We start from the raw sequence: 72,089 nt of genomic DNA on the forward strand, positions 1-72,089 counted from the left end.
CTATCACTCTCTGACACTCTCAGACACTCTCAGACACTCAATATCACTCTCTGACACTCTCTGACACTCTCAGACACTCACGATCACTCTCTGACACTCTCTGACACTCTCTGTCACTCTCTATCACTCTCTATCTCTCTCTGACACTCTCTGACACTCTCTATCGCTCTCTGACACTCTCTGACACTCTCTATGCCTCTCTATGACTCTCTGACACTCTCTGACACTCTCTGTCACTCCCGATCACTCTCTATCACTCTCTGACACTCTCTGACACTCTCTAACACACTCTATGACACTCTATGACTCTCTGACACTATCTGACACTCTCAGACACTCACGATCACTCTCTGACACTCTCTGTCACTCTCTATCACTCTCCATCACTCTCTGACACTCTCTGACACTCTCTATCACTCTCTGACACTCTCTGACTCTCTCAGACACTCACTATCACTCAGTATCACTCTCTGACAATCTCTATCACTCTCTATATCTCTCTGACACTCTCTGACACTCTCTATCACTCTCTGACACTCACTATCACTCTCTGACACTCTCTGACACGCTCTATCACTCTCTGACACTCTCAGACACTCACTATCACTCTCTGATACTCTCTGAAAGTCACTATCACTCTCTGACAATCTCTATCACTCTCTATCACACTCTGACACTCTCAGACACTCTCAGACACTCACTATCACTCTCTGACACTCTCTGACACTCTCAGACACTCACTATTACTCTCTGACACTCTCTGACACTCTCTAACACCCTCTATGACTCTCTATGACTCTCTGACACTTTCTGACACTCTCAGAGACTCACGATCACTCTCTGACACTCTCTGACACTCTCTGTCACTCTCTATCACCCTCCATCACTCTCTGACACTCTCTGACACTATCTATCACTCTCTGACACTCTCTGACACTTTCTGACACTCTCTATCACTCTCTATCACTCTCTATCACTCTCTATCACTCTCTATCACTCACTATCACTCTCTATCACTCACTATCACTCTCTGACAATCTCTGAAACTCACTATCACTCTTTGACACTCTCTGACACACTCTGTCTCTCTCTGACACTCTCTGACTGTCTCTAACACTCTCTATCAATCTCTGACAATCTCAGACACTCTCAGACACTCACTATCACTCTCTGACACTCTCTGACACTCTCTGACACTCTCTATCTCTCTCTGACAATCTCTGACACTCTCTGACAGTCTCTTTCACTCTCTATCACTCTCTGACACTCTCAGACACTCTCAGACACTCATTATCACTCTCTGACACTCTCTATCACTCTCTGACACTCTCTGACTCTCTCTATCACTCTCTGACACTCTCTGTCAATCTCTAACACTCTCTATCACTCTCTTTCACTCTCAGAATATCTCAGACACTCTCTGAAACTCTCTATCACTCTCTGTCACTCTCTGACACTCACTATCACACTCTGACACTCACTATCACTCTCTGACACTCTCTATCACTCTCTATCTCTCTCTATCTCTCTCTGACACTCTCTATCACTCACTGACACTCTCTATCACTCTCTGACACTCTCTGACACTCTCAGACACTCACTATCACTCTCTGACACTCACTATCACTCTCTGACACTCTCTGACACTCTCCATCACTCTCTGACACACTCTATCACTCTTTGACACTCTCAGACACTCACTATCGTTCTCTGAAACTCACTATCACTCTCTGACACTCTCTGACACTCTCCATCACTCTCTGACGCACTCTATCACTCTTTGACACTCTCAGACACTCACTATCGTTCTCTGATACTCTCTGAAAATCACTATCACTCTCTGACACTCTCAATCTCTCTCTGACACTCTCTGACACTCTCTGACACTCTCCATCACTCTCTGACACTCTCTATCACTCTTTGACACTCTCACACACTCACTATCACTCTCTGATACTCTCTGACACTCTCAGACACTCACTATTACTCTCTGACACTCTCTGACACTCTCTAACACTCTCGATGACTCTCTATGACTCTCTGACACTCTCTGACACTCTCTATCACTCTCTGACACTCTCTATCCCTCTCTGACACTCTCTGACACTCTCTGACACTCTCTATGCCTCTCTATGAATCTCTGACACCCTCTGACACTCTCTGACACTCTCTGTCACTCTCTATCACTCTCTATCACGCTCTGACACTCTCTGACACTCTCTATCACTCTCTGACACTCACTATCACTCTCTGGCACTCTCTGACACTCTCTATCACTCTCTATCACTCTCTGACACTCTCAGACACTCTCAGACACTCACTATCACGCTCTGACACTCTCTGACACTCTCTATCACTCTCTGACACTCTCTATCGCACTCTGACACTCTCTGACACTCTATATCACTCTCTGACACTCTCTAACACTCTCTGACACTCTCTATCACTCTCTAACACTCTCTATCACTCTCTGTCAATCTCTGACACACTCTAACACTCTCGATCACTCTCTGACACTCTCTGACACTCTCAGACACTCACTATTACTCTCTGACACTCTCTGACACTCTCTGACACTCTCTAACACTCTCTATGAATCTCTGACACTATCTGACACACTCAGACATTCACTTTCACTCTCTGAATCTCTCTGACACTCACTATCACTCTCTGACAATCTCTATCTCTCTCTGACACTCTCTGACACTCTCTGACAGACTCTATCACTCTCTGACATTCTCTGACACTCTATATCACTCTCTGACACTCTCTGACACTCTCTAACACTCTCTGACACTCTCTATCACTCTCTAACACTCTCTATCACTCTCTGACACTCTCAGACACTCTCAGACACTCACTATCACGCTCTGACACTCTCTGACACTCTCTATCACTCTCTGACACTCTCTATCGCACTCTGACACTCTCTGACACTCTATATCACTCTCTGACACTCTCTAACACTCTCTGACACTCTCTATCACTCTCTAACACTCTCTATCACTCTCTGTCAATCTCTGACACACTCTAACACTCTCTATCACTCTCTGACACTCTCTGACACTCTCAGACACTCACTATTACTCTCTGACACTCGCTGACACTCTCTGACACTCTCTAACACTCTCTATGAATCTCTGACACTATCTGACACTCTCAGACACTCACTTTCACTCTCTGAATCTCTCTGACACTCACTATCACTCTCTGACAATCTCTATCTCTCTCTGACACTCTCTGACACTCTCTGACACTCTCTATCACTCTCAGACACTCACTATCACTCTTTGACACTCTCAGACACTCACTATCGTTCTCTGATACTCTCTGAAAATCACTATCACTCTCTGACACTCTCTATCTCTCTCTGACACTCTCTGACACTCTCCATCACTTTCTGACACTCTCTATCACTCTTTGACACTCTCACACAATCACTATCACTCTCTGACTCTCTCTGACACTCTCAGACACTCAGTATTACTCTCTGACACTCTCTGACACTCTCTAACACTCTCGATGACTCTCTATGACTCTCTGACACTCTCTGACACTCTCTATCACTCTCTGACACTCTCTATCCCTCTCTGACACTCTCTGACACTCTCTGACACTCTCTATGCCTCTCTATGACTCTCTGACACTCTCTGACACTCTCTGACACTCTCTGCCACTCTCTATCACTCTCTATCACGCTCTGACACTCTCTGACACTCTCTATCACTCTCTGACACTCACTATCACTCTCTGGCACTCTCTGACACTCTCTATCACTCTCTATCACTCTCTGACACTCTCAGACACTCTCAGACACTCACTATCACGCTCTGACACTCTCTGACACTCTCTATCACTCTCTGACACTCTCTATCGCACTCTGACACTCTCTGACACTCTATATCACTCTCTGACACTCTCTAACACTCTCTGACACTCTCTATCACTCTCTAACACTCTCTATCACTATCTGTCAATCTCTGACACACTCTAACACTCTATATCACTCTCTGACACTCTCTGACACTCTCAGACACTCACTATTACTCTCTGACACTCTCTGACACTCTCTGACACTCTCTAACACTCTCTATGAATCTCTGACACTATCTGACACTATCTGACACTCTCAGACACTCACTTTCACTCTCTGAATCTCTCTGACACTCACTATCACTCTCTGACAATCTCTATCTCTCTCTGACACTCTCTGACACTCTCTGACACTCTCTGACAGACTCTATCACTCTCTGACATTCTCTGACACTCTATATCACTCTCTGACACTCTCTGACACTCTCTAACACTCTCTGACACTCTCTATCACTCTCTAACACTCTCTATCACTCTCTGACACTCTCAGACACTCTCAGACACTCACTATCACGCTCTGACACTCTCTGACACTCTCTATCACTCTCTGACACTCTCTATCGCACTCTGACACTCTCTGACACACTCTAACACTCTCTATCACTCTCCGACACTCTCTATCACTCTCTAACACTCTCTATCACTCTCTGACAGTCTCTATCACTCTCTGACACTCTCTGACACTCTCTGACACTCTCTGACACTCTCTATCACTCTCTGAAACTCACAGACACTCACAATCACTCTCTGACACTCTCTGACACTCACTATCACTCTCTGACACTCTCTGACACTCTCTATCTCTCTCTGACACTCTCTATCACACTCTGACAGTCTCTATCACTCTCTGACACTCTCTGACACCCTCTATCACTCTCTGAAACTCACAGACACTCACAATCACTCTCTGACACTCTCTGACACTCACTATCACTCTCTGACACTCTCTGACACTCTCTATCTCTCTCTGACACTCTCTGACACTCTCTGGCACTCTCTGACACTCTCCATCACGCTCTGACACTGTCTATCACTCTTTGACACTCTCAGACACTCACTATCGTTCTCTGATACTCTCTGAAAATCACTATCACTCTCTGACAATCTCTATCACTCTCTGACACTCTCTGACACTCTCACTCACTCACTATCTCTCTCTGACACTCTCAGACACTCACTATTACTCGCTGACACTCTCTGACACTCTCGATGACTCTCTATGACTCTCTGACACTATCTGACACTCTCAGACACTCACGATCACTCTCTGACACTCTCTGACACTCTCTATCACTCTCTATCACTCTCTGACACTCTCTGACACTCTCTATCACTCTCTATCACTCTCTATCGCTCTCCGACACTCTCTGACACTCTCTGACACTCTCTGTCACTCTCTACCACTCTCTATCACTCTCCGACACTCTCTATCACTCTCTGATACTCACTATCACTCTCTGACACTCTCTGACACTCTCTATCACTCTCTATCACTCTCTGACACTCTCAGACACTCTCAGACACTCAAAATCACTCTCTGACACTCTCTGACACTCTCAGACACTCACGATCACTCTCTGACACTCTCTGACACTCTCTGTCACTCTCTATCACTCTCTATCACTCTCTGACACTCTCTGACACTCTCTATCACTCTCTGACACTCTCTATCGCTCTCTGACACTCTCTGACACTCTCTGACACTCTCTATGCCTCTCTATGACTCTCTGACACTCTCTGACACTCTCTGTCACTCCCTATCACTCTCTATCACTCTCTGACACTCTCTGACACTCTCTAACACACTCTATGACACTCTATGACTCTCTGACACAAACTGACACTCTCAGACACTCACGATCACTCTCTGACACTCTCTGTCACTCTCTATCACTCTCCATCACTCTCTGACACTCTCTGACACTCTCTATCACTCTCTGACACTCTCTGACTCTCTCAGACACTCACTATCACTCAGTATCACTCTCTGACAATCTCTATCACTCTCTATATCTCTCTGACACTCTCTGACACTCTCTATCACTCTCTGACACTCACTATCATTCTCTGACACTCTCTGACACTCTCCATCACTCTCTGACACTCTCTATCACTCTTTGACACTCTCAGACACTCACTATCGTTCTCTGATACTCTCTGAAAATCACTATCACTCTCTGACAATCTCTATCACTCTCTATCACACTCTGACACTCTCAGACATTCTCAGACACTCACTATCACTCTCTGACACTCTCTGACACTCTCAGACACTCACTATTACTCTCTGACACTCTCTGACACTCTCTAACACACTCTATGACACTCTATGACTCTCTGACACTATCTGACACTCTCAGACACTCACGATCACTCTCTGACACTCTTTGTCACTCTCCATCACTCTCTATCACTCTCTGACACTCTCTGACACTCTCTATCACTCTCTGACACTCTCTATCACTCTCTGACACTCTCTGACACTCTCTATCACTCTCTATCACTCTCTATCACTCTCTGACACTCTCAGACACTCTCAGACACTCACTATCACTCTCTGACACTCTCTGACACTCTCTATCACTCTCTATGACTCTCTATGACTCTCTGACACTATCTGACCCTCTCAGACACTCACAATTACTCTCTGACACTCTCTGACACTCTCTGTCACTCTCTATCACTCTCTATCACTCTCTGACACTCTCTGGCACTCTCTATCACTCTCTGACACTCTCTATCGCTCTCTGACACTCTCTGACACTCTCTGATACTCTCTAACTCTCTATGCCTCTCTCTGACTCTCTGACACTCACTGACACTCTCTGTCACTCTCTATCACTCTCTATCACTCTCTATCACTCTCTGACACTCTCCGACACTCACTATCACTCTCTGACACTTACTATCACTCTCTGACACTCTCTGACACTCTCTTTCACTCTCTATCACTCTCTGACACTCTCAGACACTCTCAGACACTCACTATCACTCTCTGACACTCTCTGACACTCTCTATCACTCTCTGACACTCTCTATCGCTCTCTGACACTCTCTGACACTCTATATCACTCTCTGACACTCTCTAACACTCTCTGACACTCTCTATCACTCTCTAACACTCTCTATCACTCTCTATCACTCTCTGACACTCTCTGACACTCTCAGACACTCACTATTACTCTCTGACACTCTCTGACACTCTCTGACACTCTCGGACACTCTCTAACACTCTCTAGGACTCTCTGACACTATCTGACACTCTCAGACACTCACTTTCACTCTCTGAATCTCTCTGACACTCACTATCACTCTCTGACACTCTATATCAATCTCTGACAATCTCTAACACTCTCTGACACTCTCTATCACTCTCTAACACTCTCTATCACTCTCTGACACTCTCCATCACTCTCTGACACTCTCTATCACTCTTTGACACTCTCAGACACTCACTATCGTTCTCTGATACTCTCTGAAAATCAGTATCACTCTCTGACAATCTCTATCACTCTCTGACACTGTCTGACACTCTCTAACACTCTCACACACTCACTATCACTCTCTGACACTCTCAGACACTCACTATTACTCTCTGACACTCTCTGACACTCTCTGACACTCTCTGACACTCTCTAACACTCTCTATGACTCTCTGACACTATCTGACACTCTCAGACACTCACTTTCACTCTCTGAATCTCTCTGACACTCACTATCACTCTCTGACACTCTCTATCTCTCTCTGACACTCTCTGACACTCTCTGACAGACTCTATCACTCTCTGAAATTCTCTGACAATCTATATCAATCTCTGACAATCTCTAACACTCTCTGACACTCTCTATCACTCTCTAACACTCTCTATCACTCTCTGACACTCTCCATCACTCTCTGACACTCTCTATCACTCTTTGACACTCTCAGACACTCACTATCGTTCTCTGATACTCTCTGAAAATCAGTATCACTCTCTGACAATCTCTATCACTCTCTGACACTGTCTGACACTCTCTAACATTCTCACACACTCACTATCACTCTCTGACACTCTCTGACTCTCTCAGACACTCACTATTACTCTCTGACACTCTCTGACACTCTCTAACACTCTCGATGACTCTCTATGACTCTCTGACACTCTCTGACACTCTCTATCACTATCTGACACTCTCTATCCCTCTCTGACACTCTCTGACACTCTCTGACACTCTCTATGCCTCTCTATGACTCTCTGACACTCTCTGACACTCTCTGTCACTCTCTATCACTCTCTATCACTCTCTGACACTCTCTGACACTCTCTGACACTCTCTGACACTCACTATCTCTCTCTGACACTCTCTGACACTCTCTATCACTCTCTATCGCTCTCTGACACTCTCAGACACTCTCAGACACTCACTGTCACTCTCTGACACTCTCTGACACTCTCTATCACTCTCTGACACTCTCTATCGCACTCTGACACTCTCTGACACTCTATATCACTCTCTGACACTCTCTAACACTCTCTGACACTCTCTATCACTCTCTAACACTCTCTATCACTCTCTGTCAATCTCTGACACACTCTAACACTCTTATTCACTCTCTGACACTCTCTATCCCTCTCTGACACTCTCTGACAATCTCTGACACTCTCTGACACTCTCTATGCCTCTCTATGACTCTCTGACACTCTCTGACACTGTCTGTCACTCTCTATCACTCTCTATCACGCTCTGACACTCTCTGACACTCTCTATCACTCTCTGACACTCACTATCACTCTCTGGCACTCTCTGACACTCTCTATCACTCTCTATCACTCTCTGACACTCTCAGACACTCTCAGACACTCACTATCACGCTCTGACACTCTCTGACACTCTCTATCACTCTCTGACACTCTCTATCGCACTCTGACACTCTCTGACACTCTATATCACTCTCTGACACTCTCTATCACTCTCTGACACTCTCTGACACTCTCAGACACTCACTATTACTCTCTGACACTCTCTGACACTCTCTGACACTCTCTAACACTCTCTATGAATCTCTGACACTGTCTGACACTCTCAGACACTCACTTTCACTCTCTGAATCTCTCTGACACTCACTATCACTCTCTGACAATCTCTATCTCTCTCTGACACTCTCTGACACTCTCTGACAGACTCTATCACTCTCTGACATTCTCTGACACTCTATATCACTCTCTGACACTCTCTGACACTCTCTAACACTCTCTGACACTCTCTATCACTCTCTAACACTCTCTATCACTCTCTGACACTCTCAGACACTCTCAGACACTCACTATCACGCTCTGACACTCTCTGACACTCTCTATCACTCTCTGACACTCTCTATCGCACTCTGACACTCTCTGACACTCTATATCACTCTCTGACACTCTCTAACACTCTCTGACACTCTCTATCACTCTCTAACACTCTCTGTCAATCTCTGACACACTCTAACACTCTCTATCACTCTCTGACACTCTCTGACACTCTCAGACACTCACTATTACTCTCTGACACTCTCTGACACTCTCTGACACTCTCTAACACTCTCTATGAATCTCTGACACTATCTGACACTCTCAGACACTCACTTTCACTCTCTGAATCTCTCTGACACTCACTATCACTCTCTGACAATCTCTATCTCTCTCTGACACTCTCTAACACTCTCTGACACTCTCTATCACTCTCTAGCACTCTCTATCACTCTCTGACAGTCTCTATCACTCTCTGACACTCTCTATCACTCTCTATCACTCTCTATCGCTCTCCGACACTCTCTGACACTCTCTGACACTCTCTGACACTCACGATCACTCTCTGACACTCTCTGACACTCTCTATCACTCTCTATGACTCTCTGACACTATCTGACACTCTCAGACACTCACGATCACTCTCTGACACACTCTAACACTCTCTATCACTCTCTGACACTCTCTGACACTCTCAGACACTCACTATTACTCTCTGACACTCTCTGACACTCTCTGACACTCTCTAACACTCTCTATGAATCTCTGACACTATCTGACACTCTCAGACACTCACTTTCACTCTCTGAATCTCTCTGACACTCACTATCACTCTCTGACAATCTCTATCTCTCTCTGACACTCTCTAACACTCTCTGACACTCTCTATCACTCTCTACCACTCTCTATCACTCTCTGACAGTCTCTATCACTCTCTGACACTCTCTATCACTCTCTATCACTCTCTATCGCTCTCCGACACTCTCTGACACTCTCTGACACTCTCTGTCACTCACGATCACTCTCTGACACTCTCTGACACTCTCTATCACTCTCTATGACTCTCTGACACTATCTGACACTCTCAGACACTCACGATCACTCTCTGACACTCTCTGACACTCTCTATCACTCTCTATCACTCTCTGACACTCTCTGACACTCTCTATCACTCTCTATCACTCTCTATCGCTCTCCGACACTCTCTGACACTCTCTGACACTCTCTGTCACTCTCTACCACTCTCTATCACTCTCCGACATTCTCTATCACTCTCTGAAACTCACTATCACTCTCTGACACTCTCTGACACTCTCTATCACTCTCTATCACTCTCTGACACTCTCAGACACTCTCAGACACTCAATATCACTCTCTGACACTCTCTGACACTCTCAGACACTCACGATCACTCTCTGACACTCTCTGACACTCTCTGTCACTCTCTATCACTCTCTATCACTCTCTGACACTCTCTGACACTCTCTATCACTCTCTGACACTCTCTATCGCTCTCTGACACTCTCTGACACTCTCTGACACTCTCTATGCCTCTCTATGACTCTCTGACACTCTCCGACACTCTCTGTCACTCCCTATCACTCTCTATCACTCTCTGACACTCTCTGACACTCTCTAACACACTCTATGACACTCTATGACTCTCTGACACAATCTGACACTCTCAGACACTCACGATCACTCTCTGACACTCTCTGTCACTCTCTATCACTCTCCATCACTCTCTGACACTCTCTGACACTCTCTATCACTCTCTGACACTCTCTGACTCTCTCAGACACTCACTATCACTCAGTATCACTCTCTGACAATCTCTATCACTCTCTATATCTCTCTGACACTCTCTGACACTCTCTATCACTCTCTGACACTCACTATCACTCTCTGACACTCTCTGACACGCTCTATCACTCTCTGACACTCTCAGACACTCACTATCACTCTCTGATACTCTCTGAAAATCACTATCACTCTCTGACAATCTCTATCACTCTCTATCACACTCTGACACTCTCAGACACTCTCAGACACTCACTATCACTCTCTGACACTCTCTGACACTCTCAGACACTCACTATTACTCTCTGACACTCTCTGACACTCTCTAACACCCTCTATGACTCTCTATGACTCTCTGACACTATCTGACACTCTCAGAGACTCACGATCACTCTCTGACACTCTCTGACACTCTCTGTCACTCTCTGTCACTCTCTATCACTCTCCATCACTCTCTGACACTCTCTGACACTCTCTATGCCTCTCTCTGACTCTCTGACACTCACTGACACTCTCTGTCACTCTCTATCACTCTCTATCACTCTCTATCACTCTCTGACACTCTCCGACACTCACTATCACTCTCTGACACTTACTATCACTCTCTGACACTCTCTGACACTCTCTTTCACTCTCTATCACTCTCTGACACTCTCAGACACTCTCAGACACTCACTATCACTCTCTGACACTCTCTGACACTCTCTATCACTCTCTGACACTCTCTATCGCTCTCTGACACTCTCTGACACTCTATATCACTCTCTGACACTCTCTAACACTCTCTGACACTCTCTATCACTCTCTAACACTCTCTATCACTCTCTATCACTCTCTGACACTCTCTGACACTCTCAGACACTCACTATTACTCTCTGACACTCTCTGACACTCTCTGACACTCTCTGACACTCTCTAACACTCTCTATGACTCTCTGACACTATCTGACACTCTCAGACACTCACTTTCACTCTCTGAATCTCTCTGACACTCACTATCACTCTCTGACACTCTATATCAATCTCTGACAATCTCTAACACTCTCTGACACTCTCTATCACTCTCTAACACTCTCTATCACTCTCTGACACTCTCCATCACTCTCTGACACTCTCTATCACTCTTTGACACTCTCAGACACTCACTATCGTTCTCTGATACTCTCTGAAAATCAGTATCACTCTCTGACAATCTCTATCACTCTCTGACACTGTCTGACACTCTCTAACACTCTCACACACTCACTATCACTCTCTGACACTCTCAGACACTCACTATTACTCTCTGACACTCTCTGACACTCTCTGACACTCTCTAACACTCTCTATGACTCTCTGACACTATCTGACACTCTCAGACACTCACTTTCACTCTCTGAATCTCTCTGACACTCACTATCACTCTCTGACACTCTCTATCTCTCTCTGACACTCTCTGACACTCTCTGACAGACTCTATCACTCTCTGAAATTCTCTGACAATCTATATCAATCTCTGACAATCTCTAACACTCTCTGACACTCTCTATCACTCTCTAACACTCTCTATCACTCTCTGACACTCTCCATCACTCTCTGACACTCTCTATCACTCTTTGACACTCTCAGACACTCACTATCGTTCTCTGATACTCTCTGAAAATCAGTATCACTCTCTGACAATCTCTATCACTCTCTGACACTGTCTGACACTCTCTAACATTCTCACACACTCACTATCACTCTCTGACACTCTCTGACTCTCTCAGACACTCACTATTACTCTCTGACACTCTCTGACACTCTCTAACACTCTCGATGACTCTCTATGACTCTCTGACACTCTCTGACACTCTCTATCACTCTCTGACACTCTCTATCCCTCTCTGACACTCTCTGACACTCTCTGACACTCTCTATGCCTCTCTATGACTCTCTGACACTCTCTGACACTCTCTGTCACTCTCTATCACTCTCTATCACTCTCTGACACTCTCTGACACTCTCTGACACTCTCTGACACTCACTATCTCTCTCTGACACTCTCTGACACTCTCTATCACTCTCTATCGCTCTCTGACACTCTCAGACACTCTCAGACACTCACTGTCACTCTCTGACACTCTCTGACACTCTCTATCACTCTCTGACACTCTCTATCGCACTCTGACACTCTCTGACACTCTATATCACTCTCTGACACTCTCTAACACTCTCTGACACTCTCTATCACTCTCTAACACTCTCTATCACTCTCTGTCAATCTCTGACACACTCTAACACTCTTATTCACTCTCTGACACTCTCTATCCCTCTCTGACACTCTCTGACAATCTCTGACACTCTCTGACACTCTCTATGCCTCTCTATGACTCTCTGACACTCTCTGACACTGTCTGTCACTCTCTATCACTCTCTATCACGCTCTGACACTCTCTGACACTCTCTATCACTCTCTGACACTCACTATCACTCTCTGGCACTCTCTGACACTCTCTATCACTCTCTATCACTCTCTGACACTCTCAGACACTCTCAGACACTCACTATCACGCTCTGACACTCTCTGACACTCTCTATCACTCTCTGACACTCTCTATCGCACTCTGACACTCTCTGACACTCTATATCACTCTCTGAAACTCTCTAACACTCTCTGACACTCTCTATCACTCTCTAACACTCTCTATCACTCTCTGTCAATCTCTGACACACTCTAACACTCTCTATCACTCTCTGACACTCTCTGACACTCTCAGACACTCACTATTACTCTCTGACACTCTCTGACACTCTCTGACACTCTCTAACACTCTCTATGAATCTCTGACACTGTCTGACACTCTCAGACACTCACTTTCACTCTCTGAATCTCTCTGACACTCACTATCACTCTCTGACAATCTCTATCTCTCTCTGACACTCTCTGACACTCTCTGACAGACTCTATCACTCTCTGACATTCTCTGACACTCTATATCACTCTCTGACACTCTCTGACACTCTCTAACACTCTCTGACACTCTCTATCACTCTCTAACACTCTCTATCACTCTCTGACACTCTCAGACTCTCTCAGACACTCACTATCACGCTCTGACACTCTCTGACACTCTCTATCACTCTCTGACACTCTCTATCGCACTCTGACACTCTCTGACACTCTATATCACTCTCTGACACTCTCTAACACTCTCTGACACTCTCTATCACTCTCTAACACTCTCTGTCAATCTCTGACACACTCTAACACTCTCTATCACTCTCTGACACTCTCTGACACTCTCAGACACTCACTATTACTCTCTGACACTCTCTGACACTCTCTGACACTCTCTAACACTCTCTATGAATCTCTGACACTATCTGACACTCTCAGACACTCACTTTCACTCTCTGAATCTCTCTGACACTCACTATCACTCTCTGACAATCTCTATCTCTCTCTGACACTCTCTAACACTCTCTGACACTCTCTATCACTCTCTAACACTCTCTATCACTCTCTGACAGTCTCTATCACTCTCTGACACTCTCTATCACTCTCTATCACTCTCTATCGCTCTCCGACACTCTCTGACACTCTCTGACACTCTCTGACACTCACGATCACTCTCTGACACTCTCTGACACTCTCTATCACTCTCTATGACTCTCTGACACTATCTGACACTCTCAGACACTCACGATCACTCTCTGACACACTCTAACACTCTCTATCACTCTCTGACACTCTCTGACACTCTCAGACACTCACTATTACTCTCTGACACTCTCTGACACTCTCTGACACTCTCTAACACTCTCTATGAATCTCTGACACTATCTGATACTCTCAGACACTCACTTTCACTCTCTGAATCTCTCTGACACTCACTATCACTCTCTGACAATCTCTATCTCTCTCTGACACTCTCTAACACTCTCTGACACTCTCTATCACTCTCTAACACTCTCTATCACTCTCTGACAGTCTCTATCACTCTCTGACACTCTCTATCACTCTCTATCACTCTCTATCGCTCTCCGACACTCTCTGACACTCTCTGACACTCTCTGTCACTCACGATCACTCTCTGACACTCTCTGACACTCTCTATCACTCTCTATGACTCTCTGACACTATCTGACACTCTCAGACACTCACGATCACTCTCTGACACTCTCTGACACTCTCTATCACTCTCTATCACTCTCTGACACTCTCTGACACTCTCTATCACTCTCTATCACTCTCTATCGCTCTCCGACACTCTCTGACACTCTCTGACACTCTCTGTCACACTCTACCACTCTCTATCACTCTCCGACATTCTCTATCACTCTCTGAAACTCACTATCACTCTCTGACACTCTCTGACACTCTCTATCACTCTCTATCACTCTCTGACACTCTCAGACACTCTCAGACACTCAATATCACTCTCTGACACTCTCTGACACTCTCAGACACTCACGATCACTCTCTGACACTCTCTGACACTCTCTGTCACTCTCTATCACTCTCTATCACTCTCTGACACTCTCTGACACTCTCTATCACTCTCTGACACTCTCTATCGCTCTCTGACACTCTCTGACACTCTCTGACACTCTCTATGCCTCTCTATGACTCTCTGACACTCTCCGACACTCTCTGTCACTCCCTATCACTCTCTATCACTCTCTGACACTCTCTGACACTCTCTAACACACTCTATGACACTCGATGACTCTCTGACACAATCTGACACTCTCAGACACTCACGATCACTCTCTGACACTCTCTGTCACTCTCTATCACTCTCCATCACTCTCTGACACTCTCTGACACTCTCTATCACTCTCTGACACTCTCTGACTCTCTCAGACACTCACTATCACTCAGTATCACTCTCTGACAATCTCTATCACTCTCTATATCTCTCTGACACTCTCTGACACTCTCTATCACTCTCTGACACTCACTATCACTCTCTGACACTCTCTGACACGCTCTATCACTCTCTGACACTCTCAGACACTCACTATCACTCTCTGATACTCTCTGAAAATCACTATCACTCTCTGACAATCTCTATCACTCTCTATCACACTCTGACACTCTCAGACACTCTCAGACACTCACTATCACTCTCTGACACTATCTGACACTCTCAGAGACTCACGATCACTCTCTGACACTCTCTGACACTCTCTGTCACTCTCTGTCACTCTCTATCACTCTCCATCACTCTCTGACACTCTCTGACACTCTCTATCACTCTCTGACACTCTCTGACACTTTCTGACACTCTCTATCACTCTCTATCACTCTCTATCACTCACTATCACTCTCTATCACTCACTATCACTCTCTGACAATCTCTGAAACTCACTATCACTCTTTGACACTCTCTGACACACTCTGTCTCTCTCTGACACTCTCTGACACTCTCTGACTGTCTCTATCACTCTCTATCAATCTCTGACAATCTCAGACACTCTCAGACACTCACTATCACTCTCTGACACTCTCTGACACTCTCTGACACTCTCTATCTCTCTCTGACAATCTCTGACACTCTCTGACAGTCTCTTTCACTCTCTATCACTCTCTGACACTCTCAGACACTCTCAGACACTCATTATCACTCTCTGACACTCTCTATCACTCTCTGACACTCTCTGACTCTCTCTATCACTCTCTGACACTCTCTGTCAATCTCTATCACTCTCTATCACTCTCTTTCACTCTCAGAATATCTCAGACACTCTCTGAAACTCTCTTTCACTCTCTGTCACTCTCTGACACTCACTATCACACTCTGACACTCACTATCACTCTCTGACACTCTCTATCACTCTCTCTCTCTCTCTATCTCTCTCTGACACTCTCTATCACTCACTGACACTCTCTATCACTCTCTGACACTCTCTGACACTCTCAGACACTCACTATCACTCTCTGACACTCACTATCACTCTCTGACACTCTCTGACACTCTCCATCACTCTCTGACACTCTCTATCACTCTTTGACACTCTCAGACACTCACTATCGTTCTCTGATACTCTCTGAAAATCACTATCACTCTCTGACAATCTCTATCACTCTCTATCACATTCTGACACTCTCAGACATTCTCAGACATTCACTATCACTCTCTGACACTCTCTGACACTCTCAGACACTCACTATTACTCTCTGACACTCTCTGACACTCTCTAACAAACTCTATGACACTCTATGACTCTCTGACACTATCTGACACTCTCAGACACTCACGATCACTCTGTGACACTCTCTGTCACTCTCTATCACTCTCTATCACTCTCTGACACTCTCTGACACTCTCTATCACTCTCTGACACTCTCTATCACTCTCTGACACTCTCTGACACTCTATATCACTCTCTATCACTCTCTATCACTCTCTGACACTCTCAGACACTCGCAGACACTCACTATCACTCTCTGACACTCTCTGACACTCTCTATCACTCTCTATGACTCTCTATGACTCTCTGACACTATCTGACCCTCTCAGACACTCACAATTACTCTCTGACACTCTCTGACACTCTCTGTCACTCTCTATCACTCTCTATCACTCTCTGACACTCTCTGACACTCTCTATCACTCTCTGACACTCTCTATCGCTCTCTGACACTCTCTGACACTCTCTGACACTCTCTAACTCTCTATGCCTCTCTCTGACTCTCTGACACTCTCTGACACTCTCTGTCACTCTCTATCACTCTCTATCACTCTCTGACACTCTCCGACACTCTCTATCACTCTCTGACACTCACTATCACTCTCTGACACTCTCTGACACTCTCTTTCACTCTCTAACACTCTCTGACACTCTCAGACACTCTCAGGCACTCACTATCACTCTCTGACACTCTCTGACACTCTCTATCACTCTCTGACACTCTCTATCGCTCTCTGACACTCTCTGACACTCTATATCACTCTCTGACACTCCCTAACACTCTCTGACACTCTCTATCACTCTCTAACACTCTCTATCACTCTCTATCACTCTCTGACACTCTCTGACACTCTCAGACACTCACTATTACTCTCTGACACTCTCTGACACTCTCTGACACTCTCTAACACTCTCTATGACTCTCTGACACTATCTGACACTTTCAGACACTCACGATCACTCTCTGACACTCTCTGTCACTCTCTATCACTCTCTATCACTCTCTGACACTCTCTGACACTCTATATCACTCTCTGACACTCTCTATCACTCTCTGACACTCTCTGACACTCTCTATCACTCTCTATCACTCTCTGACACTCTCTGACAATCTCTGTCACTCACTATCACTCTCTGACACTCTCTGACACTCTCAGACACTCGCTATCACTCTCTATCACTCTCTATCGCTCTCTGACACTCTCTGACACTCTCTGACACTCTCTATGCCTCTCTATGACTCTCTGACACTCTCTGACACTCTCTGTCACTCTCTATCACTCTCTATCACTCTCTGACACTCTCTGACACTCTCTATCACTCTCTATCACTCTCTGACACTCTCAGACACTCTCAGACACTCAATATCACTCTCTGACACTCTCTGACACTCTCAGACACTCACGATCACTCTCTGACACTCTCTGACACTCTCTGTCACTCTCTGTCACTCTCTATCACTCTCTATCATTCTCTGACACTCTCTGACACTCTCTATCACTCTCTGACACTCTCTATCGCTCTCTATCACTCTCTGACACTCTCTGACACTCTCAGACACTCACTATTACTCTCTGACACTCTCTGACACTCTCTGACACTCTCTAACACTCTCTATGACTCTCTGACACTATCTGACACTTTCAGACACTCACGATCACTCTCTGACACTCTCTGTCACTCTCTATCACTCTCTATCACTCTCTGACACTCTCTGACACTCTCTATCACTCTCTGACACTCTCTATCACTCTCTGACACTCTCTGACACTCTCTATCACTCTCTATCACTCTCTATCACTCTCTGACACTCTCAGACACTCTCAGACACTCACTATCACTCTCTGACACTCTCTGACACTCTCTATCACTCTCTATGACTCTCTATGACTCTCTGACACTATCTGACCCTCTCTGACAGACTCTATCACTCTCTGAAATTCTCTGACACTCTATATCAATCTCTGACAATCTCTAACACTCTCTGACACTCTCTATCACTCTCTAACACTCTCTATCACTCTCTGACACTCTCCATCACTCTCTGACACTCTCTATCACTCTTTGACACTCTCAGACACTCACTATCGTTCTCTGATACTCTCTGAAAATCAGTATCACTCTCTGACAATCTATATCACTCTCTGACACTGTCTGACACTCTCTAACACTCTCACACACTCACTATCACTCTCTGACACTCTCTGACACTCTCAGACACTCACTATTACTCTCTGACACTCTCTGACACTCTCTAACACTCTCGATGACTCTCTATGACTCTCTGACACTCTCTGACACTCTCTATCACTCTCTGACACTCTCTATCCCTCTCTGACACTCTCTGACACTCTCTGACACTCTCTGACACTCTCTATGCCTCTCTATGACTCTCTGACACTCTCTGACACTCTCTGTCACTCTCTATCACTCTCTATCACTCTCTGACTCTCTCTGACACTCTCTGACACTCTCTGACACTCACTATCACTCTCTGACACTCTCTGACACTGTCTATCACTCTCTATCACTCTCTGACACTCTCAGACACTCTCAGACACTCACTGTCACTCTCTGACACTCTCTGACACTCTCTATCACTCTCTGACACTCTCTATCGCACTCTGACACTCTCTGACACTCTATATCACTCTCTGACACTCTCTAACACTCTCTGACACTCTCTATCACTCTCTAACACTCTCTATCACTCTCTGTCAATCTCTGACACACTCTAACACTCTTATTCACTCTCTGACACTCTCTGTCACTCTCAGACACTCACTATTACTCTCTGACACTCTCTGACACTCTCTGACACTCTCTGACACTCTCTAAAACTCTCTATGACTCTCTGACACTATCTGACACTCTTAGACACTCACTTTCACTCTCTGAATCTCTCTGACACTCACTATCACTCTCTGACAATCTCTATCTCTCTCTGACACTCTCTGACACTCTCTGACAGACTCTATCACTCTCTGACATTCTCTGACACTCTATATCACTCTCTGACACTCTCTAACACTCTCTGACACTCTCTATCACTCTCTAACACTCTCTATCACTCTCTGACAGTCTCTATCACTCTCTGACACTCTCTGACACTCTCTGACACTCTCTATCACTCTCTGAAACTCTCAGACACTCACAATCACTCTCTGACACTCTCTGACACTCACTATCACTCTCTGACACTCTCTGACACTCTCTATCTCTCTCTGACACTCTCTGACACTCTCTGACACTCTCTGACACTCTCCATCACGCTCTGATACTCTCTATCACTCTTTGACACTCTCAGACACTCACTATCGTTCTCTGATACTCTCTGAAAATCACTATCACTCTCTGACAATCTCTATCACTCTCTGACACTCTCTGACACTCTCTGACACTCTCTAACACTCTCACTCACTCACTATCACTCTCTGACACTCTCTGACACTCTCAGACACTCGCTATTACTCTCTGACACTCTCTGACACTCTCTAACACTCTCGATGACTCTCTATGACTCTCTGACACTATCTGACACTCTCAGACACTCACAATCACTCTCTGACACTCTCTGACAATCTCTGTCACTCTCTATTACTCTCTATCACTCTCTGACACTCTCTGACACTCTCTATCACTCTCTATCACTCTCTATCGCTCTCTGACACTCTCTGACACTCTCTGACACTCTCTATGCCTCTCTATGACTCTCTGACACTCTCTGACCCTCTCTGTCACTCTCTATCACTCTCTATCACTCTCTGACACTGTCTGACACTCTCTATCACTCTCTATCACTCTCTGACACTCTCAGACACTCTCAGACACTCAATATCACTCTCTGACACTCTCTGACACTCTCAGACACTCACGATCACTCTCTGACACTCTCTGACACTCTCTGTCACTCTCTGTCACTCTCTATCACTCTCTATCATTATCTGACACTCTCTGACACTCTCTATCACTCTCTGACACTCTCTATCGCTCTCTGACACTCTCTGACACTCTCTATGACTCTCTGACACTCGCTGACACTCTCTGACACTCTCTGTCACTCCCTATCACTCTCTTTCACTCTCTGACACTCTCTGACACTCTCTATCACTCTCTGACACTCACTATCACTCTCTGACACTCTCTGACACTCTCTGACACTCTCTATCACTCTCTATCACTCTCTGACACTCTCAGACACTCACTATCACTCTCTGACACTCTCTGACACTCTCTATCGCTCTCTGACACTCTCTATCGCTCTCTGACACTCTCTGACACTCTCTGACACTCTCAGACACTCACTATCACTCTCTGACACTCTCTGACACTCTCTATCGCTCTCTGACACTCTCTATCGCTCTCTGACACTCTCTGACACTCACTATCACTCTCTGACACTCTCTAACACTCTCTGACACTCTCTGTCACTCTCTAACACTCTCTATCACTCTCTATCACTCTCTGACAATCTCTGACACTCTCTGACACTCTCAGACACTCACTATTACTCTCGGACACTGTCTGACACTCTCTGACACTCTCTGACACTCTCTAACACTCTCTATGACTCTCTGACACTATCTGACACTCTCAGACACTCACTTTCACTCTCTGACACTCTCTGACACTCACTATCACTCTCTGACACTCTCTGACACTCTCTAACACTCTCTATGACTCTCTGACACTATCTGACACTCTCAGACACTCACTTTCAGTCTCTGACACTCACTATCACTCTCTTACACTCTCTATCTCTCTCTGACACTCTCTGACACTCTCTGACAGACTCTATCACTCTCTGACATTCTCTGACACTCTATATCACTCTCTGACACTCTCTAACTCTCTCTAACACTCTCTTTGACTCTCTGACAATATCTGACACTCTCAGACACTCACTTTCACTCTCCGACACTCTCTGACACTCACTATCACTCTCTGACACTCTCTATCTCTCCCTGACACTCTCTGACACTCTCTGACAGACTCTATCACTCTCTGACATTCTCTGACACTCTATATCACTCTCTGACACTCTCTGACACTCTATATCACTCTCTATCACTCTCTATCACTCTCTGACACTCTCAGACACTCGCAGACACTCACTATCACTCTCTGACACTCTCTGACACTCTCTATCACTCTCTATGACTCTCTATGACTCTCTGACACTATCTGACCCTCTCAGACACTCACAATTACTCTCTGACACTCTCTGACACTCTCTGTCACTCTCTATCACTCTCTATCACTCTCTGACACTCTCTGACACTCTCTATCACTCTCTGACACTCTCTATCGCTCTCTGACACTCTCTGACACTCTCTGACACTCTCTAACTCTCTATGCCTCTCTCTGACTCTCTGACACTCTCTGACACTCTCTGTCACTCTCTATCACTCTCTATCACTCTCTGACACTCACTATCACTCTCTGACACTCTCTGACACTCTCTTTCACTCTCTAACACTCTCTGACACTCTCAGACACTCTCAGACACTCACTATCACTCTCTGACACTCTCTGACACTCTCTATCACTCTCTGACACTCTCTATCGCTCTCTGACACTCTCTGACACTCTATATCACTCTCTGACACTCTCTAACACTCTCTGACACTCTCTATCACTCTCTAACACTCTCTATCACTCTCTATCACTCTCTGACACTCTCTGACACTCTCAGACACTCACTATTACTCTCTGACACTCTCTGACACTCTCTGACACTCTCTAACACTCTCTATGACTCTCTGACACTATCTGACACTTTCAGACACTCACGATCACTCTCTGACACTCTCTGTCACTCTCTATCACTCTCTATCACTCTCTGACACTCTCTGACACTCTATATCACTCTCTGACACTCTCTATCACTCTCTGACACTCTCTGACACTCTCTATCACTCTCTATCACTCTCTGACACTCTCAGACACTCTCAGACACTCACTATCACTCTCTGACACTCTCTGACACTCTCTATCGCTCTCTATGACTCTCTATGACTCTCTGACACTATCTGACCCTCTCTGACAGACTCTATCACTCTCTGAAATTCTCTGACACTCTATATCAATCTCTGACAATCTCTAACACTCTCTGACACTCTCTATCACTCTCTAACACTCTCTATCACTCTCTGACACTCTCCATCACTCTCTGACACTCTCTATCACTCTTTGACACTCTCAGACACTCACTATCGTTCTCTGATACTCTCTGAAAATCAGTATCACTCTCTGACAATCTCTATCACTCTCTGACACTGTCTGACACTCTCTAACACTCTCACACACTCACTATCACTCTCTGACACTCTCTGACACTCTCAGACACTCACTATTACTCTCTGACACTCTCTGACACTCTCTAACACTCTCGATGACTCTCTATGACTCTCTGACACTCTCTGACACTCTCTATCACTCTCTGACACTCTCTATCCCTCTCTGACACTCTCTGACACTCTCTGACACTCTCTGACACTCTCTATGCCTCTCTATGACTCTCTGACACTCTCTGACACTCTCTGTCACTCTCTATCACTCTCTATCACTCTCTATCACTCTCTATCACTCTCTGACACTCTCTGACACTCTCTGACACTCTCTGACACTCACTATCACTCTCTGACACTCTCTGACACTGTCTATCACTCTCTATCACTCTCTATCACTCTCTGACACTCTCTGACACTCTCTGACACTCACTGTCACTCTCTATGACTCTCTGACACTATCTGACACTCTCAGACACTCACTTTCACTCTCTGACACTCTCTGACACTCACTATCACTCTCTGACACTCTCTGACACTCTCTAACACTCTCTATGACTCTCTGACACTATCTGACACTCTCAGACACTCACTTTCAGTCTCTGACACTCACTATCACTCTCTTACACTCTCTATCTCTCTCTGACACTCTCTGACACTCTCTGACAGACTCTATCACTCTCTGACATTCTCTGACACTCTATATCACTCTCTGACACTCTCTAACTCTCTCTAACACTCTCTTTGACTCTCTGACAATATCTGACACTCTCAGACACTCACTTTCACTCTCCGACACTCTCTGACACTCACTATCACTCTCTGACACTCTCTATCTCTCCCTGACACTCTCTGACACTCTCTGACAGACTCTATCACTCTCTGACATTCTCTGACACTCTATATCACTCTCTGACACTCTCTGACACTCTATATCACTCTCTATCACTCTCTATCACTCTCTGACACTCTCAGACACTCGCAGACACTCACTATCACTCTCTGACACTCTCTGACACTCTCTATCACTCTCTATGACTCTCTATGACTCTCTGACACTATCTGACCCTCTCAGACACTCACAATTACTCTCTGACACTCTCTGACAATATCTGACACTCTCTGACAGTCTCTATCACTCTCTATCACTCTCTGACACTCTCAGACACTCTCAGACACTCACTATCACTCTCTGACACTCTCTATCACTCTCTGACACTCTCTATCACTCTCTGACACTCACTATCACTCTCTGACACTCTCTGACTCTCTCTGACACTCTCTATCGCTCTCTGACACTCTCTGACTCTCTCTGACAGACTCTATCACTCTCTGACATTCTCTGACACTCTATATCACTCTCTGACACTCTCTAACACTCTCTGACACTCTCTATCACTCTCTAAAACTCTCTATCACTCTCTGACACTCTCTGACACTCTCTGACACTCTCTAACACTCTCTATCACTCTCTGACAATCTCTGACACTCTCTATCACTCTCTATCACTCTCTATCACTCTCTGACACTCTCTGACACTCTCTGACACTCTCTATCACTCTCTGAAACACTCAGACTCTCACACTCACTCTCTGACACTCTCTGACACTCACTATCACTCTCTGACACTCTCTGACACTCTCTATCTCTCTCTGACAATATCTGACACTCTCTGACAGTCTCTATCACTCTCTATCACTCTCTGACACTCTCAGACACTCTCAGACACTCGCTATCACTCTCTGACACTCTCTATCACTCTCTGACACTCTCTATCACTCTCTGACACTCACTATCACTCTCTGACTCTCTCTGACACTCTCTATCACTCTCTGACAGTCTCTGACTCTCTCAGACACTCATTATCACTCAGTATCACTCTCTGACACTCTCTGACACTCTCTATCATTCTCTATATCTCTCTGACACTCTCTGACACTCTCTGACAGTCTCTATCACTCTCTATCACTCTCTGACAATCTCAGACACACTCAGACACTCACTATCACTCTCTGACACTCTCTGTCACTCTCTGACACGCCCTGACACTCTCTATCACTCTCTGACACTCTCTATCACTCTCTGACACTCTCTGACACTCTCTCTCACTCTCTGACACTCTCTGACTCTCTCTGACACTCTCTATGACTCTCTGACAGTCTCTGACTCTCTCAGACACTCACTATCACTCAGTATCACTCTCTGACACTATCTATCACTCTCTATATCTCTCTGACACTCTCTGACACTCTCTATCACTCTCTGACACTCACTGTCACTCTCTGACACTCTCTGACACTCACTATCACTCTCTGACACTCTCTAACACTCTCTATCACTCTCTGACACTCTCAGACACTCACTATCACTCTCTGACACTCTCTATGACTCTCTGACACTATCTGACACTCTCAGACACTCACTTTCACTCTCTGACACTCTCTGACACTCACTATCACTCTCTGACACTCTCCAAGACTCTCTATGACTCTCTGACACTATCTGACACTCTCAGACACTCACTTTCACTCTCTCACACTCTCTGACACTCACTATCACTCTCTGACACTCTCTATCTCTCTCTGACACTCTCTGACACTCTCTGACAGACTCTATCACTCTCTGACATTCTCTGACACTCTATATCACTCTCTGACACTCTCTAACACTCTCTAACACTCTCTTTGACTCTCTGACACTATCTGACACTCTCAGACACTCACTGTCACTCTCTGACACTCTCTGACAGTCACTATCACTCTCTGACACTCTCTATCTCTCTCTGACACTCTCTGACACTCTCTGACAGACTCTATCACTCTCTGACATTCTCTGACACTCTATATCACTCTCTGACACTCTCTAACACTCTCTGACAATCTCTATCACTCTCTAAAACTCTCTATCACTCTCTGACACTCTCTGACACTCTCTGACACTCTCTAACACTCTCTATTACTCTCTGACAATCTCTGACACTCTCTATCACTCTCTATCACTCTCTGACACTCTCTGACACTCTCTGACACTCTCTATCACTCTCTGAAACACTCAGACTCTCACACTCACTCTCTGACACTCTCTGACACTCACTATCACTCTCTGACACTCTCTGACACTCTCTATCTCTCTCTGACAATATCTGACACTCTCTGACAGTCTCTATCACTCTCTATCACTCTCTAACACTCTCTATCACTCTCTATCACTCTCTGACACTCTCTGACACTCTCAGACACTCACTATTACTCTCTGACACTCTCTGACACTCTCTGACACTCTCTAACACTCTCTATGACTCTCTGACACTATCTGACACTTTCAGACACTCACGATCACTCTCTGACACTCTCTGTCACTCTCTATCACTCTCTATCACTCTCTGACACTCTCTGACACTCTCTATCACTCTCTGACACTCTCTATCACTCTCTGACACTCTCTGACACTCTCTATCACTCTCTATCACTCTCTATCACTCTCTGACACTCTCAGACACTCTCAGACACTCACTATCACTCTCTGACACTCTCTGACACTCTCTATCACTCTCTATGACTCTCTATGACTCTCTGACACTATCTGACCCTCTCTGACAGACTCTATCACTCTCTGAAATTCTCTGACACTCTATATCAATCTCTGACAATCTCTAACACTCTCTGACACTCTCTATCACTCTCTAACACTCTCTATCACTCTCTGACACTCTCCATCACTCTCTGACACTCTCTATCACTCTTTGACACTCTCAGACACTCACTATCGTTCTCTGATACTCTCTGAAAATCAGTATCACTCTCTGACAATCTATATCACTCTCTGACACTGTCTGACACTCTCTAACACTCTCACACACTCACTATCACTCTCTGACACTCTCTGACACTCTCAGACACTCACTATTACTCTCTGACACTCTCTGACACTCTCTAACACTCTCGATGACTCTCTATGACTCTCTGACACTCTCTGACACTCTCTATCACTCTCTGACACTCTCTATCCCTCTCTGACACTCTCTGACACTCTCTGACACTCTCTGACACTCTCTATGCCTCTCTATGACTCTCTGACACTCTCTGACACTCTCTGTCACTCTCTATCACTCTCTATCACTCTCTGACTCTCTCTGACACTCTCTGACACTCTCTGACACTCACTATCACTCTCTGACACTCTCTGACACTGTCTATCACTCTCTATCACTCTCTGACACTCTCAGACACTCTCAGACACTCACTGTCACTCTCTGACACTCTCTGACACTCTCTATCACTCTCTGACACTCTCTATCGCACTCTGACACTCTCTGACACTCTATATCACTCTCTGACACTCTCTAACACTCTCTGACACTCTCTATCACTCTCTAACACTCTCTATCACTCTCTGTCAATCTCTGACACACTCTAACACTCTTATTCACTCTCTGACACTCTCTGTCACTCTCAGACACTCACTATTACTCTCTGACACTCTCTGACACTCTCTGACACTCTCTGACACTCTCTAAAACTCTCTATGACTCTCTGACACTATCTGACACTCTTAGACACTCACTTTCACTCTCTGAATCTCTCTGACACTCACTATCACTCTCTGACAATCTCTATCTCTCTCTGACACTCTCTGACACTCTCTGACAGACTCTATCACTCTCTGACATTCTCTGACACTCTATATCACTCTCTGACACTCTCTAACACTCTCTGACACTCTCTATCACTCTCTAACACTCTCTATCACTCTCTGACAGTCTCTATCACTCTCTGACACTCTCTGACACTCTCTGACACTCTCTATCACTCTCTGAAACTCTCAGACACTCACAATCACTCTCTGACACTCTCTGACACTCACTATCACTCTCTGACACTCTCTGACACTCTCTATCTCTCTCTGACACTCTCTGACACTCTCTGACACTCTCTGACACTCTCCATCACGCTCTGATACTCTCTATCACTCTTTGACACTCTCAGACACTCACTATCGTTCTCTGATACTCTCTGAAAATCACTATCACTCTCTGACAATCTCTATCACTCTCTGACACTCTCTGACACTCTCTGACACTCTCTAACACTCTCACTCACTCACTATCACTCTCTGACACTCTCTGACACTCTCAGACACTCGCTATTACTCTCTGACACTCTCTGACACTCTCTAACACTCTCGATGACTCTCTATGACTCTCTGACACTATCTGACACTCTCAGACACTCACAATCACTCTCTGACACTCTCTGACAATCTCTGTCACTCTCTATTACTCTCTATCACTCTCTGACACTCTCTGACACTCTCTATCACTCTCTATCACTCTCTATCGCTCTCTGACACTCTCTGACACTCTCTGACACTCTCTATGCCTCTCTATGACTCTCTGACACTCTCTGACCCTCTCTGTCACTCTCTATCACTCTCTATCACTCTCTGACACTGTCTGACACTCTCTATCACTCTCTATCACTCTCTGACACTCTCAGACACTCTCAGACACTCAATATCACTCTCTGACACTCTCTGACACTCTCAGACACTCACGATCACTCTCTGACACTCTCTGACACTCTCTGTCACTCTCTGTCACTCTCTATCACTCTCTATCATTATCTGACACTCTCTGACACTCTCTATCACTCTCTGACACTCTCTATCGCTCTCTGACACTCTCTGACACTCTCTATGACTCTCTGACACTCGCTGACACTCTCTGACACTCTCTGTCACTCCCTATCACTCTCTTTCACTCTCTGACACTCTCTGACACTCTCTATCACTCTCTGACACTCACTATCACTCTCTGACACTCTCTGACACTCTCTGACACTCTCTATCACTCTCTATCACTCTCTGACACTCTCAGACACTCACTATCACTCTCTGACACTCTCTGACACTCTCTATCGCTCTCTGACACTCTCTATCGCTCTCTGACACTCTCTGACACTCTCTGACACTCTCAGACACTCACTATCACTCTCTGACACTCTCTGACACTCTCTATCGCTCTCTGACACTCTCTGACACTCACTATCACTCTCTGACACTCTCTAACACTCTCTGACACTCTCTGTCACTCTCTAACACTCTCTATCACTCTCTATCACTCTCTGACAATCTCTGACACTCTCTGACACTCTCAGACACTCACTATTACTCTCGGACACTGTCTGACACTCTCTGACACTCTCTGACACTCTCTAACACTCTCTATGACTCTCTGACACTATCTGACACTCTCAGACACTCACTTTCACTCTCTGACACTCTCTGACACTCACTATCACTCTCTGACACTCTCTGACACTCTCTAACACTCTCTATGACTCTCTGACACTATCTGACACTCTCAGACACTCACTTTCAGTCTCTGACACTCACTATCACTCTCTTACACTCTCTATCTCTCTCTGACACTCTCTGACACTCTCTGACAGACTCTATCACTCTCTGACATTCTCTGACACTCTATATCACTCTCTGACACTCTCTAACTCTCTCTAACACTCTCTTTGACTCTCTGACAATATCTGACACTCTCAGACACTCACTTTCACTCTCCGACACTCTCTGACACTCACTATCACTCTCTGACACTCTCTATCTCTCCCTGACACTCTCTGACACTCTCTGACAGACTCTATCACTCTCTGACATTCTCTGACACTCTATATCACTCTCTGACACTCTCTGACACTCTATATCACTCTCTATCACTCTCTATCACTCTCTGACACTCTCAGACACTCGCAGACACTCACTATCACTCTCTGACACTCTCTGACACTCTCTATCACTCTCTATGACTCTCTATGACTCTCTGACACTATCTGACCCTCTCAGACACTCACAATTACTCTCTGACACTCTCTGACACTCTCTGTCACTCTCTATCACTCTCTATCACTCTCTGACACTCTCTGACACTCTCTATCACTCTCTGACACTCTCTATCGCTCTCTGACACTCTCTGACACTCTCTGACACTCTCTAACTCTCTATGCCTCTCTCTGACTCTCTGACACTCTCTGACACTCTCTGTCACTCTCTATCACTCTCTATCACTCTCTGACACTCACTATCACTCTCTGACACTCTCTGACACTCTCTTTCACTCTCTAACACTCTCTGACACTCTCAGACACTCTCAGACACTCACTATCACTCTCTGACACTCTCTGACACTCTCTATCACTCTCTGACACTCTCTATCGCTCTCTGACACTCTCTGACACTCTATATCACTCTCTGACACTCTCTAACACTCTCTGACACTCTCTATCACTCTCTAACACTCTCTATCACTCTCTATCACTCTCTGACACTCTCTGACACTCTCAGACACTCACTATTACTCTCTGACACTCTCTGACACTCTCTGACACTCTCTAACACTCTCTATGACTCTCTGACACTATCTGACACTTTCAGACACTCACGATCACTCTCTGACACTCTCTGTCACTCTCTATCACTCTCTATCACTCTCTGACACTCTCTGACACTCTATATCACTCTCTGACACTCTCTATCACTCTCTGACACTCTCTGACACTCTCTATCACTCTCTATCACTCTCTGACACTCTCAGACACTCTCAGACACTCACTATCACTCTCTGACACTCTCTGACACTCTCTATCGCTCTCTATGACTCTCTATGACTCTCTGACACTATCTGACCCTCTCTGACAGACTCTATCACTCTCTGAAATTCTCTGACACTCTATATCAATCTCTGACAATCTCTAACACTCTCTGACACTCTCTATCACTCTCTAACACTCTCTATCACTCTCTGACACTCTCCATCACTCTCTGACACTCTCTATCACTCTTTGACACTCTCAGACACTCACTATCGTTCTCTGATACTCTCTGAAAATCAGTATCACTCTCTGACAATCTCTATCACTCTCTGACACTGTCTGACACTCTCTAACACTCTCACACACTCACTATCACTCTCTGACACTCTCTGACACTCTCAGACACTCACTATTACTCTCTGACACTCTCTGACACTCTCTAACACTCTCGATGACTCTCTATGACTCTCTGACACTCTCTGACACTCTCTATCACTCTCTGACACTCTCTATCCCTCTCTGACACTCTCTGACACTCTCTGACACTCTCTGACACTCTCTATGCCTCTCTATGACTCTCTGACACTCTCTGACACTCTCTGTCACTCTCTATCACTCTCTATCACTCTCTATCACTCTCTATCACTCTCTGACACTCTCTGACACTCTCTGACACTCTCTGACACTCACTATCACTCTCTGACACTCTCTGACACTGTCTATCACTCTCTATCACTCTCTATCACTCTCTGACACTCTCTGACACTCTCTGACACTCACTGTCACTCTCTATGACTCTCTGACACTATCTGACACTCTCAGACACTCACTTTCACTCTCTGACACTCTCTGACACTCACTATCACTCTCTGACACTCTCTGACACTCTCTAACACTCTCTATGACTCTCTGACACTATCTGACACTCTCAGACACTCACTTTCAGTCTCTGACACTCACTATCACTCTCTTACACTCTCTATCTCTCTCTGACACTCTCTGACACTCTCTGACAGACTCTATCACTCTCTGACATTCTCTGACACTCTATATCACTGTCTGACACTCTCTAACTCTCTCTAACACTCTCTTTGACTCTCTGACAATATCTGACACTCTCAGACACTCACTTTCACTCTCCGACACTCTCTGACACTCACTATCACTCTCTGACACTCTCTATCTCTCCCTGACACTCTCTGACACTCTCTGACAGACTCTATCACTCTCTGACATTCTCTGACACTCTATATCACTCTCTGACACTCTCTGACACTCTATATCACTCTCTATCACTCTCTATCACTCTCTGACACTCTCAGACACTCGCAGACACTCACTATCACTCTCTGACACTCTCTGACACTCTCTATCACTCTCTATGACTCTCTATGACTCTCTGACACTATCTGACCCTCTCAGACACTCACAATTACTCTCTGACACTCTCTGACAATATCTGACACTCTCTGACAGTCTCTATCACTCTCTATCACTCTCTGACACTCTCAGACACTCTCAGACACTCACTATCACTCTCTGACACTCTCTATCACTCTCTGACACTCTCTATCACTCTCTGACACTCACTATCACTCTCTGACACTCTCTGACTCTCTCTGACACTCTCTATCGCTCTCTGACACTCTCTGACTCTCTCTGACAGACTCTATCACTCTCTGACATTCTCTGACACTCTATATCACTCTCTGACACTCTCTAACACTCTCTGACACTCTCTATCACTCTCTAAAACTCTCTATCACTCTCTGACACTCTCTGACACCCTCTGACACTCTCTAACACTCTCTATCACTCTCTGACAATCTCTGACACTCTCTATCACTCTCTATCACTCTCTATCACTCTCTGACACTCTCTGACACTCTCTGACACTCTCTATCACTCTCTGAAACACTCAGACTCTCACACTCACTCTCTGACACTCTCTGACACTCACTATCACTCTCTGACACTCTCTGACACTCTCTATCTCTCTCTGACAATATCTGACACTCTCTGACAGTCTCTATCACTCTCTATCACTCTCTGACACTCTCAGACACTCTCAGACACTCGCTATCACTCTCTGACACTCTCTATCACTCTCTGACACTCTCTATCACTCTCTGACACTCACTATCACTCTCTGACTCTCTCTGACACTCTCTATCACTCTCTGACAGTCTCTGACTCTCTCAGACACTCATTATCACTCAGTATCACTCTCTGACACTCTCTGACACTCTCTATCATTCTCTATATCTCTCTGACACTCTCTGACACTCTCTGACAGTCTCTATCACTCTCTATCACTCTCTGACAATCTCAGACACACTCAGACACTCACTATCACTCTCTGACACTCTCTGTCACTCTCTGACACGCCCTGACACTCTCTATCACTCTCTGACACTCTCTATCACTCTCTGACACTCTCTGACACTCTCTCTCACTCTCTGACACTCTCTGACTCTCTCTGACACTCTCTATGACTCTCTGACAGTCTCTGACTCTCTCAGACACTCACTATCACTCAGTATCACTCTCTGACACTATCTATCACTCTCTATATCTCTCTGACACTCTCTGACACTCTCTATCACTCTCTGACACTCACTGTCACTCTCTGACACTCTCTGACACTCACTATCACTCTCTGACACTCTCTAACACTCTCTATCACTCTCTGACACTCTCAGACACTCACTATCACTCTCTGACACTCTCTATGACTCTCTGACACTATCTGACACTCTCAGACACTCACTTTCACTCTCTGACACTCTCTGACACTCACTATCACTCTCTGACACTCTCCAAGACTCTCTATGACTCTCTGACACTATCTGACACTCTCAGACACTCACTTTCACTCTCTCACACTCTCTGACACTCACTATCACTCTCTGACACTCTCTATCTCTCTCTGACACTCTCTGACACTCTCTGACAGACTCTATCACTCTCTGACATTCTCTGACACTCTATATCACTCTCTGACACTCTCTAACACTCTCTAACACTCTCTTTGACTCTCTGACACTATCTGACACTCTCAGACACTCACTGTCACTCTCTGACACTCTCTGACAGTCACTATCACTCTCTGACACTCTCTATCTCTCTCTGACACTCTCTGACACTCTCTGACAGACTCTATCACTCTCTGACATTCTCTGACACTCTATATCACTCTCTGACACTCTCTAACACTCTCTGACAATCTCTATCACTCTCTAAAACTCTCTATCACTCTCTGACACTCTCTGACACTCTCTGACACTCTCTAACACTCTCTATTACTCTCTGACAATCTCTGACACTCTCTATCACTCTCTATCACTCTCTGACACTCTCTGACACTCTCTGACACTCTCTATCACTCTCTGAAACACTCAGACTCTCACACTCACTCTCTGACACTCTCTGACACTCACTATCACTCTCTGACACTCTCTGACACTCTCTATCTCTCTCTGACAATATCTGACACTCTCTGACAGTCTCTATCACTCTCTATCACTCTCTGACACTCTCAGACACTCTCAGACACTCACTATCACTCTCTGACACTCTCTATCACTCTCTGACACTCTCTATCACTCTCTGACACTCACTATCACTCTCTGACACTCTCTGACTCTCTCTGACACTCTCTATCGCTCTCTGACACTCTCTGACTCTCTCTGACACTCTCTATCACTCTCTGACAGTCTCTGACTCTCTCAGACACTCATTATCACTCAGTATCACTCTCTGACACTCTCTGACACTCTCTATCATTCTCTATATCTCTCTGACACTCTCTGACACTCTCTGACAGTCTCTATCACTCTCTATCACTCTCTGACAATCTCAGACACACTCAGACACTCACTATCACTCTCTGACTTTCTCTGTCACTCTCTGACACGCCCTGACACTCTCTATCACTCTCTGACACTCTCTATCACTCTCTGACACTCTCTGACACTCTCTCTCACTTTCTGACACTCTCTGACTCTCTCTGACACTCTCTATGACTCTCTGACAGTCTCTGACTCTCTCAGACACTCACTATCACTCAGTATCACTCTCTGACACTATCTATCACTCTCTATATCTCTCTGACACTCTCTGACACTCTCTATCACTCTCTGACACTCACTGTCACTCTCTGACACTCTCTGACACTCACTATCACTCTCTGACACTCTCTAACACTCTCTATCACTCTCTGACACTCTCAGACACTCACTATCACTCTCTGACACTCTCTGAAACTCACTATCACTCTCTGACACTCTCTGACACACTCTATCTCTCTCTGATACTCTCTGACACTCTCTGACTGTCTCTATCACTCTCTGACACTCTCTGACACTCTCTATCACACTCTGACAATCTCTAACACTGTCTGACACTCTCTAGCACTCTCTATCTCTCTCTACCACTCTCTGACAATCTCAGAAACTCTCTATCACTCACTATCACTCTCTGACACTCTCTGACACTCTCTGACACTCTCTGACACTCTCTATCTCTCTCTGACACTCTCCGACACTCTCTGACAGTCTCTTTTACTCTCTATCACTCTCTGACACTCTCAGACACTCTCAGACACTCATTATCACTCTCTGACACTCTCTATCACTCTCAGACACTCTCTGACTCGCTCTATCACACTCTGACACTCTCTGTCACTCTCTAACACTCTCTATCACTCTCTTTCACTCTCAGAATATCTCAGACACTCTCTGAAACTCTCTATGACTCTCTATCACTCTCTGACACTCACTATCACACTCTGACACTCACTATCACTCTCTGACACTCTCTATCACTCTCTATCTCTCTCTATCTCTCTCTGACACTCTCTATCACTCACTGACACTCTCTATCACTCTCTGACACTCTCAGACACTCACTATCACTCTCTGACACTCTCTGACACTCACTATCACTCTCTGACACTCTCTGACACTCTCTGACACTCTCCATCACTCTCTGACACTCTCTATCAATCTTTGACACTCTCAGACACTCACTATCGTTCTCTGATACTCTCTGAAAATCACTATCACTCTCTGACAATCTCTATCACTCTCTATCACACTCTGACACTCTCAGACACTCTCAGAAACTCACTATCACTCTCTATCACTCTCTGACACACTCAGACACTCACTATTACTCTCTGACACTCTCTGACACTTTCTAACACTCTCTATGACTCTCTGACACTATCTGACACTCTCAGACACTCACGATCACTCTCTGACACTCTCTGACACTCTCTGTCGCTCTCTATCACTCTCTATCACTCTCTGACACTCTCTGACACTCTATATCACTCTCTGACACTCTCTATCGCTCTCTGACACTCTCTGACACTCTCTGACACTCTCTGACACTCTCTAATACTCTCTATGCCTCTCTATGACTCTCTGACACTCTCTGACACTCTCTGTCACTCTCTATCATTCTCTGACACTCTCCGACACTCTCTGACAGTCTCTTTTACTCTCTATCACTCTCTGACACTCTCAGACACTCTCAGACACTCATTATCACTCTCTGACACTCTCTATCACTCTCTGACACTCTCTGACTCGCTCTATCACTCTCTGACACTCTCTGTCACTCTCTATCACTCTCTATCACTCTCTTTCACTCTCAGAATATCTCAGACACTCTCTGAAACTCTCTATGACTCTCTATCACTCTCTGACACTCACTATCACACTCTGACACTCACTATCACTCTCTGACACTCTCTATCACTCTCTATCTCTCTCTATCTCTCTCTGACACTCTCTATCACTCACTGACACTCTCTATCACTCTCTGACACTCTCAGACACTCACTATCACTCTCTGACACTCTCTGACACTCACTATCACTCTCTGACACTCTCTGACACTCTTTGACACTCTCTGACACTCTCCATCACTCTCTGACACTCTCCATCACTCTTTGACACTCTCAGACACTCACTATCGTTCTCTGATACTCTCTGAAAATCACTATCACTCTCTGACAATCTCTATCACTCTCTATCACACTCTGACACTCTCAGACACTCTCAGAAACTCACTATCACTCTCTATCACTCTCTGACACACTCAGACACTCACTATTACTCTCTGACACTCTCTGACACTCTCTAACACTCTCTATGACTTTCTATGACTCTCTGACACTATCTGACACTCTCAGACACTCACGATCACTCTCTGACACTCTCTGACACTCTCTGTCACTCTATCACTCTCTATCACTCTCTATCACTCTCTGACACTCTCTGACACTCTCTATCACTCTCTGACACTCTCTATCGCTCTCTGACACTCTCTGACACTCTCTGACACTCTCTAATACTCTCTATGCCTCTCTATGACTCTCTGACACTCTCTGACACTCTCTGTCACTCTCTATCACTCTCTATCACTCTCTGACACTCTCTGACACTCTCTATCACTCTCTGACACTCACTATCACTCTCTGACACTCTCTGACACTCTCTATCACTCTCTATCACTCTCTGACACTCTCAGACACTCTCAGACACTCACTATCACTCTCTGACACTCTCTGACACTCTCAATCACTCTCTGACACTCTCTATCGCTCTCTGACACTCTCTGACACTATATCACTCTCTGACACTCTCTAACAATCTCTGACACTCTCTATCACTCTCCAACACTCTCTATCACTCTCTGACAATCTCTGACACTCTCTAACACTCTCTATCACTCTCTGACACTCTCTGACACTCTCAGACACTCACTATTACTCTCTGACACTGTCTGACACTGTCTGAGACTGTCTGACACTCTCTGACACTCTCTGACACTCTCTAACACTCTCTATGACTCCCTGACACTATCTGACACTCTCAGACACTCACTTTCACTCTCTGACACTCTCTGACACTCACTATCACTCTCTGACACTCTCTATCTCCCTCTGACACTCTCTGACACTCTCTGACAGACTCTATCACTCTCTGACATTCTCTGACACTCTATATCACTCTCTGACACTCTCTAACACTTTCTGACACTCTCTATCACTCTCTGACAGTCTCTGACACTCTCTGACACTCTCTAACACTCTCTATCACTCTCTGACACTCTCTGACACTCTCTATCACTCTCTGACACTCTCTGACACTCTCTGACACTCTCTATCACTCTCTGACACTCTCTGACACTCTCCATCTCTCTCTGACACTCTCTGACACTCTCTGACACTCTCTGACACTCTCCATCACTCTCCATCACTCTCTGACACTCTCTATCACTCTTTGACACTCTCAGACACTCACTATCGTTCTCTGATACTCTCTGAAAATCACTATCATTCTCTCACAATCTCTATCACTCTCTGACACTCTCTGACACTCTCACACACTCACTATCACTCTCTGACACTCTCTGACACTCTCAGACACTCACTATTATTCTCTGACACTCTCTGACACTCTCTAACACTCTCGATGACTCTCTATGACTATCTGACACTCTCTATCACTCTATCACTCTCTGACACTCTCTAAAACTCTCTGACACTCTCTATCGCTCTCTGACACTCTCTGACACTCTCAGACACTCTCAGACACTCATTATCACTCTCTGACACTCTCTATCACTCTCTATCACTCACTTTCACTCTCAGAATATCTCAGACACTCTCTGAAACTCTGTATGACTCTCTATCACTCTCTGACACTCACTATCACACTCTGACACTCACTATCACTCTCTGACACTCTCTATCACTCTCTATCTCTCTCTATCTCTCTCTGACACTCTCTATCACTCACTGACACTCTCTATCACTCTCTGACACTCTCAGACACTCACTATCACTCTCTGACAATCACTATCACTCTCTGACACTCTCTGACACTCTCTGACACTCTCTGACACTCTCCATCACTCTCTGACACTCTCTATCACTCTTTGACGCTCTCAGACACTCACTATCGTTCTCTGATACTCTCTGAAAATCACTATCACTCTCTGACTATCTCTATCACACTCTATCACACTCTGACACTCTCAGACACTCTCAGAAACTCACTATCACTCTCTATCACTCTCTGACACACTCAGACACTCACTATTACTCTCTGACACTCTCTGACACTCTCTAACACTCTCTATGACTCTCTATGACTCTCTGACACTATCTGACACTCTCAGACACTCACAATCACTCTCTGACACTCTCTGACACTCTCTATCACTCTCTATCACTCTCTGACACTCTCTGACACTCTCTATCACTCTCTGACACTCACTATCACTCTCTGACACTCTCTGACACTCTCTATCACTTTCTATCACTCTCTGACACTCTCTGACACTCTCTATCACTCTCTGACACTCACTATCACTCTCTGACACTCTCTGACACTCTCTATCACTTTCTATCACTCTCTGACACTCTCAGACACTCTCAGACACTCAATATCACTCTCTGACACTCTCTGACACTCTCAGACACTCTCTATGACTCTCTGACACTCTCTGACACTCTCTATCACTCTCTGACACTCTCTATCGCTCTCTGACACTCTCTGACACTCTATGACACTCTCTATGCCTCTCTATGACTCTCTGACACTCTCTGACACTCTCTGTCACTCCCTATCACTCTCTATCACTCTCTGACACTCTCTGACACTCTCTATCACTCTCTGACACTCACTATCACTCTCTGACACTCTCTGACACTCTCTATCACTCTCTATCACTCTCTGACACTCTCTGACACTCTCTAACACTCTCTATGACTCTCTATGACTCTCTGACACTATCTGACACTCTCAGACACTCACGATCACTCTCTGACACTCTCGGACACTCTCTGTCACTCTCTATCACTCTCTATCACTCTCTGACACTCTCTGACACTCTCTATCACTCTCTGACACTCACTATCACTCTCTGACACTCTCTGAAAATCTCTATCACTCTCTATCACTCTCTGACACTCTCAGACACTCTCAGACACTCAATATCACTCTCTGACACTCTCTGACACTCTCAGACACTCACAATCACTCTCTGACACTCTCTATCGCTCTCTGACACTCTCTGACACTCTCTGACACTCTCTATGCCTTTCTATGACTCTCTGACACTCTCTGTCACTCCCTATCACTCTCTATCACTCTCTGACACTCTCTGACACTCTCTATCACTCTCTGACACTCACTATCACTCTCTGACACTCTCTGACACTCTCTATCACTCTCTATCACTCTCTGACACTCTCAGACACTCTCAGACACTCACTATCACTCTCTGACACTCTCTGACACTCTCTATCACTCTCTGACACTCTCTATCGCTCTCTGACACTCTCTGACACTCTATATCTCTCTCTGACACTCTCTAACACTCTCTGACACTCTCTATCACTCTCTAACACTCTCTATCACTCTCTATCACTCTCTGACAATCTCTGACACTCTCTGACACTCTCAGACACTCACTATTACTCTCTGACACTGTCTGACACTCTCTGACACTCTCTGACACTCTCTGACACTCTCTAACACTCTCTATGACTCTCTGACACTATCTGACACTCTAAGACACTCACTTTCACTCTCTGACACTCTCTGACACTCACTATCACTCTCTGACACTCTCTAACACTCTCTATGACTCTCTGACACTATCTGACACTCTCAGACACTCACTTTCACTCTCTGACACTCTCGAACACTCACTATCACTCTCTGACACTCTCTATCTCTCTCTGACACTCTCTGACACTCTCTGACAGACTCTATCACTCTCTGACATTCTCTGATACTCCATATCACTCTCTGATACTCTCTAACACTCTCTAACACTCTCTTTGACTCTCTGACACTATCTGACACTCTCAGACACTCACTTTCACTCTCTGACACTCTCTATCTCTCTCTGACACTCTCTGACACTCTCTGACAGACTCTATCACTCTCTGACATTCTCTGACACTCTATATCACTCTCTGACACTCTCTAACACTCTCTGACACTCTCTATCACTCTCTAAAACTCTCTATCACTCTCTGACACTCACAGACACTCTCTATCACTCTCTATCACTCTCTGACACTCTCAGACACTCTCAGACACTCAATATCACTCTCTGACACTCTCTGACACTCTCAGACACTCACGATCACTCTCTGACACTCTCTATCGCTCTCTGACACTCTCTGACACTCTCTGACACTCTCTATCACTCTCTGACAGTCTCTGACTCTCTCAGACACTCATTATCACTCAGTATCACTCTCTGACACTCTCTGACACTCTCTATCATTCTCTATATCTCTCTGACACTCTCTGACACTCTCTGACAGTCTCTATCACTCTCGATCACTCTCTGACAATCTCAGACACACTCAGACACTCACTATCACACTCTGACACTCTCTGTCACTCTCTGACACGCCCTGACACTCTCTATCACTCTCTGACACTCACTGTCACTCTCTGACACTCTCTGACACTCACTATCACTCTCTGACACTCTCTGACACTCTCTAACACTCTCTATCACTCTCTGACAGTCTCAGACACTCACTATCACTCTCTGACACTCTCTGAAACTCACTATCACTCTCTGACACTCTCTGACACGCTCTATCTCTCTCTGACACTCTCTGACACTCTCTGACTGTCTCTATCACTCTCTATCAATCTCTGACAATCTCAGACACTCTCAGACACTCACTATCACTCTCTGACACTCTCTGACACTCTCTATCACACTCTGACAATCTCTAACACTGTCTGACACTCTCTAGCACTCTCTATCTCTCTCTATCACTCTCTGACAATCTCAGAAACTCTCTATCACTCACTATCACTCTCTGACACTCTCTGACACTCTCTGATACTCTCTGAAACTCTCTGCCACTCTCTGCCACTCTCTGACACTCTCTATCTCTCTCTGACACTCTCCGACACTCTCTGACAGTCTCTTTTACTCTCTATCTCTCTCTGACACTCTCAGACACTCTCAGACACTCATTATCACTCTCTGACACTCTCTATCACTCTCTGACACTCTCTGACTCGCTATATCACTCTCTGACACTCTCTGTCACTCTCTATCACTCTCTATCACTCTCTTTCACTCTCAGAATATCTCAGACACTCTCTGAAACTCTCTATGACTCTCTATCACTCTCTGACACTCACTATCACACTCTGACACTCACTATCACTCTCTGACACTCTCTATCACTCTCTATCTCTCTCTATCTCTCTCTGACACTCTCTATCACTCACTGACACTCTCTATCACTCTCTGACACTCTCAGACACTCACTATCACTCTCTGACACTCTCTGACACTCACTATCACTCTCTGACACTCTCAGACACTCACTATCATTCTCTGACACTCTCTGACACTCACTATCACTCTCTGACACTCTCTGACACTCTTTGACACTCTCTGACACTCTCCATCACTCTCTGACACTCTCCATCACTCTTTGACACTCTCAGACACTCACTATCGTTCTCTGATACTCTCTGAAAATCACTATCACTCTCTGACAATCTCTATCACTCTCTATCACACTCTGACACTCTCAGACACTCTCAGAAACTCACTATCACTCTCTATCACTCTCTGACACACTCAGACACTCACTATTACTCTCTGACACTCTCTGACACTCTCTAACACTCTCTATGACTTTCTATGACTCTCTGACACTATCTGACACTCTCAGACACTCACGATCACTCTCTGACACTCTCTGACACTCTCTGTCACTCTATCACTCTCTATCACTCTCTGACACTCTCTGACACTCTCTATCGCTCTCTGACACTCTCTGACACTCTCTGACACTCTCTAATACTCTCTATGCCTCTCTATGACTCTCTGACACTCTCTGACACTCTCTGTCACTCTCTATCACTCTCTATCACTCTCTGACACTCTCTGACACTCTCTATCACTCTCTGACACTCACTATCACTCTCTGACACTCTCTGACACTCTCTATCACTCTCTATCACTCTCTGACACTCTCAGACACTCTCAGACACTCACTATCACTCTCTGACACTCTCTGACACTCTCAATCACTCTCTGACACTCTCTATCGCTCTCTGACACTCTCTGACACTATATCACTCTCTGACACTCTCTAACAATCTCTGACACTCTCTATCACTCTCCAACACTCTCTATCACTCTCTGACAATCTCTGACACTCTCTAACACTCTCTATCACTCTCTGACACTCTCTGACACTCTCAGACACTCACTATTACTCTCTGACACTGTCTGACACTGTCTGAGACTGTCTGACACTCTCTGACACTCTCTGACACTCTCTAACACTCTCTATGACTCCCTGACACTATCTGACACTCTCAGACACTCACTTTCACTCTCTGACACTCTCTGACACTCACTATCACTCTCTGACACTCTCTATCTCCCTCTGACACTCTCTGACACTCTCTGACAGACTCTATCACTCTCTGACAGTCTCTGACACTCTCTGACACTCTCTAACACTCTCTATCACTCTCTGACACTCTCTGACACTCTCTATCACTCTCTGACACTCTCTGACACTCTCTGACACTCTCTATCACTCTCTGACACTCTCTGACACTCTCCATCTCTCTCTGACACTCTCTGACACTCTCTGACACTCTCCATCACTCTCCATCACTCTCTGACACTCTCTATCACTCTTTGACACTCTCAGACACTCACTATCGTTCTCTGATACTCTCTGAAAATCACTATCATTCTCTCACAATCTCTATCACTCTCTGACACTCTCTGACACTCTCACACACTCACTATCACTCTCTGACACTCTCTGACACTCTCAGACACTCACTATTATTCTCTGACACTCTCTGACACTCTCTAACACTCTCGATGACTCTCTATGACTATCTGACACTCTCAGACACTCACGATCACTCTCTGACACTCTCTGACACTCTCTGTCACTCTCTATCACTCTATCACTCTCTGACACTCTCTAAAACTCTCTGACACTCTCTATCGCTCTCTGACACTCTCTGACACTCTCAGACACTCTCAGACACTCATTATCACTCTCTGACACTCTCTATCACTCTCTATCACTCACTTTCACTCTCAGAATATCTCAGACACTCGCTGAAACTCTGTATGACTCTCTATCACTCTCTGACACTCACTATCACACTCTGACACTCACTATCACTCTCTGACACTCTCTATCACTCTCTATCTCTCTCTATCTCTCTCTGACACTCTCTATCACTCACTGACACTCTCTATCACTCTCTGACACTCTCAGACACTCACTATCACTCTCTGACAATCACTATCACTCTCTGACACTCTCTGACACTCTCTGACACTCTCTGACACTCTCCATCACTCTCTGACACTCTCTATCACTCTTTGACGCTCTCAGACACTCACTATCGTTCTCTGATACTCTCTGAAAATCACGATCACTCTCTGACAATCTCTATCACACTCTATCACACTCTGACACTCTCAGACACTCTCAGAAACTCACTATCACTCTCTATCACTCTCTGACACACTCAGACACTCACTATTACTCTCTGACACTCTCTGACACTCTCTAACACTCTCTATGACTCTCTATGACTCTCTGACACTATCTGACACTCTCAGACACTCACGATCACTCTCTGACACTCTCTGACACTCTCTATCACTCTCTATCACTCTCTGACACTCTCTGACACTCTCTATCACTCTCTGACACTCACTATCACTCTCTGACACTCTCTGACACTCTCTATCACTTTCTATCACTCTCTGACACTCTCAGACACTCTCAGACACTCAATATCACTCTCTGACACTCTCTGACACTCTCAGACACTCTCTATGACTCTCTGACACTCTCTGACACTCTCTATCACTCTCTGAGACTCTCTATCGCTCTCTGACACTCTCTGACACTCTCTGACACTCTCTATGCCTCTCTATGACTCTCTGACACTCTCTGACACTCTCTGTCACTCCCTATCACTCTCTATCACTCTCTGACACTCTCTGACACTCTCTATCACTCTCTGACACTCACTATCACTCTCTGACACTCTCTGACACTCTCTATCACTCTCTATCACTCTCTGACACTCTCTGACACTCTCTAACACTCTCTATGACTCTCTATGACTCTCTGACACTATCTGACACTCTCAGACACTCACGATCACTCTCTGACACTCTCTGACACTCTCTGTCACTCTCTATCACTCTCTATCACTCTCTGACACTCTCTGACACTCTCTATCACTCTCTGACACTCACTATCACTCTCTGACACTCTCTGACACTCTCTATCACTCTCTATCACTCTCTGACACTCTCAGACACTCTCAGACACTCAATATCACTCTCTGACACTCTCTGACACTCTCAGACACTCACGATCACTCTCTGACACTCTCTATCGCTCTCTGACACTCTCTGACACTCTCTGACACTCTCTATGCCTCTCTATGACTCTCTGACACTCTCTGTCACTCCCTATCACTCTCTATCACTCTCTGACACTCTCTGACACTCTCTATCACTCTCTGACACTCACTATCACTCTCTGACACTCTCTGACACTCTCTATCACTCTCTATCACTCTCTGACACTCTCAGACACTCTCAGACACTCACTATCACTCTCTGACACTCTCTGACACTCTCTATCACTCTCTGACACTCTCTATCGCTCTCTGACACTCTCTGACACTCTATATCTCTCTCTGACACTCTCTAACACTCTCTGACACTCTCTATCACTCTCTAACACTCTCTATCACTCTCTATCACTCTCTGACAATCTCTGACACTCTCTGACACTCTCAGACACTCACTATTACTCTCTGACACTGTCTGACACTCTCTGACACTCTCTGACACTCTCTAACACTCTCTATGACTCTCTGACACTATCTGACACTCTAAGACACTCACTTTCACTCTCTGAATCACTCTGACACTCACTATCACTCTCTGACACTCTCTAACACTCTCTATGACTCTCTGACACTATCTGACACTCTCAGACACTCACTTTCACTCTCTGACACTCTCTATCTCTCTCTGACACTCTCTGACACTCTCTGACAGACTCTATCACTCTCTGACATTCTCTGATACTCCATATCACTCTCTGACACTCTCTAACACTCTCTAACACTCTCTTTGACTCTCTGACACTATCTGACACTCTCAGACACTCACTTTCACTCTCTGACACTCTCTATCTCTCTCTGACACTCTCTGACACTCTCTGACAGACTCTATCACTCTCTGACATTCTCTGACACTCTATATCACTCTCTGACACTCTCTAACACTCTCTGACAATCTCTATCACTCTCTAAAACTCTCTATCACTCTCTGACACTCTCAGACACTCACTATCACTCTCTGACACTCTCTATCACTCTCTGACACTCTCTATCACTCTCTGACACTCACTATCACTCTCTGACACTCTCTGACTCTCTCTGACACTCTCTATCACTCTCTGACACTCTCTGACTCTCTCTGACACTCTCTATCACTCTCTGACAGTCTCTGACTCTCTCAGACACTCATTATCACTCAGTATCACTCTCTGACACTCTCTGACACTCTCTATCATTCTCTATATCTCTCTGACACTCTCTGACACTCTCTGACAGTCTCTATCACTCTCTATCACTCTCTGACAATCTCAGACACACTCAGACACTCACTATCACACTCTGACACTCTCTGTCACTCTCTGACACGCCCTGACACTCTCTATCACTCTCTGACACTCTCTATCACTCTCTGACACTCTCTGACACTCTCTCTCTCTCTCTGACACCCTCTGACTCTCTCTGACACTCTCTATGACTCTCTGACATCCTCTGACTCTCTCAGACACTCGCTATCACTCAGTATCACTCTCTGACACTCTCTATCACTCTCTATATCTCTCTGACACTCTCTGACACTCTCTATCACTCTCTGACACTCACTATCACTCTCTGACACTCTCTGACACTCACTATCACTCTCTGACACTCTCTGACACTCTCTAACACTCTCTATCACTCTCTGACACTCTCAGACACTCACTATCACTCTCTGACACTCTCTGAAACTCACTATCACTCTCTGACACTCTCTGACACGCTCTATCTCTCTCTGACACTCTCTGACACTCTCTGACACTCTCTGACTGTCTCTATCACTCTCTATCAATCTCTGACAATCTCAGACACTCTCAGACACTCACTATCACTCTCTGACACTCTCTGACACTCTCTATCACACTCTGACAATCTCTAACACTGTCTGACACTCTCTAGCACTCTCTATCTCTCTCTATCACTCTCTGACAATCTCAGAAACTCTCTATCACTCACTATCACTCTCTGACACTCTCTGACACTCTCTGATACTCTCTGAAACTCTCTGCCACTCTCTGCCACTCTCTGACACTCTCTATCTCTCTCTGACACTCTCCGACACTCTCTGACAGTCTCTTTTACTCTCTATCTCTCTCTGACACTCTCAGACACTCTCAGACACTCATTATCACTCTCTGACACTCTCTATCACTCTCTGACACTCTCTGACTCGCTATATCACTCTCTGACACTCTCTGTCACTCTCTATCACTCTCTATCACTCTCTTTCACTCTCAGAATATCTCAGACACTCTCTGAAACTCTCTATGACTCTCTATCACTCTCTGACACTCACTATCACACTCTGACACTCACTATCACTCTCTGACACTCTCTATCACTCTCTATCTCTCTCTATCTCTCTCTGACACTCTCTATCACTCACTGACACTCTCTATCACTCTCTGACACTCTCAGACACTCACTATCACTCTCTGACACTCTCTGACACTCACTATCACTCTCTGACACTCTCTGACACTCTCTGACACTCTCCATCACTCTCTGACACTCTCTATCACACTTTGACACTCTCAGACACTCACTATCGTTCTCTGATACTCTCTGAAAATCACTATCACTCTCTGACAATCTCTATCACTCTCTATCACACTCTGACACTCTCAGACACTCTCAGAAACTCACTATCACTCTCTATCACTCTCTGACACACTCAGACACTCACTATTACTCTCTGACACTCTCTGACACTCTCTAACACTCTCTATGACTCTCTATGACTCTCTGAAACTATCTGACACTCTCAGACACTCACAATCACTCTCTGACACTCTCTGACACTCTCCGTCACTCTCTATCACTCTCTATCACTCTCTGACACTCTCTGACACTCTCTGTCACTCTCTGACACTCTCTATCGCTCTCTGACACTCTCTGACACTCTCTGACACTCTCTAATACTCTCTATGCCTCTCTATGACTCTCTGACACTCTCTGACACTCTCTGTCACTCTCTATCACTCTCTATCACTCTCTGACACCTTCTGACACTCTCTATCACTCTCTGACACTCACTATCACTCTCTGACACTCTCTGACACTCTCTATCACTCTATGACACTCTCTATCGCTCTCTGACACTCTCTGACACTATATCACTCTCTGACACTCTCTAACACTCTCTGACACTCTCTATCACTCTCTAACACTCTCTATCACTCTCTGACAATCTCTGACACTCTCTAACACTCTCTATCACTCTCTGACACTCTCTGACACTCTCAGACATTCACTATTACTCTCTGACACTGTCTGACACTGTCTGACACTCTCTGACACTCTCTAACACTCTCTATGACTCCCTGACACTCTCTATCTCCCTCTGACACTCACTATCACTCTCTGACACTCTCTATCTCCCTCTGACACTCTCTGACACTCTCTGACAGACTCTATCACTCTCTGACATTCTCTGACACTCTATATCACTCTCTGACACTCTCTAACACTTTCTGACACTCTCTATCACTCTCTGACAGTCTCTGACACTCTCTGACACTCTCTAACACTCTCTATCACTCTCTGACACTCTATGACACTCTCTATCACTCTCTGACACTCTCTGACACACTCTGTCGCTCTCTGAAACTCTCAGACACTCACAATCACTCTCTGACACTCTCTGACACTCACTATCACTCTCTGACACACTCCATCTCTCTCTGACACTCTCTGACACTCTCTGACACTCTCCATCACTCTCTGACACTCTCTATCACTCTTTGACACTCTCAGACACTCACTATCGTTCTCTGATACTCTCTGAAAATCACTATCATTCTCTCACAATCTCTATCACTCTCTGACACTCTCTGACACTCTCACACACTCACTATCACTCTCTGACACTCTCTGACACTCTCAGACACTCACTATTATTCTCTGACACTATCTGACACTCTCAGACACTCATGATCACTCTCTGACACTCTCTGACACTCTCTGACACTCTCTGTCACTCTCTGACACTCTCTATCGCTCTCTGACACTCTCTGACACTCTCTGACACTCTCTAATACTCTCTATGCCTCTCTATGACTCTCTGACACTCTCTGACACTCTCTGTCACTCTCTATCACTCTGTATCACTCTCTGACACTCTCTGACACTCTCTATCACTCTCTGACACTCACTATCACTCTCTGACACTCTCTGACACTCTCTGACACTCTCTATCACTCTATGACACTCTCTATCGCTCTCTGACGCTCTCTGACACTATATCACTCTCTGACACTCTCTATGACTCCCTGACACTCTCTATCTCCCTCTGACACTCACTATCACTCTCTGACACTCTCTATCTCCCTCTGACACTCTCTGACACTCTCTGACAGACTCTATCACTCTCTGACATTCTCTGACACTCTATATCACTCTCTGACACTCTCTAACACTTTCTGACACTCTCTATCACTCTCTGACAGTCTCTGACACTCTCTGACACTCTCTAACACTCTCTATCACTCTCTGACACTCTCTGACACTCTCTATCACTCTCTGACACTCTCTGACACACTCTGTCGCTCTCTGACACTCTCTGACACTCACTATCACTCTCTGACACTCTCCATCTCTCTCTGACACTCTCTGACACTCTCTGACACTCTCCATCACTCTCTGACACTCTCTATCACTCTTTGACACTCTCAGACACTCACTATCGTTCTCTGATACTCTCTGAAAATCACTATCATTCTCTCACAATCTCTATCACTCTCTGACACTCTCTGACACTCTCACACACTCACTATCACTCTCTGACACTCTCTGACACTCTCAGACACTCACTATTATTCTCTGACACTATCTGACACTCTCAGACACTCACGATCACTCTCTGACACTCTCTGACACTCTCTGACACTCTCTGTCACTCTCTGACACTCTCTATCGCTCTCTGACACTCTCTGACACTCTCTGACACTCTCTAATACTCTCTATGCCTCTCTATGACTCTCTGACACTCTCTGACACTCTCTGTCACTCTCTATCACTCTCTATCACTCTCTGACACTCTCTGACACTCTCTATCACTCTCAGACACTCACTATCACTCTCTGACACTCTCTGACACTCTCTATCACTCTATGACACTCTCTATCGCTCTCTGACGCTCTCTGACACTATATCACTCTCTGACACTCTCTAACACTCTCTGACACTCTCTATCACTCTCTAACACTCTCTATCACTCTCTGACAATCTCTGACACTCTCTAACACTCTCTATCACTCTCTGACACTCTCAGACACTCACTATTACTCTCTGACACTGTCTGACACTGTCTGACACTCTCTGACACTCTCTGACACTCTCTAACACTCTCTATGACTCCCTGACACTCTCTATCTCCCTCTGACACTCACTATCACTCTCTGACACTCTCTATCTCCCTCTGACACTCTCTGACACTCTCTGACAGACTCTATCACTCTCTGACATTCTCTGACACTCTATATCACTCTCTGACACTCTCTAACACTTTCTGACACTCTCTATCACTCTCTGACAGTCTCTGACACTCTCTGACACTCTCTAACACTCTCTATCACTCTCTGACACTCTCTGACACTCTCTATCACTCTCTGACACTCTCTGACACTCTCTGACACTCTCTATCACTCTCTGAAACTCTCAGACACTCACAATCACTCTCTGACACTCTCTGACACTCGCTATCACTCTCTGACACTCTCCATCTCTCTCTGACACTCTCTGACACTCTCTGACACTCTCTGACACTCTCCATCACTCTCTGACACTCTCTATCACTCTTTGACACTCTCAGACACTCACTATCGTTCTCTGATACTCTCTGAAAATCACTATCATTCTCTCACAATCTCTATCACTCTCTGACACTCTCTGACACTCTCACACACTCACTATCACTCTCTGACACTCTCTGACACTCTCAGACACTCACTATTATTCTCTGACACTCTCTGACACTCTCTAACACTCACGATCACTCTCTGACACTCTCTGACACTCTCTGTCACTCTCTATCACTCTATCACTCTCTGACACTCTCTATCACTCTCTGACACTCTCTATCGCTCTCTGACACTCTCTGACACTCTCTGACACTCTCTGTCACTCTCTATCACTCTATCACTCTCTGAAACTCTCTATCACTCTCTGACACTCTCTATCGCTCTCTGACACTCTCTGACACTCTCTGACACTCTCTGTCACTCTCTATCACTCTATCACTCTCTGACACTCTCTATCGCTCTCTGACACTCTCTGACACTCTCTGACACTCTCTATGCCTCTCTATGACTCTCTGAAACTCTCTGACACTCTCTGTCACTCCCTATCACTCTCTATCACTCTCTGACACTCTCTGACATTCTCTATCACTCTCTGACACTCACTATCACTCTCTGACACTCTCTATCACTCTCTATCACTCTCTGACACTCTCAGACACTCTCAGACACTCTCAGACACTCACTATCACTCTCTGACGCTCTCTGACACTCTCGATCACTCTCGGACACTCTCTGACACTCTATATCTCTCTCTGACACTCTCTAACACTCTCTGCCACTCTCTATCACTCTCTAACACTCTCTATCACTCTCTATCACTCTCTGACAATCTCTGACACTCTCTGACACTCTCAGACACTCACTATTACTATCTGACACTGTCTGACACTCTCTGACACTCTCTGACACTCTCTAACACTCTCTATGACTCTCTGACACTATCTGACACTCTCAGACACTCACTTTCACTCTCTGACACTCTCTGACACTCACTATCACTCTCTGACACTCTCTAACACTCTCTATGACTCTCTGACACTATCTGACACTCTCAGACACTCTCAGACACTCACTTTCACTCTCTGACACTCTCGAACACTCACTATCACTCTCTGACACTCTCTATCACTCTCTAAAACTCTCTATCATCTCTGACACTCTCTGACACTCTCTGACACTCTCTAACACTCTCTATCACTCTCTGACAATCTCTGACACTCTCTATCACTCTCTATCACTCTCTAACACTCTCTGACACTCTCTGACACTCTCTGACACTCTCTATCACTCTCTGAAACACTCAGACTCTCACACTCACTCTCTGACACTCTCTGACACTCACTATCACTCTCTGACACTCTCTGACACTCTCTATCTCTCTCTGACAATATCTGACACTCTCTGACAGTCTATATCACTCTCTATCACTCTCTGACACTCTCAGACACTCACTATCACTCTCTGACACTCTCTATCACTCTCTGACACTCTCTATCACTCTCTGACACTCACTATCACTCTCTGACACTCTCTGACTCTCTCTGACACTCTCTATCACTCTCTGACACTCTCTGACTCTCTCTGACACTCTCTATCACTCTCTGACAGTCTCTGACTCTCTCAGACACTCATTATCACTCAGTATCACTCTCTGACACTCTCTGACACTCTCTATCATTCTCTATATCTCTCTGATACTCTCTGACACTCTCTGACAGTCTCTATCACTCTCTATCACTCTCTGACATTCTCAGACACACTCAGACACTCACTATCACTCTCTGACACTCTCTGTCACTCTCTGACACGCCCTGACACTCTCTATCACTCTCTGACACTCTCTAACACTCTCTGACACTCTCTGACACTCTCTCTCACTCTCTGACACTCTCTGACTCTCTCTGACACTCTCTATGACTCTCTGACAGTCTCTGACTCTCTCAGACACTCACTATCACTCAGTATCACTCTCTGACACTCTCTATCACTCTCTATATCTCTCTGACACTCTCTGACACTCTCTATCACTCTCTGACACTCACTATCACTCTCTGACACTCTCTGACACTCACTATCACTCTCTGACCTTCTCTGACACTCTCTAACACTCTCTATCACTCTCTGACACTCTCAGACACTCACTATCACTCTCTGACACTCTCTGAAACTCACTATCACTCTCTGAGACTCTCTGACACTCTCTATCTCTCTCTGACACTCTCTGACAATCTCTGACTGTCTCTATCACTCTCTATCAATCTCTGACAATCTCAGACACTCTCAGACACTCACTATCACTCTCTGACACTCTCTGACACTCTCTATCACACTCTGACAATCTCTAACACTGTCTGACACTCTCTAGCACTCTCTATCTCTCTCTATCACTCTCTGACAATCTCTGAAACTCTCTATCACTCACTATCACTCTCTGACACTCTCTGACACTCTCTGACACTCTCTGACACTCTCTGCCACTCTCTGCCACTCTCTATCTCTCTCTGACACTCTCCGACACTCTCTGACAGTCTCTTTTACTCTCTATCTCTCTCTGACACTCTCAGACACTCTCAGACACTCATTATCACTCTCTGACACTCTCTATCACTCTCTGACACTCTCTGACTCGCTATATCACTCTCTGACACTCTCTGTCACTCTCTATCACTCTCTATCACTCTCTTTCACTCTCAGAATATCTCAGACACTCTCTGAAACTCTCTATGACTCTCTATCACTCTCTGACACTCACTATCACACTCTGACACTCACTATCACTCTCTGACACTCTCTATCACTCTCTATCTCTCTCTGTCTCTCTCTGACACTCTCTATCACTCACTGACACTCTCTATCACTCTCTGACACTCTCAGACACTCACTATCACTCTCTGACACTCTCTGACACTCACTATCACTCTCTGACACTCTCTGACACTCCCTGACACTCTCTGACACTCTCCATCACTCTCTGACACTCTCTATCACTCTTTGACACTCTCAGACACTCACTATCGTTCTCTGATACTCTCTGAAAATCACTATCACTCTCTGGCAATCTCTATCACTCTCTATCACACTCTGACACTCTCAGACACTCTCGGAAACTCACTATCACTCTCTATCACTCTCTGACACACTCAGACACTCACTATTACTCTCTGACACTCTCTGACACTCTCTAACACTCTCTATGACTCTCTATGACTCTCTGACACTATCTGACACACTCAGACACTCACTATTACTCTCTGACACTCTCTGACACTCTCTAACACTCTCTATGACTCTCTATGACTCTCTGACACTATCTGACACTCTCAGACACTCACGATCACTCTCTGACACTCTCTGACACTCTCTGTCACTCTCTATCACTCTCTATCACTCTCTGACACTCTCTGACACTCTCTATCACTCTCTGACACTCTCTATCGCTCTCTGACACTCTCTGACACTCTCTGACACTCTCTGACACTCTCTAATACTCTCTATGCCTCTCTATGACTCTCTGACACTCTCTGACACTCTCTGTCACTCTCTGACACTCTCTATCACTCTCTGATACTCTCTGACACTCTCTATCACTCTCTGACACTCACTATCACTCTCTGACACTCTCTGACACTCTCTATCACTCTATGACACTCTCTATCGCTCTCTGACACTCTCTGACACTATATCACTCTCTGACACTCTCTAACACTCTCTGACACTCTCTATCACTCTCTAACACTCTCTATCACTCTCTGACAATCTCTGACACTCTCTAACACTCTCTATCACTCTCTGACACTCTCTGACACTCTCAGACACTCACTATTACTCTCTGACACTGTCTGACACTGTCTGACACTCTCTGACACTCTCTAACACTCTCTATGACTCCCTGACACTATCTGACACTCTCAGACACTAACTTTCACTCTCTGACACTCTCTGACACTCACTATCACTCTCTGACACTCTCTATCACTCTCTGACACTCTCTGACTCGCTATATCACTCTCTGACACTCTCTGTCACTCTCTATCACTCTCTATCTCTCTCTATCTCCGTCTGACACTCTCTATCACTCACTGACACTCTCTATCACTCTCTGACAATCTCAGACACTCACTATCACTCTCTGACACTCTCTGACACTCTCTGACACTCTCTGACACTCTCTGACACTCTCTATCACTCTCTGAAACACTCAGACTCTCACACTCACTCTCTGACACTGTCTGACACTCACTATCACTCTCTGACACTCTCTGACACTCTCTATCTCTCTCTGACAATATCTGACACTCTCTGACAGTCTATATCACTCTCTATCACTCTCTGACACTCTCAGACACTCACTATCACTCTCTGACACTCTCTATCACTCTCTGACACTCTCTATCACTCTCTGACACTCACTATCACTCTCTGACACTCTCTGACTCTCTCTGACACTCTCTATCACTCTCTGACACTCTCTGACTCTCTCTGACACTCTCTATCACTCTCTGACAGTCTCTGACTCTCTCAGACACTCATTATCACTCAGTATCACTCTCTGACACTCTCTGACACTCTCTATCATTCTCTATATCTCTCTGATACTCTCTGACACTCTCTGACAGTCTCTATCACTCTCTATCACTCTCTGACATTCTCAGACACACTCAGACACTCACTATCACTCTCTGACACTCTCTGTCACTCTCTGACACGCCCTGACACTCTCTATCACTCTCTGACACTCTCTAACACTCTCTGACACTCTCTGACACTCTCTCTCACTCTCTGACACTCTCTGACTCTCTCTGACACTCTCTATGACTCTCTGACAGTCTCTGACTCTCTCAGACACTCACTATCACTCAGTATCACTCTCTGACACTCTCTATCACTCTCTATATCTCTCTGACACTCTCTGACACTCTCTATCACTCTCTGACACTCACTATCACTCTCTTACACTCTCTGACACTCACTATCACTCTCTGACCTTCTCTGACACTCTCTAACACTCTCTATCACTCTCTGACACTCTCAGACACTCACTATCACTCTCTGACACTCTCTGAAACTCACTATCACTCTCTGAGACTCTCTGACACTCTCTATCTCTCTCTGACACTCTCTGACAATCTCTGACTGTCTCTATCACTCTCTATCAATCTCTGACAATCTCAGACACTCTCAGACACTCACTATCACTCTCTGACACTCTCTGACACTCTCTATCACACTCTGACAATCTCTAACACTGTCTGACACTCTCTAGCACTCTCTATCTCTCTCTATCACTCTCTGACAATCTCTGAAACTCTCTATCACTCACTATCACTCTCTGACACTCTCTGACACTCTCTGACACTCTCTGACACTCTCTGCCACTCTCTGCCACTCTCTATCTCTCTCTGACACTCTCCGACACTCTCTGACAGTCTCTTTTACTCTCTATCTCTCTCTGACACTCTCAGACACTCTCAGACACTCATTATCACTCTCTGACACTCTCTATCACTCTCTGACACTCTCTGACTCGCTATATCACTCTCTGACACTCTCTGTCACTCTCTATCACTCTCTATCACTCTCTTTCACTCTCAGAATATCTCAGACACTCTCTGAAACTCTCTATGACTCTCTATCACTCTCTGACACTCACTATCACACTCTGACACTCACTATCACTCTCTGACACTCTCTATCACTCTCTATCTCTCTCTGTCTCTCTCTGACACTCTCTATCACTCACTGACACTCTCTATCACTCTCTGACACTCTCAGACACTCACTATCACTCTCTGACACTCTCTGACACTCACTATCACTCTCTGACACTCTCTGACACTCCCTGACACTCTCTGACACTCTCCATCACTCTCTGACACTCTCTATCACTCTTTGACACTCTCAGACACTCACTATCGTTCTCTGATACTCTCTGAAAATCACTATCACTCTCTGGCAATCTCTATCACTCTCTATCACACTCTGACACTCTCAGACACTCTCGGAAACTCACTATCACTCTCTATCACTCTCGGACACACTCAGACACTCACTATTACTCTCTGACACTCTCTGACACTCTCTAACACTCTCTATGACTCTCTATGACTCTCTGACACTATCTGACACACTCAGACACTCACTATTACTCTCTGACACTCTCTGACACTCTCTAACACTCTATATGACTCTCTATGACTCTCTGACACTATCTGACACTCTCAGACACTCACGATCACTCTCTGACACTCTCTGACACTCTCTGTCACTCTCTATCACTCTCTATCACTCTCTGACACTCTCTGACACTCTCTATGACTCTCTGACACTCTCTATCGCTCTCTGACACTCTCTGACACTCTCTGACACTCTCTGACACTCTCTAATACTCTCTATGCCTCTCTATGACTCTCTGACACTCTCTGACACTCTCTGTCACTCTCTGACACTCTCTATCACTCTCTGATACTCTCTGACACTCTCTATCACTCTCTGACACTCACTATCACTCTCTGACACTCTCTGACACTCTCTATCACTCTATGACACTCTCTATCGCTCTCTGACACTCTCTGACACTATATCACTCTCTGACACTCTCTAACACTCTCTGACACTCTCTATCACTCTCTAACACTCTCTATCACTCTCTGACAATCTCTGACACTCTCTAACACTCTCTATCACTCTCTGACACTCTCTGACACTCTCAGACACTCACTATTACTCTCTGACACTGTCTGACACTGTCTGACACTCTCTGACACTCTCTAACACTCTCTATGACTCCCTGACACTATCTGACACTCTCAGACACTAACTTTCACTCTCTGACACTCTCTGACACTCACTATCACTCTCTGACACTCTCTATCACTCTCTGACACTCTCTGACTCGCTATATCACTCTCTGACACTCTCTGTCACTCTCTATCACTCTCTATCTCTCTCTATCTCTCTCTGACACTCTCTATCACTCACTGACACTCTCTATCACTCTCTGACAATCTCAGACACTCACTATCACTCTCTGACACTCTCTGACACTCACTATCACTCTCTGACACTCTCTGACACTCTCTGACACTCTCTGACACTCTCTGACACTCTCCATCACTCTCTGACACTCTCTATCACTCTTTGACACTCTCAGACACTCACTATTGTTCTCTGATACTCTCTGAAAATCACTATCACTCTCTGACAATCTCTATCACTCTCTATCACACTCTGACACTCTCAGACACTCTCAGAAACTCACTATCACTCTCTATCACTCTCTGACACACTCAGACACTTACTATTACTCTCTGACACTCTCTGACACTCTCTAACACTCTATGACTCTCTATGACTCTCTGACACTATCTGACACTCTCAGACACTCACGATCACTCTCTGACACTCTCTGACACTCTCTGTCACTCTCTATCACTCTCTATCACTCTCTGACACTCTCTGACACTCTCTATCACTCTCTGACACTCTCTATCGCTCTCTGACACTCTCTGACACTCTCTAATACTCTCTATGCCTCTCTATGACTCTCTGACACTCTCTGACACTCTCTGTCACTCTCTATCACTCTCTATCACTCTCTGACACTCTCTGACACTCTCTATCACTCTCTGACACTCACTATCACTCTCTGACACTCTCTGACACTCTCTATCACTCTCTATCACTCTCTGACACTCTCAGACACTCTCAGACACTCACTATCACTCTCTGACACTCTCTATCACTCTCTATCACTCTTTGACACTCTCAAACACTCTCTATCGTTCTCTGATATTCTCTGAAAATCACTATCATTCTCTCACAATCTCTATCACTCTCTGACACTCTCTGACACTCTCACACACTCACTATCACTCTCTGACACTCTCTGACACTCTCAGACATTCACTATTATTCTCTTACACTCTCTGACACTCTCTAACACTCTCGATGAATCTCTATGACTCTCTGACACTATCTGACACTCTCAGACACTCACGATCACTCTCTGACACTCTCTGACACTCTCTGTCACTCTCTATCACTCTATCACTCTCTGACACTCTCTATCACTCTCTGACACTCTCTATCGCTCTCTGACACTCTCTGACACTCTCCATCACTCTCTGACACTCTCGATCACTCTTTGACACTCTCAGACACTCACTATCGTTCTCTGATACTCTCTGAAAATCACTATCACTCTCTGACAATCTCTATCACTCTCTATCACACTCTGACACTCTCAGACACTCTCAGAAACTCACTATCACTCTCTATCACTCTCTGACACACTCAGACACTCACTATTACTCTCTGACACTCTCTGACACTCTCTAACACACTCTATGACTCTCTATGACTCTCTGACACTATCTGACACTCTCAGACACTCACGATCACTCTCTGACACTCTCAGACACTCTCTGTCACTCACTATCACTCTCTATCACTCTCTGACACTCTCTGTCACTCTCTATCACTCTCTGACACTCTCTATCGCTCTCTGACACTCTCTGACACTCTCTGACACTCTCTAATACTCTCTATGCCTCTCTATGACTCTCTGACACTCTCTGACACTCTCTGTCACTCTCTGTCACTCTCTATCACTCTCTGACACTCTCTGACACTCTCTATCACTCTCTGACACTCACTATCACTCTCTGGCACTCTCTGACACTCTCTATCACTCTCTATCACTCTCTGACACTCTCTGACACTCACTATCACTCTCTGACACTCTCTATCTCCCTCTGACACTCTCTGATAGACTCTATCACTCTCTGACATTCTCTGACACTCTATATCACTCTCTGACACTCTCTAACACTTTCTGACACTCTCTATCACTCTCTATCACTCTCTGACACTCTCAGACACTCTCAGACACTCACTATCACTCTCTGACACTCTCTGACACTCTCCATCACTCTCTGACACTCTCTATCGCTCTCTGACACTCTCTGACACTATATCACTCTCTGACACTCTCAAACACTCTCTGACACTCTCTATCACTCTCTAACACTCTCTATCACTCTCTGACAATCTCTGACACTCTCTAACACTCTCTATCACTCTCTGACACTCTCTGACACTCTCAGACACTCACTATTACTCTCTGACACTGTCTGACACTCTCTGACACTCTCTGACACTCTCTAACACTCTCTATGACTCCCTGACACTATCTGACACTCTCAGACACTCACTTTCACTCTCTGACACTCTCTGACACTCACTATCACTCTCTGACACTCTCTATCTCCCTCTGACACTCTCTGATAGACTCTATCACTCTCTGACATTCTCTGACACTCTATATCACTCTCTGACACTCTCTAACACTTTCTGACACTCTCTATCACTCTCTAACACTCTCTATCACTCTCTGATAGTCTCTGACACTCTCTGACACTCTCTAACACTCTCTATCACTCTCTGACACTCTCTGACACTCTCTATCACCCTCTGACACTCTCTGACACTCTCTGACACTCTCTATCACTCTCTATCACTCTTTGACACTCTCAAACACTCTCTATCGTTCTCTGATATTCTCTGAAAATCACTATCATTCTCTCACAATCTCTATCACTCTCTGACACTCTCTGACACTCTCACACACTCACTATCACTCTCTGACACTCTCTGACACTCTCAGACACTCACTATTATTCTCTGACACTCTCTGACACTCTCTAACACTCTCGATGACTCTCTATGACTCTCTGACACTATCTGACATTCTCAGACACTCACGATCACTCTCTGACACTCTCTGACACTCTCTGTCACTCTCTATCACTCTATCACTCTCTGACACTCTCTATCACTCTCTGACACTCTCTATCGCTCTCTGACACTCTCTGACACTCTCCATCACTCTCTGACACTCTCGATCACTCTTTGACACTCTCAGACACTCACTATCGTTCTCTGAAACTCTCTGAAAATCACTATCACTCTCTGACAATCTCTATCACTCTCTGTCACACTCTGACACTCTCAGACACTCTCAGAAACTCACTATCACTCTCTATCACTCTCTGACACACTCAGACACTCACTATTACTCTCTGACACTCTCTGACACTCTCTAACACACTCTATGACTCTCTATGACTCTCTGACACTATCTGACACTCTCAGACACTCACGATCACTCTCTGACACTCTCTGACACTCTCTGTCACTCTCTATCACTCTCTATCACTCTCTGACACTCTCTGTCACTCTCTATCACTCTCTGACACTCTCTATCGCTCTCTGACACTCTCTAATACTCTCTATGCCTCTCTATGACTCTCTGATACTCTCTGACACTCTCTGTCACTCTCTATCACTCTCTATCACTCTCTGACACTCTCTGACACTCTCTATCACTCTCTGACACTCACTATCACTCTCTGGCACTCTCTGACACTCTCTATCACTCTCTATCACTCTCTGACACTCTCAGACACTCTCAGACACTCACTATAACTCTCTGACACTCTCTGACACTCTCTATCACTCTCTGACACTCTCTATCGCTCTCTGACACTCTCTGACACTATATCACTCTCTGACACTCTCTAACACTCTCTGACACTCTCTATCACTCTCTAACACTCTCTATCACTCTCTGACAATCTCTGACACTCTCTAACACTCTCTATCACTCTCTGACACTCTCTGACACTCACAGACACTCACGATCACTCTCTGACACTCTCTATCGCTCTCTGACACTCTCTGACACTCTCTGACACTCTCTAATACTCTCTCTGCCTCTCTGTGACTCTCTGACACTCTCTGACACTCTCTGTCACTCTCTATCACTCTCTATCACTCTCTGACACTCTCTGACACTCTCTATCACTCTCTGACACTCACTATCACTCTCTGGCACTCTCTGACACTCTCTATCACTCTCTATCACTCTCTGACACTCTCAGACACTCTCAGACACTCACTATCACTCTCTGACACTCTCTGACACTCTCTATCACTCTCTGACACTCTCTATCGCTCTCTGACACTCTCTGACACTATATCACTCTCTGACACTCTCAAACACTCTCTGACACTCTCTATCAGTCTCTAACACTCTCTATCACTCTCTGACAATCTCTGACACTCTCTAACACTCTCTATCACTCTCTGACACTCTCTGACACTCTCAGACACTCACTATTACTCTCTGACACTGTCTGACACTCTCTGACACTCTCTGACACTCTCTGACACTCTCTAACACTCTCTATGACTCCCTGACACTATCTGACACTCTCAGACACTCACTTTAACTCTCTGACACTCTCTGACACTCTCTATCTCCCTCTGACACTCTCTGATAGACTCTATCACTCTCTGACATTCTCTGACACTCTATATCACTCTCTGACACTCTCTAACACTTTCTGACACTCTCTATCACTCTCTATCACTCTCTGATAGTCTCTGACACTCTCTGACACTCTCTAACACTCTCTATCACTCTCTGACACTCTCTGACACTCTCTATCACTCTCTGACACTCTCTGACACTCTCTGCCACTCTCTATCACTCTCTATCACTCTTTGACACTCTCAAACACTCTCTATCGTTCTCTGATATTCTCTGAAAATCACTATCATTCTCTCACAATCTCTATCACTCTCTGACAGTCTCTGACACTCTCACACACTCACTATCACTCTCTGACACTCTCTGACACTCTCAGACACTCACTATTATTCTCTGACACTCTCTGACTCTCTCTAACACTCTCGATGACTCTCTATGACTCTCTGACACTATCTGACACTCTCAGACACTCACGATCACTCTCTGACACTCTCTGACACTCTCTGTCACTCTCTATCACTCTATCACTCTCTGACACTCTCTATCACTCTCTGACACTCTCTATCGCTCTCTGACACTCTCTGACACTCTCCATCACTCTCTGACACTCTCGATCACTCTTTGACACTCTCAGACACTCACTATCGTTCTCTGATACTCTCTGAAAATCACTTTCACTCTCTGACAATCTCTATCACTCTCTATCACACTCTGACACTCTCAGACACTCTCAGAAACTCACTATCACTCTCTATCACTCTCTGACACACTCAGACACTCACTATTACTCTCTGACACTCTCTGACACTCTCTAACACACTCTATGACTCTCTATGACTCTCTGACACTATCTGACACTCTCAGACACTCACGATCACTCTCTGACACTCTCTGACACTCTCTGACACTCTCTGTCACTCTCTATCACTCTCTGACACTCTCTGTCACTCTCTATCACTCTCTGACACTCTCTATCGCTCTCTGACACTCTCTGACACTCTCTGACACTCTCTAATACTCTCTATGCCTCTCTATGACTCTCTGACACTCTCTGACACTCTCTGTCACTCTCTATCACTCTCTATCACTCTCTGACACTCTCTGACACTCTCTATCACTCTCTGACACTCACTATCACTCTCTGGCACTCTCTGACACTCTCTATCACTCTCTATCACTCTCTGACACTCTCAGACACTCTCAGACACTCACTATCACTCTCTGACACTCTCTGACACTCTCTATCACTCTCTGACACTCTCTATCGCTCTCTGACACTCTCTGACACTATATCACTCTCTGACACTCTCTAACACTCTCTGACACTCTCTATCACTCTCTAACACTCTCTATCACTCTCTGACAATCTCTGACACTCTCTAACACTCTCTATCACTCTCTGACACTCTCTGACACTCTCAGACACTCACTATTACTCTCTGACACTGTCTGACACTGTCTGACACTCTCTGACACTCTCTGACACTCTCTAACACTCTCTATGAATCCCTGACACTATCTGACACTCTCAGAAACTCACTTTCACTCTCTGACACTCACTATCACTCTCTGACACTCTCTATCTCCCTCTGACACTCTCTGATAGACTCTATCACTCTCTGACATTCTCTGACACTCTATATCACTCTCTGACACTCTCTAACACTTTCTGACACTCTCTATCACTCTCTATCACTCTCTGACAGTCTCTGACACTCTCTAACACTCTCTATTACTCTCTGACACTCTCTGACACTCTCTATCACTCTCTGACACTCTCTGACACTCTCTGACACTCTCTATCACTCTCTGAAACTCTCAGACACTCACAATCACTCTCTGACACTCTCTGACACTCACTATCACTCTCTGACACTCTCTGACACACTCCATCTCTGTCTGACACTCTCTGACACTCTCTGACACTCTCCATCACTCTCTGACACTCTCTATCACTCTTTGACACTCTCAGACACTCACTATCGTTCTCTGATATTCTCTGAAAATCACTATCATTCTCTCACAATCTCTATCACTCTCTGACACTCTCTGACACTCTCACACAATCACTATCACTCTCTGACACTCTCTGACACTCTCAGACACTCACTATTATTCTCTGACACTCTCTGACACTCTCAGACACTCACGATCACTCTCTGACACTCTCTGACACTCTCTGTCACTCTCTATCACTCTATCACTCTCTGACACTCTCTATCACTCTCTGACACTCTCTATCACTCTCTGTCACTCTCTATCACTCTATCACTCTCTGACACTCTCTATCACTCTCTGACACTCTCTATCACTCTCTGACACACTCTGACACTCTCTGACACTCTCTGACACTCTCTATGCCTCTCTATGACTCTCTGACACACTCTGACACTCTCTGTCACTCTCTATCACTCTCTATCACTCTCTGACACTCTCTGAAACTCTCTATCACTCTCTGACACTCACTATCACTCTCTGACACTCTCTGACACTCTCTATCACTCTCTATCACTCTCTGACCCTCTCAGACACTCTCAGACACTCACTATCACTCTCTGACACTCTCTGTCACTCTCTGACACTCTCTATCGCTCTCTGACACTCTCTGACACTCGATATCACTCTCTGACACTCTCTAACACTCTCTGACACTCTCTATCACTCTCTAACACTCTCGATCACTCTCTGACAATCTCTGACACTCTCTAACACTCTCTGTCACTCTTAGACACTCTCTGACACTCTCAGACACTCACTATTACTCTCTGACACTGTCTGACACTCTCTGACACTCTCTGACACTCTCTAACACTCTCTATGACTCTCTGACACTATCTGACACTCTCAGACACTCACTATCACTCTCTGACATTCTCTATCTCTCTCTGACACTCTCTGACACACTCTGACAGACTCTATCACTCTCTGACATTCTCTGACACCCTATATCACTCTCTGACACTCACTATCACTCTCTGACACTCTCTATCTCTCTCTGACACTCTCTGACACTCTCTGACAGACTCTATCACTCTCTGACATTCTCTGACACTCTATATCACTCTCTGACACTCTCTAACATTCTCTGACACTCTATCACTCTCTGACACTCTCTGACACTCTCTAACACTCTCCATCACTCTCTGACACTCTCTGACACTCTCTATCACTCTCTGACACACTCTGACACTCTCTGGCACTCTCTGAAACTCTCAGACACTCACAATCACTCTCTGACACTCTCTGACACTCACTATCACTCTCTGACACTCTCTGACACTCTCTATCTCTCTCTGACACTATCTGACACTCTCTGACAGTCTATATCACTCTCTATCACTCTCTGACACTCTCAGACATTCTCAGACACTCACTATCACTCTCTGACACTCTCTATCACTCTCTATCACTCACTATCGCTCTCTGACAATCTCAGAAACTCTCTATCACTCACTGTCACTCTCTGACACTCTCTGACACTCTCTGACACTCTCTGCCACTCTCTGACACTCTCTATCTCTCTCTGACACTCTCTGACACTCTCTATCACTGTCTATCACTCTCTGACACACTCTGACTCTCTCTGACACTCTCAGACACTCTCTATCACTCTCTGACACTCACTGACACTCTCAGAATCTCTCTGTCACTTTCAGACACTCACTGACACTCTCAGACGCTCTCTGTCACTGTCAGACACACTCTATCACTCTCTGACACTCTCTATCAATCTCTGACCCTCTCTGACACACTCAGACACTCTGTGACACACTCTGACACTCTCTATCACTCTATGACACTCTCTGACGCTCTCTATCACTCTCTATCACACTCTGACACTCTCTAACACTCTCTTACACTCTCTGACACTCTCTATCACTCTCTGACACTCACTGACACTCTCATACACTCTCTGTCACTCTCTGTCACTCTCAGGCTCTCTCAGACATTCTCTATCACTCTCTATCACACTCTGACGCTCTCGGACACTCTCGGACACTCTCTATCACTCTCTGACACTCTCTATCACTCTCTGACATTCTCAGACTCTCTCTATCACTCTCTGACACTCTCTATCACGCTCTGGCACTCTCTGACAATCTCTGTCACTCTATGACACTCTCTGACACTCTCTGTCACTCTCAGGCTCTCTCAGACATTCTCTATCACTCTCTATCACACTCTGACGCTCTCTGACGCTCTCAGACACTCTCTATCACTCTCTATCACTCTCTGACACTCTCTGACACTCTCCGACACTCTCTGGCACTCTCTGACACTCTCTGACACTCTCTGACACTCACTGACACTCTCAGACACACTGAATCACTCTCCATCACTCCCTGACACTCTCGGACACTCTCAGACACTCTCTATCACTCTCTGACACTCTCTATCACGCTCTGGCACTCTCTGACAATCTCTGTCACTCTATGACACTCTCTGACACTCTCCATCACTCTCTGACACTCTCTGATACTCTCCGATGCTCTCAGACACTCTCTATCAATCTGTATCACTCTCGGACACTCTCGGACACTCTCGGACACTCTCAGACACTCTCTATCACTCTCTATCACACTCTGACGCTCTCTGACGCTCTCAGACACTCTCTATCACTCTCTGACACTCTCGATCACTCTCTGACACTCTCTATCGCTCTCTGACACGCTCTGACACACTCAATCACTCTCTAGCACTCTCTGACACACTCTGACTCTCTCTATCACTCTTTGACACTCTCTGACACTCTCTATCACTCTCTGTCACTCTCTGACACACTCTGACACTCTCTAGACACTCTCTATCACTCTCTGACTCTCTCTATCACTCTCTGAAACTCTCTGTCACTCTCTATCACTCTCTGACTCTCTCTATCACTCTCTGACACTCTCTGACACTCTCAGTGGCTCTCTATCACTCTCTATCACTCACTGACACTCTCTATCACTCTCTGACACTCACTGACACTCTCAGAATCTCTCTGTCACTTTCAGACACTCACTGACACTCTCAGACGCTCTCTGTCACTGTCAGACACACTCTATCACTCTCTGACACTCTCTGACACTCTCTATCACTCTCTATGACTCTCTGACACTCTCTGACACTCTCTATCACTCAATGACACTCTCTGACACTCTCTGACACACTCTGACACTCTCAGACACTCTCAATCACACTCTGTAGCACTCTCTGACACTCTCTGACACTCTCTATCACCCTCTGACACTTTCTGACACTCTATATTACTCAATGACTCTCTGTGAAACTCTCTATCCCTCTCTGTCACTCGATGACACTCTCTGACACTCTCTGACACTCTCTGACACTCTCTGTCGCTCTCTGACACTCTCTATCACACTCTAACGCTCTTTGACGCTCTCAGACACTCTCTGACGCACTCAGACACTCTGTGACACTCTCTGACGCTCTCAGACACTCTCTGACACTCTCTGACACTCTCAGACACTCTCAGACTCTCTCTATCACTCTCAGACTCTCTCTATCACTCTCAGACACTCTCTATCACTCTCTGATACTCTCTGACGCACTCAGACACTCTGTGACACTCTGTGACACTCTCTGACGCTCTCAGACACTCTCTGACACTCTCTGACACTCTCAGACACTCTCAGACTCTCTCTATCACTCTCTATGACTCGCTGACACTCTCTGACACTCTCTATCACTCTCTATCAATCTCTGACACTCTCTGACAATCTCGATTAATCGATGACACTCTGTGACACTCTCTATGACTCTCTATCACTCTCTGAAACTCTCTGACACACTCTGACACTCTCTATCACTCTCTATCACTCTCTGACACTCTCTGACACTCTCTGACACTCTCCATCACTCTATGACACTCTCTGACACTCTCTATCACTCTCTATCACTCTCTGACACTCTCTATCACTCTCTTATACTCTCTGACACTCTTTATCACTCTCTGACACTCACAGACACTCTCAGACACTCTCTGCCACTCACTATCACTCTCTGACACTCTCTATCACTCACTGAATCTCTCTGACACTCTCAGAGGCTCTCTATCACTCTCTATCACTCACTGACACTCTCAGACACTCTCTATCACTGTCTGACACTCACTGACACTCTCAGACACTCTCTTTCACTCTCTGTCACTCTCAGACAATCTCAGACACTCTCTATCACTCTCTGAAACTGTCTATCACTCTCTGACACTCTCTGACACACTCAATCACACTCTATCACTCTCTGACACACTCTGACTCTCTCTATCACTCCATGAATCTCTCTGACACTCTCTATCACTCTCTGTCACTCTCTGACACACTCTGACACTCTCTGACACTCTCAGACCCTTTCTGTCACTCTCTATCAGTCACTGACACTCTCAGACAGTCTCTATCACTCTCTGACACTCTCTATCACTCTCTGACACTCTCTGACACTCTCAGAGGCTCTCAATCACTCTCTATCTGTCACTGACACTCTCAGACACTCTCTATCTCTCTCTGACACTCTCTATCGCTCTCTGACACTCTCTGACACACTCAATCACTCTCTATCACTCTCTGACACACTCTGACACTCTCTATCACTCCATGACACTCTCTGACACTCTCTATCACTCTCTATCACTCTCTGACACACTCTGACACTCTCAGACACTCTCTATCACACTCTGACACTGTCTGACACTCTCTATCACTCAATGACACACTCTGAAACTCTCTATCACTCTCTATCACTCTCTATCACTCTCTGTCACTCTCAGACACTCTCTATCAATCTGTGACACTCACTGACACACTCTGACACTCTCTGACACTCTCAGACACTCTCTATCACACTCTGACACTGTCTGACACTCTCTATCACTCAATGACACACTCTGAAACTCTCTATCACTCTCTATCACTCTCTGACACTCACTGTCTCTCTCAGACACTCTCTATCAATCTCTGACACTCTCTGTCACTCTCTGACACTGTCTATCACTCTCAGACACTCTCTGTCACTCTCTATCACTCTCCGACACTCTCTGACACTCTCTGACACTCTCTGACACTCTCAGAGGCTCTCTATCACTCTCTATCACTCACTGATACTCTCAGACACTCTCTATCACTCTCTGACACTCACTGACACTCTCATACACTCTCTATCACTCTCAGACACTCTCTATCTCTCTCTGACACTCTCTATCGCTCTCTGACACACTCTGCCACTCTCTATCACTATATGACACTCTCTGACACTCGCTATCACTCTCTATCACTCTCTGACACACTCTGACACTCTCTGACATTCTCAGACACTCTCTGTCACTCTCTATCACTCTCTGACACTCTCTATCACTCTCTGACACTCTCTATCACTCTCTATCACTCTCTTACACTCTCTATCACTCTCTGTCACTCTCTGACACTCTCCATCACACTCTGACACTGTCTGACACTCTCTAACACTCAATGACACACTCTGAAACTATCTATCACTCTCTATCACTCTCTATCACTCTCTGACACTCACTGACACTGTCAGACACTCGCTATCACTCTCAGACACTCTCTGTCACTCTCAGACACTCTCAGACACTCTCTATCACTCTCTGACACTCTCTGACACACTCTGACACTCTCTGACACTCTCAGACAGTCTCTATCACTCGCTATCACTCTCTGACACACTCTGACACTCTCTGACATTCTCAGTCACTCTCTATCACTCTCCATCACTCTCTATCACTCTCTGAAACTCTCTATCACTTTCTGACACTATCAATCACTCTCTGACTCTCTCTGACACTGTCTGACACTCTCTGACACTCTCAGACACTCTCTATCACGCTCTGGCACTCTCTGACAATCTCTGATACTCTCTGACGCTCTCAGACACTCTCTATCAATCTGTATCACTCTCTGACACACTCTGACACTCTCGGACACTCTCAGAGGCTCTCTATCACTCTCTATCACTCACTGACACTCTCAGACACTCTCTTTCACTCTCTGTCACTCTCAGACACTCTCAGACGCTCTCTATCACTCTCTGACACTCTCTATCTCTCTCTGACACTCTCTATCGCTCTCTGACACTCTCTGACACACTCAATCACTCTATGACATTCTGACACTCTCGATCACTCTCTATCACTCTCTGACAGACTCTGACACTCTCTGACACTCTCAGACACTCTCTGTCACTCTCTATCACTCTCTGACACTCTATCACTCTCTGACACTCTCTTTCACTCTCTGACACTCTCTACCACTCTCTATTACTCTCTGACACTCTCTGACACTCTCTATCACTCTCTGACACTCTCTGACACTCTCTATCACTCTCTAACACTCTCTGACACTCTCTGACACTCTCTGACAATCTCTATCACTCTCTGACACTCTCAGAGGCTCTCTATCACTCTCTATCACTCACTGACACTCTCAGACACTCTCTTTCACTCTCTGTCTCTCTCAGACACTCTCAGACACTCTCTATCACTCTCTGACACTCTATCACTCTCTGACACTCTGTATCACTCTCTGACACTCGCTATCGCTCTCCGACACTCTCTGACACTCTCTATCACTCTCGATCACTCTCTGACACTCTTACACACACTCTGACACTCTCTATCACTCTATGACACTCTATGGCACTCTCTGACACTCTCTATCACTCTCTATCACGCTCTGACACTCTCTAACACCCTCTGACACACTCTGGTACACTCTGACACTCTCTGACTCTCTCTGACACTCTCTCTCACTCTCTGACAATCTCAGAGGCTCTCTATCATCCTCTATCACTCCCTGGCACTCTCGGACCCTCTCTATCGCTCTCTGACACTCTCTGACACACTCAATCACTCTCTATCACTCTCTGACACTCTCTATCACTCTATGACACTCTCTGACATTCTTTATCACTCTCTATCACTCTCTGACACACTCTGACACTCTCTGACACTCTCTATCACTCTCTATCACTCTCTATCACTCTCTATCACTCTCTGACACTCTCTGACACTCTCTCACACGCTCAGACACTCTCTATAACTCTCTGACACTCACTGACACTCTCAGACATTCTCTGTCACTCTCAGACACTCTCAGACACACTCAATCACTCTCTATCACTCGCTGACACTCTCTATCACTCTTTGACACTCTCTGATACACTCTATCACTCTCTATCACACTCTGACACAATCTGACACTCTCTGACATTCTCAGACACTCTCTATCACTCTCCTTCACTCTCTATCACTCTCTGAAACTCTCTGTCACTTTCTGACACTATCAATCACTCTCTGACTCTCTCTGACACTGTCTGACACTCTCTGACACTCTCAGACACTCTCGATCATTCTCTGACACTCTCTGACACACTCAGACACACTCTATCACTCTCTATCACTCTCTGACACTCTCTGACACACTCTGACACTCTCAGACACACTCTATCACACTCCATATCACTCTCTGACACTCTCTATCACTC

Source organism: Heterodontus francisci, chromosome 25, assembly GCF_036365525.1.
Source record: "Heterodontus francisci isolate sHetFra1 chromosome 25, sHetFra1.hap1, whole genome shotgun sequence".
Taxonomy (NCBI): domain Eukaryota; kingdom Metazoa; phylum Chordata; class Chondrichthyes; order Heterodontiformes; family Heterodontidae; genus Heterodontus; species Heterodontus francisci.